Source organism: Mustela putorius, unplaced genomic scaffold, assembly GCF_011764305.1.
Source record: "Mustela putorius furo isolate JIRA1106 unplaced genomic scaffold, ASM1176430v1.1 tig00003913_pilon_pilon_pilon, whole genome shotgun sequence".
NCBI lineage: Eukaryota > Metazoa > Chordata > Mammalia > Carnivora > Mustelidae > Mustela > Mustela putorius.
The window spans coordinates 6,764,077-6,816,579 of NW_025422060.1; the positions used below are offsets into that span (position 1 = coordinate 6,764,077).

General features: G+C 41.5%; 1 long non-coding RNA gene across 1 annotated transcript; it reads left to right on the plus strand.

Annotated features, from left to right (window-relative positions):
- Positions 1–2,455: 2,455 nt before the first annotated feature.
- On the plus strand, positions 2,456–19,588 carry LOC101690845. The gene is made up of 4 exons (XR_201173.3): positions 2,456–3,247; positions 13,610–13,740; positions 14,467–14,574; positions 19,121–19,588. It is a non-coding gene; the product is annotated as an uncharacterized LOC101690845 (long non-coding RNA).
- Positions 19,589–52,503: the final 32,915 nt, after the last annotated feature.

The following is a 52,503-nucleotide window of genomic DNA, read 5'->3' on the forward strand; positions in this document are numbered from 1 at the left end:
AATAAACACAGCAGGATGGATTGGGGAAAAGAAAATGTGGCTTTGAAAAATTCCTAAAGGGGCACCTGGGTGACTCAGTGGGTTAAGCCTCTGCCTTCAGCTCAGGTCGTGATCCCAGGTCCTGGGATCGAGCCCTGCATCGGGCTCTTTGCTCTCTGCCTGCCTCTCTGCCTACTTGTGATCTCTGTCTGTCAAATAAATAAATAAATAAACTCTTAAAAAAAAAAAGAAAGAAAGAGAAAAGTTTCTGGAGCTGAAGTATTCTTTGATATTATTTATAACACTGGTCATTTCTCAACTGTCCAACTGGACACCAGTCGAATTTTCTCCCTGAAATACAGAGAAGATTCTTTATCTATATTGATTCTTTATCTATGTTAAATCGGCCCTTCCTTATCTTTTGTAATTTTACCATTAACAAAGCTCTATTTAAGACCTTGAAAATCAGCAGTAGTTTTGGTAGTTACTATCAGAGGAATATGTGACCTTCCTTCCAATAAAAATTGAAAATAGAGGTGGGGCAGAACTAAGCAGAAGTTGCTCACCTCCTTCAAAGTAGCTGCTCTAGGGGACCATGGGCTTAGTTCCTTTATGCTGTTGCCTCTTTGGACACTGGCAGCTCTTTTTTAAAGATTCAAATTGGTAGTGAACCTTCAACCTTTGCCTGCTTGATTTTGTCTCCTCTCTGCCTCGTGGTCACTTCCTCGTTCTAGCCTCCTGTTGGCTACAGACTGTTTCCCAGTCTAGCATTGCGGTTTCCTTGCTTCTCCAGGCTCTGAAGGTTGCAGAGCCAGCCCCATGGGACTCAAAGCTGTGTTACTTTGAGCTAGTTATTTAACCTCTCTGTTCCTCAGCTTCCTCACCTACAAAAGGGGGATAATAAGAGAACCCCTCCCTTTGAGGCCTGTTGTAAAGAACTTTGGATGATACTTCAAACATGGTAAGTGTTAAATCAACTATTTTTAGTTTTTGGAAGTGAAAACTTCATCCATCATTGATGGATAAAGAAGATGTGAGATATATACATATATATGTATATATATATATGGAATATTACTCAACCATCAGAAAGAATGAATATTTACATTTACATCAACATGGATGGAACTGGAGGGTATTATGCTGAGTGAAATAAGTCAATCAGAGAAAGAAAATTATCATATTGTTTCACTCATATGTGGAATATAAGAAACAGCACAGGGGATCATAGGGTAGGGGAGGAAAAATTGAATGGGAAGTCATCAGAGAGAGAAAAAACCCATGAGAGTCTCTTAACTATGAGGGGGGTGAGGGTAGAGGGATAGAGTAAATGGGTGGTGGGACTTAAGGAGGTCACGTGATGTGGTAAGCACTGGGTGTTTTATGCAACAGATGAATTACTGAACTCTATATCTGAAACTATTGATATACTATAAGTTGGCTAATTGAATTTAAATAATAATAATAAAAAAGAAGTGAGATCATGACAGTTGCTTAGAAGTTAGCCAGTGAAAAATGACAAAAGAAAACCTTGGGAAGCTATTCTGCTAGTATTTGAACGGTCTTGTTACACGAACTGTTTGCTTCAGAGAGTCAACATTCATTTTTATGCCACCATAAAACCACCTGAGTGACCTTGGAAATATCATCTCTACCTGCTGCAGCCTTGGTCAGGGGATGGTTTCTACTTTCCCAAGACAGAGGAGCGCCCTGGGATAGGCCACTCCCTGCAAGCCTCGTGGACAGACCCCAACCCAACAACACCCCGTGTTGTTTCGGAAATTTTCCTGAACTTCTTTGAAACCTGATCTCACCCAAAGCCTATATGCCACACTTCAAGCCTGTTCCCCCCAGTTCTATTTCTGGATGAGGCCACGCTGTGGACAACAGTCTTTCTGGAGCTGGAGTCCTCCTGATTCTATTGTGTTTCTGAACCGCTGCAGAGAGAACGCATTTCTTATCATTCCACCTTGTTTATTAAAAACAGCCCTTTTATCTTCCTTATAAAACCTTGCCTAGCTCTAAACTAGAATTTTATTTAATATGGCAGGATAAAAAACAAGTAATTCTCCCCCTCAGGATGAACTAGAACAACACAGGAAATAAAAGACTAGGCATGCAGTCAGAGGCTCACAGAGCCTTTTCCTGCTGGGAATATTGATCTAAGACAGACATGCCTTCTGACTCTAACCTGATATGCCTTTGAGAAGATGACCTGAGAAAAGACGTAAAGAAACCAAAGTCCAGTAAATTAAAGCCAAGAGGCTTGCGTAGCCATAAAAACACCGGACTTGGGGTGCCTGGGTGTCTCTGGGTTAAAGCCTCTGCCTTTGGCTCAGGTCATAATCCCAGAGTCTTGGGATCGAGCCCCGCATCAGGCTTTCTGCTCTGTGGGGAGCCTACTTCCTCCTCTCTCTCTGCCTACTTGTGATCTCTGTCTGTCAAATAAATAAATAATCTTAAAAAAAAAAACAAAACAAAAAACACCCGACTTGATCCTATGGCGATCAAAAGATCTTTTTTATGACATCTGACACCATCTGTATGTCAGGGCTCAGGGGATACAATCAGGAGGTTTTCCGGCAAGCTACAGGACGGTCTAACGACCTGGTCTTAGAAATTGTAGTTAAATCCAGAGGCACATCCTTCAAAGGGCTCAAAGAAAACTAGCAGCTCATCTGCGCTGAAAATCAAAATCTGGAGTTAACACAGGACTTAAGACTAGTGCTTTCTTCCAGACAGTGTAATAGATCTTTCCTAAGAAATGAACGCTACCATTGCAGAGCAGGCCAGCAAAATGCCTATGTTGCCAGGGCTCCCAACTAGGGTTTTGGGGGGTGGTAGACGGGCTTGGTGGCAGACTTCAGACATTCTGTGTATCTTCTGATTGTTGCCACTGCTAGTTTCTTGTCACCCACGGTGCTAGCTGTCCTGACTCTGTTCCTTCCTCACTCCACACTGCCCTTCTTTCCCGAAGTTAACAGGAGGATAGCAGTACTGTTAGGTTGCTTTCAGCTAAAAGTAACAGAAAGTCCTTTCTTTCTTAGCTTCCAGAATGGGGCTTCATTATGGGAAGTCCAGAGGGCTTCAGGATTTACTCTGTCCAGTGGCTCTAGTTCTGCTGCCCTGTGGGTTCTTTTTGTGAGTTTCATCTTCAGGTTGGTGGCAAGAAGATGCTGCATCTGGTCCCAGGCCTCAGAGCTGAGCTGGACAATATCCAAAGAAGAAAGAGAAGTCTTTTCTAGAAGCTTTTTGAGAAGACTGAAAAGTAAGTTTCCCCTAAACCACCAGGAAATTTAAAACCTCTCCTTGCACACCAACGGCCTGAGTTATTTGTGCTCATTGCAAAGGCAGTCACTGGCAAGAAGGGTGACAATGCCCCTGGACCAGTTAGGCCTCGCCCTCGTGTGGAGGGCTCCATGGGACTCCATGACTCTGGGAGGAAGGAGAGAGGCCTAAACAAAATTGGAGATCTATTACCCAAAAAAATAAAAAATAATAATAAAGAATGCTGAATAGGCAGTTACGCTGTCCTCTGCCATAGGATATATTGTTATTATAATTTTGAATGACAGTAATAAAAGCTGTGGTAATTGTTATGCTGCCCCCAAATTTTCTGCCTCTTTGCCTTCTGAGCACATGGTAGTATTGGAAAACCCGACCCTCTTGTGGGGTCCTGTCACTGGATCTGGCCAGTGACCTGAGAACAGAAGTGGTATGTTTGGCTTTTGAACTAGTTTCTACCCCAGGGACCAGCAACACTTCAGATGATGGCTGCCCTACTAGCCTGTGCTCTGGAGTCACGACAGGGGAGAGAAGAGCCTCCAGGCCACTTGCAATGGACAAGGGGCATGATAAAGAAAAAAAACACTGATAAAGAAAAAAAACACGCTTGGATATTTAAGCTAGTTTGTTCCTACTGCAAAAGTCTTGCGTACTTTGACCAATATAATAGCTAATATCTATGCACTGTTTACTGTGTTCTAGGCATGTGATTAAGGCATTATCATTAGTTCCTATGGCGATGGGACATCAGGAGGGGTAGAGCACCAACCATTTACCCACAACCCCAAAATAACTATTCCTAAGCATTTGTACCAACTGGCCCTTACTTAGGTTGTACCTAAATATGGATTGCTCCCTAACCCCCATACAATGGGTGATTGTTCTAGGGATTGGGGGAAGAAAAAAAATAAGTTTGTGTGTGTGGGTGTGTGTGTGGGTGTGTGTGTGTGTGTGTGTCTAGGGGTCTTCAGAAAGAGATCAGGAACCTTCGGGTGTACATACAAGATGGGACTTCAATAAGAGGCCAGAGGGGAAAATATGCTATTGGAATAAAATTACCTTTTTTTTCTGCACATCTTACAATCAATGCACTGACTACATTTTATTCCACTATCTTTGAGGATGTTTTTATACCAAACAGCTTGGAAGATAGAGATAATGTCTTCCCTAGAGCAAAGAGCACCACCCTGAAAAGTAGAGATAGTATCTTTTCCCGAAGCAAAGGCAGGTATATTTATAATCCAATTTAATAAAGATAACATCTCCCTCCACAGCAAAGTGAGTGTGCTTAAGTACCCAGTATAAAAGAGTTAGTTTCCTTAAGCACAGGGTTCCTCTCCTGGAATGCAACCCATTTTGTATGTAGCTGTCATCACTTTGTGGGAACTAATGCTTGTGATGCAAAAATTCTGATACGCAGGGCACCTGGGTGGCTCAGTGGGTTAAGTCTCTGCCTTCGGCTTGGGTCATGATCTCAGGGTCCCAGGATTGAGCCCCACATTGGGCTCTCTGCTTGGCAGGGAGTCCACTTCCCCTACTCTGTGCCTTCCTCTTTGCCTTCTTGTGATCTCTCTCTCTCTGTCAGATAAAATCTTAAAAAAAAAAAAAAATTCTGATATGCTAGTTACTGCTATAGCTATGGGTAACAGAGTGCCCTCTGTCTCTGACCCAGGAGTGTTGTGTCCCCTGGAAGCACTCACAAAACTGTGGTAGGCTAACTTGCTAGTTTGCAAATGGGGGTAAATCCCATATGTGGTTGTTTATGGACAGGTAACATTCCAAATTAAGTATATAGATAGACATTAGAGAGAAACCTTGTTTACAAAGACTTTGCCCAGAGAAATTCATTTTCCAAGTAATTTCTTTATATTCCTTTCTTAAACCTGGCAGACTCAGATGATTCAAACTCCCAAGGTCAGGTACAGCCTTTGAGCTGGGTTGCAGATGTGCTCCATTACTCTCACCTGCTGTCACCCGTTGGAAGAATTTTCTCTGGAATCTTCACATCTACCTGAGAACCTAAGTAACCAGCTTGTAAAAATAAACCAGAATGCTTTCCCAGAGCGTCACTCTCAGATTGCCCAAATGAAGGTCCACTCTGGTAGTCCCTGCTTTCCTGTTTTCAAATATCAAGAGACTGATACTGCCCAGGTTTCCAAATTAGAAATGAAATCCACTCAGTGAGAATCCTATTTGAACAGAGAGTGGAACTGATTCTAAGTGTTTGGTCTAAGCTTCAACGTCTAACTTAAAATGTGTCAACTACCATGTCATGAATGAAACAAACTTATGACAGACAATCATGAGTCAGACAGCAATGGGGTGTACAGAGCTCTTTTCACCCAGTCATGCATTTTCCTCTACAGTTCACATCACAAGTCATACATGGAGTATGGTGCAAGTGTATTTTTACCATTGCAAGAAACAAAGACAAATGAAACAATGTGCATGGAATTGAGACCATACAGGCAATAATCTTTAAACCCAAGATCCAAGTCATTGAGTCAGACTTCAATGATTTTTTTTTTTTAAATGAATCTTCATTGTGTCAAACTGTCAGCCATATCTTATCCAGATCTATGAGATTCGGGAGAAAAACTTCTCTTGGAGTAAAAATGAATCATCAGTATGGCATTTCTGCAAAGATCTCAACCCACTGACTTTTAGTATTAGTTCATTTATTTATTAATTCAATCTTAATAATTTACTGAAGACTTATTAATGTCCTAGGTTAAAACAGATACAATCCCTGCTCTTAGAAATATTCACACAAGAAGGGTTTAATTTTGAAATATGTTAGGCGTTATGAAGAAAAAGTAAATGGTGCTTTGAAAACTTATAACAGCAACCCTAACCACTTCTGGCAGGCTCGAGGAAGGCTTTCCTGAAGATGGGCATTGGAGCTGAACTCTCAAGGCTTTAAAGGGATTTAGTGCACAAAGAAATTGGAAATGGAACAGCGATGACAGGGGAAGGCTAGAAGGTTATTTCAGGCTAATAGAACAGCACAATCAAAGCCCTTATAGCACATGCATACTTGCTACTTTGAGGACAATGAAAAGGGTCAAGTCTAAAATTGGGGACAATTTGAGGTACAAAATACATAATGATGGCAATAGATTGTAACTTACAGAAAAAATAAATATCCGTCAGTCCACAATGATAATCAGCAATTGAATAAATAAACAGGGGACAAAAGGTCTTCCTTACAGTAGACTCCCAACTTATAAATGTTAAAGGGAGGATGAAAATAGAACATCACCATTTGAAAAACATCACGGTAATAATGATTGCATGCAAGAATCATCAACTGATGAAAAAATTGGTGAGTAAAATTATAATGAGAAACAGAATATTTACATAGATTCAAAATTTCTCTTCGCCCCACTCTTCTTCCCCTTAATGAAGAGTAACTTTACAATGGAGAAACTTGGCTGATACTATCGTAACAAGGGCTCGAAATTAACATCACCAATAATGAGACATTAACATCACACGCCTCCTGATAAAATAGACTGAGACATTCTTGCCAAATTACGTATCACCTGATCCTAACATGAGAAAACATCAGACAAACCGAAACTGAGAATTATGCTACTAGATAACTGTCCTATGTTCTTCAAGACTTGTCAAGGTCATAAACAACAAGAAAGAATAGGGATCCTCTCCAGATCAGACACAAAGGAGACAGGACACTCCCATGCAGTGAGGAGTCATTGACTAGATCCTGAACCAACCATGGAAATCCAAGTAAAATCTATAGATTAGTTCCTAGTATTGCATATGAACGTTAATTTCCTGTTTTTGATAATTATACTCTGGTTACGTAAGATGTTCACATTTAGGGAAGCTGGGTGAAAGGTACATGGAAAATCTTTGTAAGTGTTTTTGAAACCTTTTTTTTTTTTTTTTGGTATGTCTGAAATTATTTAAAAAAAAAAAAGAAGAAGGAGCTAAAGGAAAAAGGTTGGGGCCACCAGAGCATAGAAAGTGAAAAGTGGATGGTGAGGTGGGCAGCTTGAGACTACACAGGAATTTATGTTCTAGGTGACGTTAGAGATTGAGTCTTTGCCCCAAGAGCAAAGGAACACACTGAAGGGTTATAGGCAGGGCAGAGACCATATCGGCTACAGTGCGATAAATGGGTGAGCAGCAGCCTAGAATATATGCTGAGATCAGTTTAAGAAAGATATTGCAAGCGTACAAGAGAGAGGCTGCTGCCAGCTTGGTCTACGGTGGTGACAGCAAGAATGGATGACTATGTCTAGAGGTATTTAGGAAGTAGTCATGAAGAGATGTGGGTATGGAGATCGACCAGGACGTGGGTGTTAAGAATGACTGTACATTTCTGGCTTGCCCAAGCAGAGAAATAGAGAAGTTATTCACCAAGAGAGAGCAAACACTGAATAGGGTAGAGATGTTGTGAGCTCAGCCTTGGGTACTTTGAGTCTGAGCTTCCTTTGATGGACCCAAATGTTGATGTCAGAAAAGGCATTTGGATTTTAGGGGAAAGAAGCTCGGAGGCAAAGTCTGAGGTGGAAAGAAATGATGATCATTGAAGCAGCTTTTCTCCAGAATAGTGGGGGAGAGACGGGCAAACAAAAGAGTTGTGATTTAGCCTAGCAAGTACAAAACTTGAATTATGAATAAAGTCCTATATGAGCAGAAAGGAGGGGTAGCTACTAATGTGGGGAACCAAGAATGGGTTTCATAGAGCAAGTGCTGTCAAGATGAGCTTAGAAGGATGGGCAGGAGTTTGTTAGGTTAGGGCAGAGGAATTTTTGGACAATCTGCATGAATATTCTTTTTTTTAAAGATTTTATTTGACATACAGAGATCACAAGTTGGCAGAGAGACAGGCAGGGAAAGAGAGAGGAGGAAGCAGGCTCCCTGCTGAGCAGAGAGCCCGACGTGGGGCTTGATCCCAGGACCCTGGGATCATGACCCAAGCCAAAGGCAGAGGCTTTAACCCACTGAGCCACCCAGGTGCCCCAGGACAATCTACATGAATATTCTTATATCTCTCTAACTGATAACCAGGTCAGTCCTACAAGTCCTGCTAACAGGCCGTGGTTGTTGGTCAACTATGTGGGCTCTACAAGCAGAAAGAAGGCAGTGCATTTTCAGTTCTCCAAATGGTCTTTCTTTGCCCTTTTCCCTTATTGGGTGTATTTTGAACTTTATCTGCAATGCATGAACATTCAAGAGTTGTTCTTCTTTCTCTCCTGCAATGCTCCTCCCATCAAAAGTACTCCAAAACGATAGGGCACTATAGACTGTTGCCAAGGTGATTACTTGTTGGTTCAGATGTTGACAGATTGATAATGACTTACTTGGGTTATGACCTCTGGGTCATTTCCATTGTAATGAGGGATTGAAACAGTCCCACCAGAACCAGTTGCAAACTGTGGGACTTGTGCTTTGTAGCAGGAATTACAGGTTCAGAAGGACTTTTCTTCAGGGCCCCTCACTAAGTACCCATATTGCAAATGACCCCATGTCATTTAGAGCTCTTTTCCACCCCCACACACTGAGGGATACACTGTCTTCCCATCAATAACTTGGCTCGAGATCACAGTGGTTATCAAAATGGGAATAGAAGGGAGGATACACATGCCTGAGGCGTAAGTATCCAAAGCCTCCAGTGATTCGGAAAAATTGCCAAAAGGATTGAGAAGCTTAGAGAAAGAACTTTTTTCTTCCTTCTTCCCCCAGGTTTGTAAGCCACTGCTCAAGAACCCTTAAGTCTTCTTTCTACAGAGTCAGAGTAACTGAATTTGGCTCTACGGGATGACTGAATTACTATGCAGGATCCCCTTGTGATCTTGGCTACCGTCCGTTTGAGGACCACCTCTTAGGGGAAACCATGGCTTAGACCGCATTTTCATCTATACACATTCTTCATGAATTTCTTGAGATAGTTTCAAGATAGCATGTACCCTTTGCCCCATACTTTTGTCCATAACTACAAAATGGGACAATTTGAGCAGAAAGTCATATTAGAACATTTATTAAACTAGCCATGAGCCACTGGTATTTGAAACTGTCCTCAACAGTACCATTTACAGCGGCATCAAAAACCATAAGTTTAGGGACAAATTTAGTGGAATATATGTAACATCACAAATTTAGTGGAATATATGAAACATCAGTGAAAACTACACGCTGTGGCTAAATAAAGGAGACCTAAATAAATGGAGAGAAATATTGTGTCCCCAAATTGGAAGATATTGTTTTCATATTAGTTCTTCCCAAATTGACCTATGGATATACTCTGGTTTCTCTTCAGATTGCATAAATCTTTCGCCTTTTACCAAATTGACCTATGGAATTAATGCAATCTCAATAAAAATGCAATTCCAACAAATAAAAATAAAAATCCCCCAAAATATATATTTTAAATATATATATATTGACTAGCTGATTTTAACCTTTAGATAGAAATGTAAGAGATCTGTAATACCTCAAACAATTTTGAAACAGAAGAGTAAAGTTGGAGGACTTACACTACCTAATTTCAAGACTTATCTTAAATATTGGAATCAGGACAAGTTGGTATTGGTATATGAATAGACATCGAGATTGAAAAACCAGACGAGAATCCAAAAATAGGTTCACACGTACACAATTGATTTTTAACAAAAATGTCAATGTAATTTCGTATGGGTTCCAGTCATACATATGTATTTGCAGTACATCCAACAATGTACTTATGCCAGAACACTTAGAACTCTTCAAACATATTAATGGAAAACAATCCAATAAAGAAATGATTAAAAATGATAAAGAAATTTAAAGAGACATTTCGTACAAGAATGGCCAATTAGCACATGAAAAGATGCTCGTTGTCATTAATTAGTAGGGAAATGCAAATTAAAAGCACAAGAGAAAACTGCTACACACCCATTAGAATCTCTAAAATTAAAGACATACCAATTTGGAAGCCAGTGTTGGCAAGGATGTGGAGCAGTGGAACTCATACATTGCCGGTGGGAAAGCAGAATTGTGCAACCACTATGGAAAAGGGTTTGGCAGTTTCTTATAAAAACACACTTTAAAGGATAACACCCAGAAATCCTATTCCTAATATTTACCCAAGAGAAATGAAAACATATGTCCACGGAAAGACGTGTAGACAAATGCTCATAGTAGCTTAATTCATAACAGTTAAAAAGTGGAAATGACCCTAATTTCATCCATAGGTGAGTTAAACACATGAGGGATAGTCACACGCTGGAATGCTGGTCAGCCATAAACCAGGATGAACTTTTCCTGTATGCAGTGACGTGGTTGGATCTCAAAAACATTACGCTGACACACCAAGGAGTACATACTGGATGGTTCCATTTATAAGAAATTCCAGAAAAGACAAATCTACTCTACAGTAACAGAAAGCAGATCAGTGGTTGCTTAGAGCTGGGGATTGAAGAGCTGACTGGGAAGTTTCCCCAGGGCATTTTCTGAGATGAGGCAAATGTTCTGCATCTTGATGGTAGCACTGGTTACTTAGGTGTATAAACATGTCAGAACTCATCAAAATGTACATTCTAAGTAGGTACATTGATGGAATTAAAATTATGCCTCAGTGAAGTTGCCGTAACAGAAAAAAAAAAAATTTAGTGAGTAGAAGATACTATGCTACACCAATATTGAGCCGTGAGAAGCCTGCATAGAGACAGAGAGAATTCCTGGGAAACCCCAGCCTCTAAAAGGTCCTCATCTTGATGATGACCCCAGGGGCTTGTGGGAGCTGCCTCCGGGCTTGCTATAGGCAAACACCTGGCCTGGTGTTCAGCATCTTGGCCACCATGAGACACCATTGTTTGCACTGAGTCATGGCACTGAACTCGGTTGAAGGATCTTACCTCTTCTTCCTAGCTCTGGTCTGCTGCCTGATTTTGTAGGCTGCTGTCTCTTGTTTTCTATCTTCCCAGAGCTCCCAGCGAGTGGAGAAACTCATGCTTGCCCCACCAACTCTCACCTGAAGCTAAGGTTTTTTCGAATTTCACAGAGAGGGGCAATATAACTACCTTTGCCTTCACGGGCCCTTTTTTCTCTTCCCCTCACCACTTCCCCAAATCGCATCCTACTTCTATTGGATTCTGCTGAAACCTCTCTGTCTTTGCAGGTCTTAGCTCCTATCCCTTGGTTCCATGTCTCCATGTCACTGGGATGTAGCACAGAAGAATCAGGACTTTCCCTTTGATTTCAGAGTGACCCAGGGACTCAGAAAAGGATGGGATAGCCCCACATGAGACAGCAGCCACCAGGGCAATGCCTGTCATGTTGAGACTTCACCGTAAAACCTTCCTTTGAGGCATAACAGTCAGCCATTTGCCCCCAAATAATCTATTTAAATGTGATTGCACTTTTGGTTAGTTCTTACTTTTACAAGGTAGAGTGCAAACTCCTTAGCATTGTCGACCAGGCCATCACAGCCTGGTCTTTGTATCTGAGGTCCCCGCCCTCACTTGTCCTCATCTGCCTGGTAACACTTCAAGCCTCAGCTGAAGCGTTCCCTCGTGCATGAAGTCTGACCTGCACTCAGGTGAGCCTGAGTCAGCTGGCCTCCTTGCTCAGTTCTTTCCCTGTCTCTGTTACAGGACCTACCACAATCCCGCAGTGACTCAACTGTCTGACCCTCTCTCCACAGAAATGTCCAGCTTATCGAGGGCAGAGATAACAGCATGTTTATTTTTCATGCCTTCTGTGCCAAGCACTGCTCCTAACCCATAGTAAGCACTCAAGTCATGAGTACCTCAGTGCTTGGTGCTGTAAGGGACACAGATACTGCGAAAGCTCGGCTTCTATCTCATGGAGCTTTGCCGGCCAGCAGGCCAGCTGAACACTCCCATAACTGTAATGCAAGGGAAAGTGTGAGATATTAGCTTAAATGTTGAACAGGATTGAGTGGCAAGGGAGAAGGTCCAACAATTGGTACAGATGTTTGAATTTATCTACTACTTGCTAATTTTTAGTGAGTACTTTCCCCGGGCTGAAGACCAGTTTGGTCCATGTTGCATTAGTTTCCTGGGGCTACTGTAACATAGAGACAAACCGGGTGGCTGGAAACAAGAGAAATGTATTCTCTCACCGTTCTGGAGGCTAGAAGTCCCAATCAAGGTTTCAGCAGGGCTTTCTGTGTTCCTTCTGAAGGCTATGGGGAACACTCCTCTCTTCTCGCTTCCAGCTTCCAGTGGTTTCTGGCAGTTACTCATGTTCCTTGGCTTGTAGCTGCTTTACTCCCATCTCTGACCCTATCACACGACCCTCTTCCCTATGCGTATGTACAGGTCTCTGTGTCCCCTCCTTTTCTTGTGGCAGCAGTTGTTGGCTTGAGGGTCTGCCTTAATCTAGTAGGACCTCATCTTAATTGATTACATCGGCTAAGGCTCTATTTCCAAATAAGGTAACATTCTTTTCCTTTTTTAATTAAAAAGATTTATTTATTTGTTTGTTTATTTATTTATATGAGAGAGAACACAACACATGCAGGGGGAGAAGTAAGGGGGAGAGACAGAGGGATATGGAGAAGCAGGCTCCCCACTAGCAGAGAGCCCTGGGTAGGGCTTGATCCCAGGACCCTGGGATCATGACCTGAGCTGAAGGCAGATGTTTAACCTACTGAGCCACCCAGGTGCCCCCAAATAAGGTAACATTCTGAGGTTCCAGGTGGAGGTGAATTTTAGAGGGATGCTATTTAACCCACTATACATGAATGATCTCATTTACTTTTCACACAATCATATGAAGGAAGTGTTGTTACAATATCCATTTTATACATGAAGAAATTATAGAGGACTTAAATGGTTGCCCAAAGAAACATACCAGAAATGCCAGGAATTCTGATGTTAAAGCATTTTGTCAGAGTACCCACTGTGATCCACCTCTCTTAAAACTTAAAAAACAAAACACAACTTTTAAAATTGTGAAATATATCATTTATTTACCATAGTGTATGGAAAATAAATGTACAGATTAAGGAATATCAACAAAATGAATACCTATCTATCACTCAGGTTTTTTTAAAAAGATTTTATTTATTTATTTGACAGACAGATTAGGCAGAGAGGCAGGCAGAGAAAGGGGGTGGGGAGTAGGCTCCCTGCTGAGCAGAGAGCCTGATGTGGGGCTCCATTCCAGGACCCTGAGATCACGACCTGAGCTGAAGGCAGAGACTTAACCCACTGAGCCACCCAGGTATCCTCTATCACTCAGTTTAAGAAGCAGAACACTACTGGTCCCTTAGACACACAATCCCATTCTAATCCCTTTACCCACAGATACGAGTCTTTGATCACTCTCTAATATACTTTCTGTATAGCAACTTCTGTCTGTGAATCAGTTTCCCAGGTAACCCAGCCTCTGAGGATTGGCAGCAAAAATGATCCAAGAAAGCACACCTTAAAGTAAGATTTTTAGACATTGATATCCCACACGTGGGACTAGATGACAAGGAAGACACCAGTGCTGTTGGTAAGTGGGTCACCTAGCATGCTGTGGTGGTGGTACTGGGCCTGCTGGGGGCAGGGAACATTCAGGGTATGTGTTAGAGTCTCTAGGATTGTGAATTAGTTAAATGGCTGGGGTGAAGAAAAGATAATATATTAAATACTTAATGCTGGGCTGGCATGTAGTATCCACACCCCAAATCTCAGTGACTTAATACAGCAAGAGTTCATTTCTAGCTCACATTATGTCTCAACTTTGGTTGGTAAGTCGAAGGGGGAGGATCACCCTGTTGCATACACTCAAGCAGGGACAAAAGTAGACAGAGCCTCCTTCATCTTGTGGCTTTCACATTCACAACACAATGTCGGTGGGACCTCTGCAAAAGCACAGGAGAAGCAGAAATATGAAGTATAGATCCCCCCCACCATAACTCCATGGCCCACACTTGACTGCAAGAGAAGCTAGAAAAAGTAATCTTTCTGTGTGCCCAGGAATTGAAAAATGGATGGGAGGGACGCCTGGGTGGCTCAGTCGGTTGAATGTCCCAACTCTTGGTTTCAGCTCAGTTCATAGTCTCAGGGTCGTAGGGTCAAGCCCCGTGGTAAGCCCTATGATGGGCTCCATGCGTAGAGGGGAGCCTGCTTGAGATTCCCTTCCTCTCCCTCTGCCCCTCTCCCATTCTCACACATGTGTATGTGCGTACTCTTTCTCTCTTTCAAATAACTAATCTTTTTTTGTTGTTGTTTTAAGTTTAAAAAACTGCAGTAGGATACACTGAAACAATGTTTTCTCTGCTACATAAAGGAATCTGGATTTTTGGCTTGAGCAGTTAAGTGGATGGTGGTGCTGTTTACTAAGGTAAGGAAGACGGGTCTTGGGGATGGTAGCGGTAGGGTGTTAGTGGGTGGTTGGGTGGTGAATTGGTGGGGTGATGGTGTGGGGTGGTGATCATAATGGATGGCAGAACTTTCTGCAATAAATCGAAAAACCAGAAGGACAGAAAGATGTTTGAGAATGGTAGGAAAACAGGCGCTCTTGGATAACACAGCTTATGCTCCTTTTTCTTTCTTGCAACTGTGTTCCTTCAGCCTTGAGTGGTGTATGTGGTCTGTATGTTCTACAGAAAAGAGGAATGTGGAAATTTTGAGCATGACCCAGGAATTTACAGTGTCCCTATGTCTAAAAAAATGGAAGCCAATTTAATAAATTATAAATGTAGTACATGCCCATTTAAAAACGTCAACAATAGGGAAGGATATGAAAGATGGAATAAAAAAGAAATTTCCTTCACACCCCCTCTACCATGCTAATAATTTCCTGTATGTCTCCTGTTGGAAGATTTTGTAACTGAATAGCAGTGAATGCACAATGTTTTAACTGCAGATTGTGAACAGCTGGCTGTGTAAAACTGCTTAATAAAAAAAACTAGACTTGTTTTCCAAAAGGGGGGAAAAAACCAATTTCCTATATGTCCTTCCAGAATTTTCCATGCATGCACAAACACTGAAAATACATATTTTAACATTTGCATGCACTATTATGAGACATGTTTTTTAAGTGATTTTTTTTACATATTTAGTAATATATCTCAGCAATTTTATTTCGATACATACAGGCTTGCTTTATTTTTTTCAATAGTTATATATTATTATTTTTAAAGATATACTTTCTATGTCAGTCATCTATTGATGGACATTTAAGTTATATCCAGATTTTTTTTAATTATAATGTTGCAGTGAACATTTTTTATTTGTTTGCTTTTTATATACTTGTGCAACTGTAGCTATAGGATAAATTCCTAGAAGTGAGGTTGCCAAGTCAAGGGCCATGTACATAATAGTTTTGCAGATATTACCATGCCCTCCATAGAGGTCCTTATATTTGGCTAACAATGTGTGAAAGGGATTCTTTCCCTACATCCTCACCTTTCCCTGGTTTTATTAAACTTTTTTTTTTAAGATTTTATTTATTTATTTGTCAGAGACAGAGGGAGAGAGAGCGAGTGAGCACAGGCAGACAGAGAGGCAGGCAGAGGCAGAGGGAGAAGCAGGCTCCCTGCCGAGCAAGGAGCCCAACGCGGGACTCGATCGCAGGACCCTGGGATCATGACCTGAGCCGAAGGCAGCTGCTTAACCAACTGAGCCACCCAGCCGTCCCTGGTTTTATTAAACTTTTAAGTATTTGCCAATCTGATATGTTAAAAGAAAACAAAACAAACAAAAAAAAAACCACCAATATATCTTTTTTGTTTCAACTAGCATTATTCCATAAGTATATCCATTTCAGTCTTTTAGCAAAAAGAATGCAAAGGATGTCACGCAGAGATCATGGCAACTGCAAAAGGAGTGCTTTGTTTGTTTTCAGCAGAGTTTTGTGTCCTTTGGCCTAATTATTTCCAGCGTCCAGAGACTTTCACTCAATAGGTCACTTTTGAAAAGATCCACAAAGGCAGGGTAAGAGATGGGTTGTTTATAAACGAATGTGTTGGCAAAGAAATGCTGATGCCAGTGTCCAGACACACTTCCGACAATGCCGCCCTCTCACCCGGTCTGCGGGGTGCTGACTGCACGGATGTCGTGGACGGCTGGAATACTCTGCCTCCAGTACTGTCCTGACCTTGGCACCTGAGCAAAGCCAGTTTCATCAGATGCATGCACTCTTAAAGTAGCCCTTTGTTTTCACTTTCTGGGGGCCTGGAAGGGGTACCAGCTTGTTTGGAGTTTCATAAATAAGGCATGGACTCACATTGAGCTCATTTTTTGCATCTCACTGCACCTGCCCCCAGAGTGAGCCTAGCGGGTGCCATCGCAGGTATAGAAGGAGCAGATCTAGGGGAAGGGATGAGTGGGGAGGAACATGAATCTGTCAAGTCTGTGCACAGATTTCCAACTGCTTGACCCATCTCTTGGTCATCTTCAAAAAGTCATTTGCTTCCAAAGGGCTTGCTCCCCCATGTGCCTCCAGCTATATTGGGACAGTTTAGAAGTCCATCAGGTCAGTGCCCCAAACAACAGATGTGTTTGAGCTGGTTTGTAGGTCCTGGATACACAGTGGCTCAGCAATAGCCTTTTCTTTCCCAGATGCTTTTCTTGGGCCACATTGAAAAATCATAGCATAGTAGTTAATGGTCAGGTTCATGAATCTCATATGCTGGGGTCTGAATCTCAGCTCATTTGATTAATTGTGTGTGGCTTAGAGAAACTTCTTAACCTCTCTGTGCCTCAAATTTACAGATGATTATCACACATAGCTCAGAGGCTACATGGCTTCAAATGTTGTGTGCAGCCCACCCCTGAGGCTGGACCAAGAGGACTGAAACTCTGAAGGTTCCCATCTGGGCCTTTCTCTTCCTTCTGTCCTCACCTGGCATAGAATATAAGACTCAATTCTCTCCTCTTTTCTATATCACCCTGTAGAAAATAGGATCATGTGAGAATTAACTGTCAAATTTTATCCCATTATCAAATGGGATAATCACATACAAGATGAATATTTCTCCCCACCCCTTTGTCTTTCTTGACCTACTTTATCTGGTTTATTGTGTCATCACTTTTCATGTAGAATATTCCATCTTTTAGCAGCAGGACCAAGGAGGAAAGGTGCTGAGTCTCAGTTGAGTAGTATCATGGAGTTCTAATACTGACTGCACACGGCGGCAGTTTCTCCCATACTGCCCACCAAATGTAGTTCTGGACTTGGGACAGTGACACTCATGAAGCAGCTCGGAGGAAATGCTGTCCAGATGTGAGAACTGAGGCAGGGGGAATGCCCTGCTCCCTGGGTAGGATCAGGTTGAGTTTAAGAATTAGATTTTCCCCTGGGATCCAATATTCCCCTTGGCTTCCAAGCTCGTTATTAATTGTGTTCATGTAATAAGGGAGAGGAAGCAGAAATCAACAACGCTTTTCAGTGATTTGTGCCATGTTCCCCAGTCCCAAGATCATTTCTTTCTAATGGAGTGCCTTCCATCGGGGGCAGAGTTAATCTGCTCCCAGAGGCAGTGAAGAACAGAGATAACTACCCTGTGTGGGTAGTTGTTATCTAGTTATCTGGTTAAATAACAAATCGTAAATTCAAAGGAGTTATGTAATCTGGGAATGTGACTGAAGGAAACTTCCCAGAAGCACAGGTTCAATAGCACTGAAGCTTACCTTATGCCTCAGACCCAACTTACAGTCTATAGAAAATATAGAGGACAAAGAAGGTGAGGTACACCAAGATGCTCACAGTGGAGTATTTCCTAATGATGAAACATTCTGCAGGAAAACTGGCCTGGATTCTTCAAAAAGTCAACATTCTAGGAAGAGAGGGGAGACTGTCCTAGATGGAAAGGGGTTAAAGAGATATAAACCCAAAAGCAAGGTGATGACCTCAGTTAGATCCTTGTTCAAAAAAGTAAAGGAGACCAGCCATAAAAGACATTTGGGGACAATGGGAGACATTGAGGGAGGGGCAGATTGTTAAGTGATACTATGTAATTCCTGTTGACTTTTCTGGGCACAATAAAGCCATTGCAGTTACCAGGAGCATGTTCTTATTTCCAGGGAATATCTGCTGCCAAAGTAATTAGGAGTAAAGCATTATGATATATAGAGGCAATTTTCCAATGATGAGAGAGAATATGAGTGAGAGAGAGAGTACTGTAACAAATGTGTTAACTGTTGAATCTAAGTGGAAAGTTGTTCTAGGTTGAGTCTATGAAGAGGCTACCTGGATGTTAATGGTACTACTTTTTCTACAACCTTTCTGTATGTTTGAAAAATTATAAAATAACAAGTTGGGGAGAGGGGTGCCTGGGTGGCTCAGTGGGTTAAAGCCTCTGCCTTTGGCTCAGGTCATGATCCCAGGATTCTGGGATCGAGCCCCGCATTGGGTTCTCTGCTCAGGAGGGAGCCTGCTTCCTCCTCTCTCTCTGCCTGCCTCTCTGCCTACTTGTGATCTCTATCTGTCAGGTAAAAAAATAAAATCTTTTAAAAAATAAGTAAATACATAAAAAAATAAAAAGTTGGGGAGGGAAGGAGAGCTTATGGACGCAGACACTTATACACAGCGTTGGTGGCTTTCGTGAGATAGCATACCATAAGCTTGGGCAAGCTTCTATCCTCATGAAGGGAGGAGGCCTCTCATGCCCATTCTTGAATTGAGAATGGTCTTGTTGTGTGCAGCCCACCCCTGAGGCTGGACCAAGAGGACTGAAACTCTGAAGGTTCCCATCTGGGCCTTTCTCTTCCTCCTGTCCTCACCTGGCATAGAATATAAGACTCAATTCTCTCCTCTTTTCTATATCACCCTGTAGAAAATAGGATCATGTGAGAATTAACTGTCAAATTTTATTTGTTTTCAGTATGGAACCTCTTCTCTTTGCTCAGCTATCCTAAATTCTAAACTTTATGCTCATTTTCAGAATTCAAGCTCATCTCAAAGATTTAAGAAGTAGATCGAATGTTGTATTGTTCCTGTATCTTCTACTTAGACTTCATGAGCCAGAATAATTCAATCTAAGGAAAGAACTCCAATAGCAGGTCTTTAAGGCACAGATACAGACTCTAGAGAGAGCCTTGGGGTAAGAAGGTCTTACGGCAGAACAGTTCAAATCATTGGACCTTGAAGGCAAACAGAGTCCTTGATGAGAGACAACAAGCCATTCTGAGTGGCAGAAATTCACACGGCGCCTCTCACCCAAAGATGAATCTTTAACCAGCTGTGGGAAGCTTGCTTATCACAAAGCTAACAAACCTTAACAGGGATGGGCAAACAGGTTGACAGCAGTGGAAACCAGTACCCAAGGCACCGTTGGAAGAAGAAAGCCTGAACTGTGATGCCTGGACATTAACACCTAATAGAATATTCATTAAAAAAAAAAGGAAAGACAGCAGAGGTTTGACAATGTTGAATTTTTTATTAAAGAAATTAATAAAACCTATCATCTGCTCTTTGCCATTGTTTCAAGAAATGAGGTATGCTTTCATTCCAAACAAGTAATAAGGGCACAATTGGAGAATGAAGGTAAAGAGCAAGAGGACAGAGGACTTAGATCAGCAGGATGACCAGATGGGTGAGGGGATCAAGGTGTTAACAGCCTCATGATGTTGTTAACAGCCTCTAATGATGACATTAGAATGCCATCAAAAAAGCAGAGTAAAAACTCATCTATAGGGGCGCCTGGGTGGCTCAGTGGATTAAGCCTCTGCCTTCAGCTCAGGTCATGATCTCAGGGTCCTGGGATAGAGCCCACATCGGGCTCTCTGCTCAGCAAGAAGCCTGCTTCCCCCTGCCTCTCTGCCTGCCTGTGATCTCTCTCTCTCTCTGTCAAATAAATAAAATATTTAAAAAATAAATAAATAAAAATAAAAAACTCATCTATAGGCTTAAAGCAGGAGATGATTATTTTCAAATATGCTTCTGACATCTTGCGTTACTGAGACGTAGTAATGAAACATTAAAGATTTTCTCTGCATTTGCAAAAAGATATGCCGCATATATTGCATGATGCCAGTAACAATCCCATGGGTGTATGAGAGTCAGTTTATATATTTTTAAGTGCTATTTAATTCTTTTAAGTCTCACAGAAAGAATAGGGGTCCTGACGATAAATTTGATCATCCCATTTCTCACCTTACATGAGAATCAGAAGCTCCCGTGAGGATTCCTATTGAATCCGCAAACATCCAAACATTTGTCAATAGTCAACTGGTCAATGGGTCTGAATCTGAACTTTCTAGACAATACTTGGCCAAATGAATCCAGACTTCTAAAAATCAGCATCACTGTAAACCTTCTAGACGTGTTTAAAGCACCTTCCAACCATGCTTCAACCCCAATAAACATAGACTCAAAAAAAAATATATATATATAGTGCAGAAACAGGTAGTAGGCAAGATATAAATTTATCTGGACACAAAACATACTGAAAACAGACATGAAAAAAATCCATGCAAAGGGGATGGATCATGACCACAGCCTTTGGATCTTCTAGAAAGCAGAGCCTGAGGTAGGATTACTAAGGTGTTGACACACATGTGAGAAGTGCAAACCCAAAGCTTTGGGAGGTGAGATAGAAGGGAAGCAACACAGCTAAGAATTCAGGATCATATGGGGGATGTTGCACAGCAAATCAGAGAAAGAAGGTAGCATAGGAACCCTCTCACCAACATTCTGGAATTTTCTGGATGGCTCTGCAAAGAAACCACACCCCAGCTCAGGCCACGGAAAAGAGGCAGGGAAGGAGACTGTCCACCCTTCTCCCTCTTTTCCCCCATTGGATATCATCTCATCCACCAGGAGCTTATACTCTACACTTCCCATGTGTCAGTGGTTACTGTAGAAGCCAGATTCCAGGCCCTGTGATGTGATGTTTTGTACAGGTCTGAAGGAAAAGGACTTAATTCTAACAGAGAGGGGGAGAGAGAGATTGAGAGAGAAAGAGATAGAGGAGGAGGATGGGGAGGGGAAAGGGAAGAGTAGGAAGGAGAGGGAGAGAGAGAGAGAAAGAGAGAGAGGTGAGTCAATCTCAAGAAGTCTGTGTCCTGTGCAATCTTTATATTTTCCTCTAACTATGAAGCCACTTAATTACACACAGATTTTTTTTTGTTGTTCTATTGATTGGTACAGTACCAGTGAAGACATCAAGTAGCATGAGGGGAGTTTTCAGTGCTCAGAGATATTTAATGAAGGAATCAGTCAGGAAGAAAATATGGAAATGTCTAAACACACACAGTTAAATTTTAGTAAGAACTAAGAGTGACTATTTAAGTTGAGAATTCTGCCAAAATTGAGGAGATTGAAAATCACTTAGATGTACAGGTTTAGAAGAACTAGAAGTTTTTAGATTTCAGCTTGAATATTAATTGCCAGAGATACTATATTGTCAAAGTTTAGGTTCCTCCAGAAACTGACCCAAAGTACAGGGATTTGAGGATAGATAGTTTGTTTATAAGGTGAAGGAGAGACCAATGGAATACAGGAAAGTGAGAGAAGAGGGAAAGCATGTGTTTTCAGGCAGGTCATGACCATTAGTCCCTGGACATCATACTACTGGGGACACTGGGAGCCAGTGCAAGACACACTCCTCAGAGTAAGAGTATCGCAGGGGTGAGGGAGCTGGGGTATTTATATACCACCTCCTATCAGTGGCTGGTCAAGGTCTGTTCCCAGGGTTGTTAAGTCTTCAGACATTATAGCCTGTTTTGTGGGAGGACAGCAGAAATCCCTGCAGATGCTGACAGCTAAAAGTCAAGCCTTTGCAATACAAGGAGGTATGGGCAGGGCACCCACAAAGGAGCTATGGCTATCTGTGCTACCTTGTCACCTCTCAGGGTGAGATGACTCAGCACACGCCTTCAGCTATTACGGTAGTTTAAAATTTTTTTAAATGCTTAATATTGTTAACAAAGCGTCTCTTTCTTTGTGAAGGGGATGCTTTATTTTTAAACTACTTTTAGATGCATTGTCATGCATCCTATCAAGTAGAATGCTTTCTTCTTTACAAAATTGAACTTCAAAAAAGAAAAATAGATTACTACGTAGGTAGCTAAAATGAGAAAGCTTTGGTTTTGGAAAATTTGTGACATTTTTTTCTCTACCAGAATATTCCTACCCAAAAAATACTTTAAGAAGTTAACTAGTCTTGCCAGTTATCTGAATTGTGGAGGTGGGAGATTATTCAATCAGGATAACTAAATTTAACTAGGGAGGAAAGCAGACTTAGCAGACACATTGAAAATAGACACACTAGCAGAGGACTCTCAACCTCAGTGCCAGCTGACTTTACCCCCAAGTTCAAGACATCCTGGTCAAGGGCAGGTGGAAAACTCCTGACCATGCTACATTAGCATAGGATGATCAAGCGGGCATTATAACAGCATTAATGCACCTAACTGATGTTCATTTATTTTGTCACAAGCACAAAAAACACATGTTTCTCAGATAAAACATTGGAAGAATCTAAGGGCCACCGTGGTGTCTTCAATGTGAAAGCCAGTCCTAAGCGGACTTCTGAGCATGATCATTGATTTTGTTCTCATAGCTTGATGCATAAACAGCTCTCCAATGGTTCTCAAAACAGGGGTGGGTGAAAGCTCGCCAACGTGACAGCCTCCAATGAGCGTCTGCAACTTGCTCGTCTCTGTTCTCTGTTTCCTACTGTGATCTCACACTTAGAGTCCATAATCCCTAAGCAAGGGCTTTTCCTGGCTGGTGGTTATTTATTGTCTGGTCTCCTGTGACACTTGCCTGTGATCATTTCAAATTGTTTTCTCTCCTGGCCTCATTTCTCATTTTACTTCTCAATCTTCCGTGTTCTCTGCTGGTTTGGGTCTCCATCTTATCATCCTCGACTATTTCGTAGGCACTTCCTCTATGGTTCTTCGGAGTCTTGTGCATTGTTTAACCAAGTTTATGTTGAAAAGGGAAAAAAAAAAACTTCTAAACCTTTAAGCAAACACATACTCAAAAAAATGTGTAGAAGTTGCCAATTACATAAATAAGGGCTCAGAAACAAGTGCAACTGTTAAAACACTTTCGTGAGCTGTATTAAGTTGAAAATGGGTGTTGTAAAAATCCTAAAATTAAAGGACATGAAGTAAACAAATGCTTCAAAATATAAGTACTTCCTCTAAAGAACCAGTACACCTCTGTCATCGGCTTATAAATTAGTAACCACAGTGATCTCCCCCCAGACTTGTGCGTTCAATGGTAGGAATGATCAAACTAACTCTTATCTGTGTCTCAGTATTTTTTTCCACCTATTAAATGGGAATAATAACAATATCTACATCATAGATTAGTTGTGAGGATTAAAGAAGGTAAGGCATATAAAATACAGTGCTGTGCTCAGTCAATCATTATGTTTGGCTACCTATTATTACCTAAGATATTTTTTTCTCGTGTTTGGAGTAAAAATGGAAGGGATAAAATTTTTTAAAAATCAGCTTGTGATCCCCGCAAACCCTGTTCTCTGACCACTTCTGTAAGAGTTGATGTTGTAAGAGGCATCCCAGCCATGCTCGAGGAAGCAAGAGAATGAATTCAGATACTTTCCAGAGCTACGCTGAGGTCCCACCAGCCACTCTTACTAAACTACTGAGCTGTTTCTACCCTCCTTTTTCCCTCCATGGTCAAAAATGTAGTTGAAAAGAGGAAACAGCTCCTGCCTGCTGGGGGAGTGTCTAGATTGACACCAGGATCACCTCGGGTCATGTTTATGCTTCATTTTAAATTCAGTATTGTCCTTAAGAAGAAGCCACTTCTCCCTCACTGTTTAGACAGCACAGTGGGTTGAACAGTGTCTGCAGAATTTATGTCCACCTGGAGCCTCAGATGGGGGCCTTATCTGGAGCAGTTCCTTTGTGGATGTAATTAGTTAAGGACCCCAAGATGAAATTGATTCCTAAATCCAATGACTGGTGTCCTTATTAGAAGAGGAGAGGTGACAGAGGGACAAAGTGGGGAAAAGCCATAAGAAAACGATGGCAGAGACCGGAGTGGTGCCATCTGCCACAAGACAAGGAATGTCTGGCGCCACCAAAAATTGGAAGAGGGAAGGAAGTATCCTCCATCGAGCCTTCAGAGGGGGTGCGGCTCTGCAGACACCTTGATTTTGGACTTCGAGCCTCCAGAACTGTGAGACAATAAATTTTTGTGGATTTAAGCCACCAAAGTATGCCACTAGTGCAAACAGAAAAAGGGAACACGTCCCCATGTTGTGGAAAGGGGAGAAATGATAAAACTGCTTTCCTCTGCCTCCCCTCCCACACCACACTCATCACAGTCCAATGGGTACTTGCTCTTTGTGCTTGTTTTTTGGTCGAGCCGGCATGGTAGATGCTCAGTAAGGCTTTGTTGAATTTATGAATAAATGAAAGAATGAAATAGGCAGGAGTCCTGGGATTATCTATCTTACAAAGGGACAAAACTGAGAGGAACAGGGCATTCTAGGAAGAAGGAGTGAGAAATGTGTGTAACAGCTGAGGGTCAGAAAGAACGGAGCAGCTTGGAGAACACTTGAGAGTTGAAGGTGAGGATAGTATTGACTGACTTCCCAGGTGGGAAGGTGGGATGTGAGCCTGGAGAACTGGAATGGTGCCTGCGTGAGAAAGACCTTGCATAGTGGTGAAGAATTTGGATTCATTCTGAAGCCATGGAAAGCCAATGGGTTTATCTGAAGCAGAAGAGTAATATCAAAAGTTTTAAGGAATTGTTGGAAATAGTGGCAGCAATAACGTCAAGAGGTGAGAAACAAGTGGCAAAAAACAGAAGTAAGAACCATCTTTGCCCAAGAGAAAGTCACTCCATTCTGAAGCGAATGGATGGCCTTGGTGAGGGACTGGAAGTGGGGAGGGGGACAAGCAGCAGGGGAGCAGCTCAACATGGCTCCCACATATCTGAATTCCTGGTATTGGAAAATAAAATAAATGCAGCAAGTCTGAGGTAGGAAACATAAGTTTGGGGAGTCCCTAGAACATTCAGATGGAGATGTCCAATGCCAGTTGGATGGCTAGGTCTAGAGTTGAGGAGAAAGGCGGAAACTGAGGACCTATCACTGGGAGATGTGGACCAAGATGGCGTCAGGAGAGGAGAGGAGACCACTCTTGTCGGGTGTCTATAGAGAGGAAGCCCAAGGACAGGCTTCTAGGGAACAGGAAGGAAAGATAGCTTCTGTGTGAGCATACCTTATCCCAGGGCCAGATAATAAGCAGGGGCCATATTTGATAATTAAGTGTTAATATTTTTGATGACTCTCTTCAGCTTGTCCTTTATAAAACTTATGAATAATAAACTAAGACTCAATGACCCCAAATAAACAGGAAATAGAAGTAATGGGCACTAGTTTCAGTTTCAGTTTCCTGTTAGTGGAAGAGAGTAACAAAAAGAATCAAACATATTTGAAAATATCCTTTGTCCTGGAGGGGTGGTACAGTTCAGTCATCCAGCCACGGTATGGTCTGAGGGTTATCAGGTTCCTTCCTGCTCAGTGTGGCAAAAATTCTTCTGTAAATCCACCTGGGCCTTTTTGTGGTTTTATAATCATTTGTCACTTGTTAATAAGCTCTCATTAAATGAGCACTGGGTGTTCTATGCAACTCATGAATCACTAAATACTACCCCTGAAACTCCTAATACAGTACATGTTAACTAAACTAAATTTATATAAAGAATTTTTAAAATTAAAATTTTTAATTTTTAATTCATTTTTATTTTTTATAATTAAATTTTTAACTAATTAAAAAATATAATTTGATTTAGAATTCTCCCAAGAGGAGGACTATGGAACAGGAGGATGAAGAAGAGCATCCGTCCATAGGTTTGTTGTGACTCCTTCTTCCTTCCACCTGCTCATCCTTCAACACTGAGCTCAGGAGTCACCCTTTCTGGGAAGCTACCTGATCACTATATAGCTCCCCTATACACTCTGCCCACCATCTAAATGCCCAAATGTAAGGTTAGCACAACTTTTCTAAGACTCTAACAATCTTCCATATGTATGTCTGAAATTGAATTCGTTTTCTAACCATTTGCTCATCTGCCTTATTCCACCACTAGGCATGAGTCCTTGGGACATGAATCAGACTTTGTCATCTGTATACCCAACATGCAGCCATCCCAGATCCCAGGAATAGGGATGCCAACCAACTTACCCACTGGCCCCTACCCTTGGGATGACTCAGCTCTCCATGTCTGAGTATCTTCCTTTTCCACCTGCACTGCTTCTTCTTGAATCTGAAGACAAGGGCAAGGAGAATCCAGAAGAGGAGGAAATGGGAAAAACCTCCCCTAAGCAGGAAGTGATGGGCAGCAATGAACTTGTAGCAGGAAATGCACCAAACAGGGAAAACAGTTAGAGGCAGTTAACACCCATTAACTTATTCTACCTTCTGCCCCATAAGAGGTTCTCAGTCATCTCTTTGCTTGGACAGAGGGAGACAGGGGCAGTGAGAATGAGTCCCCCAAGGGTTTGCTGCCCTGACATGTTAACAGCTCTTACGGTCAGACTCTGTCAGTGAGAGAGGTGCGCCCTCACACAGATATTCACATGGTGAGAAAACCAGGTGTTCACATGGTAAGGGTATCCAGTAGAGACAACTTCTTCTATAGTAAGATCTGTTTCCAAAGAATACTCCTGTCCATTACCTTATTGATCTTATTAGAATGTAAGCTGGGTTTTATTCTTTTAATTTTTAATTATGGACAATTTCAAACATGGAAGTAGAAAGCTGACTGTCCCCAACAGTCCCCAAGCCCCACACTCTCCTTCAACAATTATTCACATTCTACCAATCCTATTACATTTGTCCTCTACCTTCCTTCTTTTTTCATGGGAGTATTCTAGAGCAAATCCAAGACAACAATATTATTTTCACGATCCAACAAAATTATAGATGGTTCTTTTACATCAAGTAATAAATAGTTGATTGGAGAATAAGTATCCTTACCCGTTATTCTTTTTTATCCACAAGAACACTGAGGCTCAAAGACAAAAGTTGTTAGTTCAAGGTCACGTGGCTGTAAGGAAGGGCACTACACCAAAACCGGGGTCCTCTGACCACAAGCCCAATGTGTTTTCCACCCTAGCTCCCATGCCAGAGAAATAGAAGTAAAAAGCAGAAACAGAGCCTCAGAGGCAAGATCCAGCTGCTGTTGTTTCTCAGGAGGTAAGATATTACAGCTGTAATCCTTTGTTCTTTGTGAGATTTGTTTAGATCTCTTCCCAGAATCAACCCAAATAGTATATTGTAGACAGAACACACAACCCCTGCTGGTTCGCCTTCCGGTATGTTGGGGTGCTTGGAGGCTCACACTGCTTGTCAGGGAGGGAACGGCTCCATGTGGTGTTCTCCGGATCTCAGGGACTCTCATCTGGTCAATAATAGTAGGAGGTCCACTTCCTGTACCCCATCCCTTCCTGAAGCTTGGTGAGCCCCAGGAGAAAGAAGAAAAGTCATGGAGGGAAGTGAAGGGGAAAATCCATGTGCTATCCAACCTCTCCCTGGAGAAGAAGGAGAGTGTGGTGGCCAACCTGGAGCCCTCCCAAGTCATCATCGATTAGTTATGAGATCCTGTCTCCTGGTCAAGGTCCCCAGCCCTGTTTGTATAATCCCTTCCTTGTGTGCCTGCTCTGGTTCTTCTTGAACGAGACAGCTGTTGGCATGCTTCTCCTCGATAATTGATGTTCATTACTACAGACAGCATTGAACTGATAGCTACAGCATGCTATACTGGAGAGTAAGAAAGGATTCAGGAGAAGGACATAAGTGGAGAAGGCATAGGACAGAGTGGAGAAAGGGTCAGAGTAGCCTGTGAGTGGGGAGTCCTCAGTTCCGAAGTGTGTTTATTTTAGTCATCCTGAGTCATCAGCTGCACAGGCGTCCCAGCTGCAAGGCTGTGTCACTCTCCATGTCAACATGTGGCTGGGAGGCAGGAAACTTCAGAACAGAGGAAAGGTAGTTTTTAAATAACAACAACAACAACAACAGAGATATGCTAACTAGGTCATGAGGCCGAGATGCTAACCTCAGCAGGTTCTGAGAACCAAAGGACATTTCAGAGCACAGAAATGTCTAACAGATTCTCAGCCAAAGGGAGTTAGTTTGGGAATGAGTAGTGTGGTTTTCATTTTTCCCTAAGAAAAAGTCCAATTCACTATTGTATATTTAAAATTTTAAAGATTTAGTGTTCATGCTATTGTGCTTTATAACAGACACACATACTTACACACATTCTTTTGTATGGATAAGATATTGTATTAAAATATTATAAGGTGCTGGGAAGTTAGAGTAGCCGTATGTTTCCTATTCCTCCCAGTAAGTACAACTAAAAACCCAGGACATAACATATAAAATCTATAAAAGAAGGTCCTGAAACGTAGAAAGAAGGCAGACAGGCTGGGAAGCTCAGGACCCAAAGCACAAAACATCAGTAAATTCTCTGGGTTGTCTGCTCCTTCATATTTCCAAGACTTGGAGCTGAAGCATCTGGCAATCTGAAAACGACAATAGGCATAAACAAAAATAAAGCCTCAACAGAGCCTGCTCTTTCCAGCCAAACAATGGGGAAATAGACAGCCTTAGAAGACAGAAAACTTTTGGACAAGAATCTCTCAATGATAGCCAAACCCACAGAAAAGATTGTGGTCCCACTTATACCCAGGACAGCAAAGTCTTGAGTGAGGAGCCTGGATTTTTCCTCCTCACACTCTACCCAGTAATAATGTGGTGCCCCTCCCCCCACCCCACTGGGGAGGTGTCAGAGGAGACTTAACGGAGAGTCAGCCCTGCTACTACTACTCAGGGGTAATGAAGCTGTAGCATCAGTGGAGGCCACATGCGGAGAAGAAATGAAAGATTATTACGTCTCCCATCAGGGAGGTATCAGGGGAGGCCTGGTGGAAAGCCAGAACACTTACACCCACCCAGCAGTAGTGAGAAACACCTGCACTCCAGTGTCAACAGAGGCCAAGTGAAGAACTTGGACTTCAGCTCCCAGCTGGCCTTAATAAGGCATTATTCATTCACGCATTCTCTTGCCAGGAACATGTCAGAAAAAGTCAGTGAACACAGAAGGGTTAAATAAGGTTCATAACAAAATAGGCCCCAAAACCAGATTTCAATAGAACATTACTTCTCGTATCAAGAACTAGGAAGATGGTAAAATGAATGAGAAAATTCAATCAACAGATATCAGCACCAAGGTAAGAGAGATGTTCAAATTATTTAACAAAGATTTTTAAAGAAGTCATCATAAAAGTGCCTCAATAAGTAATTGCAAATGCACACTTGAAACAAATGAAAAAAATAGAAAGTCTAACAAAGAAATAGAACATCTCAGCAAAGAAGTCGAAGATATAAAGAAAAAACACATAAAAAATTTAGTAGAAAATACAAGACCTAAAATTCAAAAGGTCAATGGTTGGGCTCAAGAGCAGAATGGAAGGGAAAGAGAAGAATTTCATTGAATTCGAAGAGAGAATAGAAATTATGCAGTCTGGGCACCTGGGTGGCACAGTCAGCTAAGCATCGATTCTTCGTTTCAGCTTAGGTGGTGATCGCAGAGTCACGAGATTGAGCCCTGCATCAGGCTCTGTGCTCAGCATGGAGTCTGCTTGAGATTCCTTCTCCCGCTCCCACTTCCCTTCCCAGTTGTGCTCTCTCTCTCTCCTAAATAAATAAATAAATCTTAAAAAGAAGGAAAGAAACTATGCAATCTGAACAACAGAGAGAAAACAGGAAAAGATGTATGGATCTTCTTCTTCTTCTTCTTCTTTTTTTTTTTTAAAGATTTTATTTATTTATTTATTTGAGACAGAGAGGGAAAGTAAGCACAAGAGAGAGAGACAGCACCAGTGGGAGGAGAAGCAGACTCCCCACTGAGCAGAGAGCCCAACATGGGGCTCAATCCCAGGACCCTGAGACCATGACCTGAGCTGAAGACAGCCCTTAACTGACTGAACCACTCAGGTGTCCCCAGAATGTACAGATCTTGAGGGACCCTCAAGATGGTAATAATACTCCACTCACCAACAGTTTAATACACATTCTCTCAAGTGCCCAAGGAACATACACAAAGACCATATCCTGGGTCATAAAACAAGTCTTAACAAATTTAAGAAATTTGAAGTCATGCCGAGTATCCTACAAACACAATGGGACCAAGCAAGAAAGCAATAACAGAAAGATAAGAGAAAAATCTCCAAATGCTTACAATCTAAGCAATACATTTTTAAGTAATGCATGGGTTAAGAGGAGGTCTCAAAGGAAATTTAAAAAACACATTAAACTGAATAGAGATGGAAATAAAATATACAAAAATTTGTACATAGCTAGAACAGTACACTAAATGTTAACCTTAAAGATAGGAAATATCTCAGATAATAACCTAAGCTTTGATGTTAAGAACCTTGGCAGAAAAAGAGCAAAACCCAAAGCAGAAGAAAGTAATAAAAAGCAAAATAGCAAAGAAATTAATAAAAGAAAAACAATAGAGGAAATCAGTGAAAGAAAGAACTGGTTCTTTGAGAAGATCAATAAAACTGACAAACTTCTTGTAAGACTGACCAAAAAAAAAAAAAAGGTGAGAAGACACAGATTAATAATATTAGGACTAAAACAGGTTCTCACTCCACACCCTACAGATATCAAAAGAATAATAATAAGGGAAAACTATGAACCAGTCTACATACATAAAATTGACAACTTAGATTAAATGGATCAATTTCTTGAAAAACACAAGCTATCATAATTTACCCAATATAAAACTGATGATTTGAAAAGCCCTAAACTATTAAGGAAATTGAATTTTTAATTAAAAACTTCTTTTAAAAATACCTCTAGGCTTTGAGAATTTCCCATAAGAATTAGATCAAATGTTTAAAGAAGAATTAACCCCAATCCGATGAACTTGATTTCAGAAAATAGAAAATAACACTTCCTAATGTATTTTATGAAGCTAATATTATCTTGATATGAGACAAAAGATATTACAAGATATCCACAGACAAATACTCCACATGAATATAAATGCAAAAATCCTTACCAAACATTACCAAATAGAATTCTGCAATATATACAAAGACTTACTCAACATGATCAAATGAAGTTTATCCCAGTGATGTAAAGCTGGTTCAGTATTCAAAAATCAATCAGTGTTGGGGAGCCTGTGTGGCTCAGTGGGTTAAAGCCTCTGCCTTCCGCTCGGGTCATGATCTCTGGGTCCTGGAATCGAGCCCCGCATCCGGCTCTCTGCTCGGCAGGGAGCCTGCTTCCCCCCCCTCTCTCTGCCTGCCTCTCTACCTACTTGTGATCTCTGTCTGTCAAATAAATAAATAAACTGGGACCCCTGGGTGGCTCAGTTGGTTAAGCAGCTGCCTTTGGCTCAGGTCATGATCCCAGCGTCCTGGGATCAATTCCCACATCGGGCTCCTTGCTCAGCAGGGAGCCTGCTTCTCCCTCTGCCTCTGCCTGCCATTCTGTCTGCCTGTGCTCGCTCTCTCCCGCCCCCCTCTGATAAATAAATAAAATCTTTAAAAAAATAAATAAATAAACTATTTTAATAAATAAATAAAAATAATCAATCAGTGTAATGTGCAATATTAACAGGGTAAAGAATAAAAATCACATGATCATATTAACTGATACAGAAAAACATATTTGGCAAAATTCAACACCTATTCATGATAAAATGCTCAGGAAAACATAGAGAACTTTCTGAACTTGATAGAACATCTGTTAAAAAAAAAACCTGCAGATACCATTATATTCATAAGGAAAGATTGGATATTTTCCCTCTAAGTTTGAGAACCAGGCAAGGATGTCCACTCTCATCACTTTTATACAGTATATTGCTGGACATTCTATCCAGTGCAATAATACAAGAAAATCAAGTATAAGTTATACAGATCAAAAACAAAGCAAAAACAAAACCCTGCTTCCATTTCAGATGACACAATTGTCTATACAGAAAAATACAAAAAATCTACATGAAATTGGCTAGAACTAATAAGTGAGTTCACCAAGACTGAAGGATACAAGATAAAGTTAAAAAAATCAATTATTTTTCAATATATTAACAATGAATTCATGAACACTGATATTAAAAGTACAGTATCATTTACAATTGCTCAAAAAAGACAAAATGCTTTGGTGTATATTTAACGTACATTTAAAATACATATGGAATATGCATGCTGAAAACTATCACAAGCTGATAAAATGAATCAAAGATCTAATTAAATGGAAAGATGTATCTTGTATTGAGTTAGGAGACTCAACACAATAAAAATGTTAATTCTACCCAAACCAATATATAGGTTTAATGAAATTCTTGTCAGATTTCTAACAACAGGGTGTTGTTTTTTTTTTTTTTGTAAATATAGAAAAGATTATTCTAAAAACAGATGAGTTAAAATAATTTTGAAAAATAAAAAAGAACATAGCAAGAGGAATCAATCTGCCTGGTTTCAAGACTTACCATATAGGAACAGAAAGATGAACATTGTGTGATATAGGCAGAAAGATGAAGACTGTGAAACACGTGGATCAATGGTAAAGTATGCAGAAACAGGCTCACACAAATACTTTTTTTTTTTTTACAAAGGTGCAAAAGCAATATAATTGGGATGTGGGGGGGGGGGGCGGGGAACTAGCCTTTTCTACAAACAATGCTGGAACAACTGGGCATCCAAAAGCAAAAGGATGAACTTCCAACTAAGTCTTACACCTTACGCTAAAGTAAACTCCAAAAGGACAATGGACTCTAATGTGAAACATACAATTATAATTCTGTCAAACCATGGGAGTTTTAAAAAGTTTCTAAACCTTTTTAAAACATGGGAGAAATCTTTAGGATTTAGGACTTGGCAAAGTGTTCTTAGGCCGTACAAGCCAAAGCATGATCCACAGAAAGAAATATCAATATATTGGACTTCCTCAAAATTAAAACCTTTTGCTTTTTGAGACAGCCTATTATGAGAAGGAAAATACAAGCTATAGACTTAGAGAAAATATTTGCAAGCCAAATAGCCAACAAAGGTCTAGTAAAATTAACAGCATAAAACAAACAATCCATTTAGAAAACGGGCAAAATATATGAAGACACATTTCACTGAAGAGTACACACGGAGGGAAAATAAGCACCTAAAAAGATGTCTGACATCATTAGCCATCAAGGAAATCAACCTGAAATCGCAGTGAGAGATTCATCTATCAAAAGGGTAAAAATAAAAAATAGTGACAACACCAAGTATTGGTAAGGATATAAAATACTGGATCCCAGATATATTCCTGATGAGAATGTAAAATGGGATAGCTACTGTGGAAAAGAGTTTTACAGTTTGTTTTTAAAAAATTAAACATGCAACTACCATTTATGTAGAAATTATACTTCTGGACACTTATATTGGAGAGATCAAACTTATGTTCACACACAAAAACCTGTACACAAATTGTTATTGCTGCTTTACTTCTAATAGCCCAAACCCAGAAACAATCCAGCTGTCCTTCAACAGATGAAAGCTTAAGGAAACCGGTACAGCCACACCATGGAATACTATTTAGCGCTAAAAAGAAAGGAAATATTGATACATGCAATAACCTGGATGAATTTCCAGAGAATTATATCATGTGGGGGAAAAAAGCCAATCAGAAGGGTTACCTGCTTGGCGCCCTTAGGTGGGTCAGTCGGTTGAGCATCCAAATCCTGATTTTGGCCCTGGTCATGATTTCGGGGTTGTGAGCTTGAGCCCCCAAGTCCTGCTCCTCTCTGGGCATGAAGCCTGCTCAGGATTCACCCTCTTTCCTCTGTTCCTCTCCCCACCACCACTCACGCACACATGCACTCTCTCTAAAAAACCAAACAAGAAGGGCTACATGCTTTATGATTCCATGCATGTAACATTCCTGAAACGAGCAAATTGTAGAGATGAGAAACAGGTGAGTGGTTGCCTGAGGTTAATGAAGGGCTGGGAATGTGAGAGAAGTGGGTGTGGCTACGAAAGAAACAAAGTGAAGGTGTCATGTGGCAATGGAAATGTTTTGTATCTTGATTGTATCAATATCAATATCTCAGTTATGGTATTGTACCATAGTTTTGCACGATGCTACCATCGGAGGAAACTGGGTGAAGAGGACAGGAGAAATCTTCGTATCACTTCTTACAACTGTGTGTAAATCTAAAATTATCTCAAAATAAGAATTTTCATTAAAAACATATATGATTAAGGGGGAGGTAAAAATTCTATGGGATGCTTTATTCAAGGAGGTTTTTTTTAAAGCCCAAAATAAGATGTATGGGCACCATATGTGTCATTGATTAAATATTCTGGTAGAATTAAAAATAATTCCTAATAATTGAGTGGTTTTCCATCTTGACTGCAATATTAGAATCACCTGGGGTTGGAGGGTGGGTTAAAAATACTGAATCCAAGAGTTTTCTCCTTCTTCCTCAACCAGAGTACTAATTTATTTAGTCTGCCTTGGATCCAAAGTATCAGTATTTGTTAAATAACTTTATTTTTATTTTTTTATTTTTTAAAGATTTTGTTTATTATTTGACATAGAGAGAGAGATCACAAGTAGGCAGAGAGACAAGTGGGGTTGGGGGGAGAAGCAGCCTCCCTGCTGAGCAGAAAGCCTAACGTGGGGCTCCATCCCAGGACCCTGAGACCATGACCTGAGCTGAAAGCAGAGGCTTAACTACTGAGCCACCCAGACGTCCCTGTTTAATAATTCTAAAGTCAAATTTCAAAAATACACAGAGGTCGAGTGAAACATATAATGAACTTTTTATACCTATCATTCAGGTTGAATAATTATTAATATTTCCTCCAATCCTGTTATATCTCTTGTCCTCTCCATCTTCTTTTAGTTGCTGCTAGAGTATTTTAAAGCAAATCCCAGGCATAATTTCATTTTTACTCAAATACTTCAGTACGTATCTCTAAAAGATAAGAACAATCCATGTGTGTGTGTGTGTGTGTGTGTGTGTGTAAGAAGATAAAATTTAGGGGAGAATAAATAAGTCAGCAGGAAGATCAGCCAGGAGTCCAGCTGGATTCTGCCCAGAGGATGCCCCTGCTCATTTTCTTTCCAGTTCCAGCTTGGCCAACTCTGATTTTCTGGCACCTACTTCCGTTTCTCTAGACTCCTCCCTGTCCAGCCCCTCCTCCTCACCATCCCTAGTCTGATCTGTTTCAACTTGTCAGCCACTGTGTCTTCCTTTCTTCATGACTGCTTACCCCGACCCCCACTGGCCCTTACTTGTTCTAATTCTCTTCCTAATTGTTACTACAGTTTCAAAGAGAAAGGGGGTTGTCATATGTTTTTCATCCGTCTGATGTTATGCTTAATATTACATTTTCTGGGGGGAAAACCTGAACTGATAGGACAAGGAAACATGATGTTTGAAATTTGGTATCTCTCCTTCTCACCTCCCCCAATTTTGGTTGTTTGGCCATCATACCTTCTGGCAAATGTTGGTGCCTTTCTAGAGTCTCTTGAATATTGTAAACATATATTTATATACATATCAGTGTGAATACACACACACACACATGCACACACACACACACATTATAGGGTAGAATCCTGAGAGTGGTCTGGAGATTGGAGAAATAATTTTAACTCAGAAAATGTGCAAAGCTCTTCCAATTTATTCAAGATCTTTAGGAAATGATCTGACTTATCAGAACCCTATGTTAGGTATCGAGTGTTCCTAAAGACTAATGAGGCTGGAAAAACAGGGAAAGTTTCAACATTACACTTTCATTATAAGATCACAGATAAAGAAACCCCTGAAAATTTTAGAAATATAGACCTATCAAAATATCTTTGTAAGAAAAAGTAGCTAACAAAATAAGACAAATTCTGGGAAATATGGTTCTTGGTTTTAAAGGCATTTTATTAACTAAGATGGCTTATATTTAATATATTTTATCAGTCATATGCAGTATGTTTTTCTGAGGGTCAGTCTTATTCACAGGGATGACTAAGCTTGGGTTTTGGCTCCATTATATATGACACACTAAGCAACAAGGCAGGAAATTCTGCTGTCAGGAACTATAGCAACTATGGACATAGGGACAATTTCAGAGAGAGCAAGGGACTCTTTCCTCAAGGGAAAGTGGTGGTGGTATGAGTGCGGGTCTCCGAGCTCTCTTACTCCCACAGTCATGACCTTTCCGAGGAGCTGGCTTCAATGCTTTGACTCTAGGGCTAAAGGACTAGTCACTCAACATCTGTGAACCTTACTTCAGAAGTGAAAATAATATTAGCATCACCTTTATCTAGGATACCATATAGGATAGGACATTAAAGCCTATACCACTAGGATATGGCACTGTATCCAGTATCTAGTTGCTTCCTAGTAGAAAGATAACCCTAGAGCTCTTTATGTCATTCTTAGCCAAGAAACTTACCAATTCTTGGCCCTCTGATTTCAGACATACTCCTGAAATTCTTCAAGTCCAGTTTCTGACTCCTAGAAGGCTGTTGTAAGCTAAGAACAGGGCACATTTAAACTAGTCACACTCCACTATCAAAAAAAGTCTCTCATATTGTACCACAAGTCCAGGTAGAAACTAAAAGTGACAAAGAGGTTTTCCAATGATTCCATCCCCTGCAAAAATCTCTGCATTAGCAATGGCCACAGTCGCCAAACTGTGGAAAGAACCAAGATGCCCTTCAACGGACGAATGGATAAGGAAGATGTGGTCCATATTCACTATGGAATATTATGCCTCCATCAGAAAGGATGAATACCCAACTTTTGTAGCAACATGGACGGGACTGGAAGAGATTATGCTGAGTGAAATAAGTCAAGCAGAGAGAGTCAATTATCATATGGTTTCACTTATTTATGGAGCATAACAAATAGCATGAAGGACAAGGGGAGATGGAGAGGAGAAGGGAATTGAGGGAAATTGGAAGGGGAGGAGAACCATGAGAGACTATGGACTCTGAAAAACAATCTGAGGGTTTCGAAGGGGCAGGGGGTGGGAGGTTGGGGGAACCAGGGGTTGGGTATTAGAGAGGGCACGGATGGCATGGAGCACTGAGTGTGGTGCAAAAACAATGAATACTGTTACGCTGAAAAAAATAAATTAATTTTTTTAAAAAATCTCTGCATTATTTACCTCCAAAGGAGTTAACCTGTCACCACTGTTGGGAGTTTCTGGTAAAAATTATTCCAGCACCTGCCCAATGGGACTCTGCTTTGGGGAAAGCTCCTTTGCCTCTTTTTTCTACCAGATCTGGAACTTTTATCTCCAAAGTCTTGGCTGAGTTGAAATGCCAATTCTTTTTTTTTTTTTTTTTTTTTAAAGATTTTATTTATTTATTTGACAGAGAGAAATCACAAGTAGATGGAGAGGCAGAGGCAGGCAGAGAGAGAGAGAGAAGCAGGCTCCCTGCTGAGCAGAGAGCCCGATGCGGGACTCGATCCCAGGACCCTGAGATCATGACCTGAGCCGAAGGCAGCGGCTTAACCCACTGAGCCACCCAGGCGCCCTGAAATGCCAATTCTTTGTCAAACATAAAAACAATATGTCTTTAGATCTAAAGTCACTCCCCTTAAAACACTCACTGATTACAAAGAGGAAAAAGCCTGGCAGTTATTGCCTTCCTCGTATGATCAAAGTACACATCCCCAGTAATGGGACAAACTGAAATCATGGACCATTGATAGGATGCCGTGATGGGAACACAGTATGGCTTCTGTGATGTTCTTGCCAAATACACATAACCTGAATTGAATTATGAGAGAACACCAGACAAACCCAGACTGAGGGATCTTTTATAAAATAAATGATCTGTCATCTTCAAAGGTATCAAGACCATGAAAGTCAAAAACAGACTGAGGGATATTCCAAACTAAAGAAGACTAAGGAGATATGATGACAAAAAACAGTGTGTGTTTCTGAACTTACTTCCTCTGCTATCCCACACATTAGAAAAATTGGCAAATATTTAATAGGGTCTGAGGATTAGGTGGTAACAATGTATCACTTGATTTCCTGCTTTGAATGGTTATATAATGGTTATGGAGGAGCCTGTTCTTGTCCTCCTTCAGTGGAGATAGGGCATCAGATTAAGAATTTGTTCTCAAATAATCTAGGGGGAAGACGTTATTTGTACTGTACTTGCAACTTTTCTGTAAGTTTGTGATTGTTTCAAAATCGAAAAAATATTTTTAAAAGTATGTCTTACATAGTAAAGAGCTAGAAAAAATATCTGTAGGTTTTTTTGTATTTGGGGGTTTTTTTGTTGTTTTTTGGGGGCTTGTTTTTTTTGGTTTTTTGGGGGTTTTTTTCTGTGCTTTATTTTGGCCCAACTAGCCTGGAAAAGGGTCTTCTGTGTGAACCTCTTTCTTGGTGGTAAACTTAAAACACTGTCTTCAAAGATGGGCTCAGCCTTAAAATTAAGCAGACAACTGTGAAAAGGAGTTTGCAACTGTTAAAAAGACTAGCCCTAGCTTTAAAATAATAATAATAAAAAATAAATAAATAACCTCACATAGCTTTTATTTGTTATTTCAAACCTGGGCCTGGTTCAGGAACCATAAAATATGGTATCCCCACTGTCATGCTGGCCTGTTAAGGAATGCTCACTAGTTAACATCCTTTTCACTTTACCATAGTTCTCTCTGCTGAGGGGTTTGGAGAGAGAGAGAGAGAGAGAGAGAGAACTGTGTTCCTCTGACATCTCCCTTCACAACAAAGAACTACCTCTTCCTAATAAGGCTGTCCACACTCTCAGACAGAATTAGCCACATAATGCAATTCAAGTTCTCTGTGCATGGAATGTCAGACAGCAAGACAAACATCTATTTATATGTTTAATGATAATGATGCTTATCTATTATTTAATAATTTCTCTTACGGTTTACAAAAAAGGCTATGTTCTTGGTAATGAACTTGGCTTGTATCATTCCCAGCCAAACAAGGGGAATGTGAAAGTTACCAAGACGCTGCCTGACATTACAGCTTGGTTTCCCACCTTTCCTATTTTTACCATTTTAAAGCTGAACATAACAAACAGTTAATGAGTCAGGCCTAATCTAAAGGTGGTAGTAGCAAAGAATGAGTTTAATTTGGCCAGAGGCCTAAAACTAAGTCTCTTTTTTCCTGAGAGTCACATTTTATTATGTTTGAGGTGCATTCCCTTTCTGGTTTGTCCCAAACTAAATTGAGAATGGAATGCGCTCCAGTACAAACAGACTCCAGCTTGACAATAAAACCAGGGCTAGGCCTGCTGGTATTATACTGAAGTGTTATTGTCAGCAATCTTTCTGGAGGAGAAGGAAAAAGTCTGTGTCATTGTTGATGTGTGTGAAAACTAGGGGTTGTTCAAGGCCACCAATCCATCCCTTCTCTTCCCAGCATCCTTCCCTCCTGCCGTACATGGAGAACATGTGTGTGAGAAGACACCCCGTACCTACCCCTCCTAGCGGAGGGCCTTGCTTTGGTGATGGTGTTGGGTGTCCTCTCAAAGGGCTGCCGTTGGGGGTGGGGGGTGGATACAGAGAGCAGTGGAGGTAACAAGTGTTTGGGACAGGAAGAGATAAAAACCAAAGCAATCAATGTAGGAAAGGCAGGACGGAATGTCTTCTGAAGGGGTTACTGGAAGGATTTGAGGGATTCTTTGGATCCAAAGATTCTGAGAAAAGAACAAGTTTGTTTTTCCTTTCCTTAGAAGAGACAGGTGTCTTGGGAGGACTTTGGCTTGGGAAAAAAGTCTTTTTCTAATTCTGAATCATACAAAGAGCATTCATTCACTAGGCCAGGTGGATATGTCCCAGAAGAAAACAATAAAATTCTAACCAACACGGAAGGAGCCTCCATGGTCCAGCCAGCATGGAGCACAGTGAAGAAAACCAACCTAGTCATCAGGTTCCTGACCAGATCCTCTTGAGATTAGCTGGAGCTGTGACCATAGGAGAAGACTTGGAAGACCGTGACTCAGTTTCTCCACTTGTAAAATGACTGACTTGCCTAGGGTCTTTGGTGGATTGATATTTCCTGACTCTGGTCATAGCAAAGACCCAGCATGGCAAAAAGAAGATGCTATTCCTCACGGAGCTCTGCTTTAGAAACACCTCCCATGGGCACCTCAGTGGCCCAGTCATTAAGCATCTGCCTTCAGCTCAGTTCATGATCCCAGGGTCCTGGGATGGAGCCCTGTAATGGGCTCCCTGCTCAACGGGGAGCCTGCTTCTCCCCTCCCACTCCCCCTGCTTGTGTTCCCTCTCACCATGACTTTCTCTGTCAGATAAACAAATAAAATCTTAAGAAAAAAAAAAAGAAAAGAAAGGAAGGAAGGAAAGAAAGAAAGACAGAAAGAAAAAAAGAGTGAGCCACCTCCCACGGCTCTGAAATGGGGAGAAACAGGATTCACAGAACCCAGCTGATGCTGTAGGAGGCCAAGATTCAACACCAGCCCAGGCTTCGACTGTTGCTTCAGAAGCTGATGGAAAAGACAGGCTCTTCTTCGCTGGTGGGAATGCCAGCTCAAATCCCATCTGCTTTGTGACAAAACTCTGATGTCCCCTAACTACTAAAGCTACAGTGCAGACGCTCCTCCTAATAGTAGTTACCTCCTACTGAACCCTCACTAAGCACTTTCTGTATTAACCCACGTAGCTTCTCTATAATGTTGATCTTCAGTTTTGCCGATGATGAGACCAAGGCATAAAAGGCTTGGGCACCTTGTGCTAGGTCATGCGTCTGGCAAGCTGGGGGCCACTGCTGTCCCTACTGCTTCTATCCCCACCTCTTACTACTTGGTGACATCCCTTTTTATTGTCTTTTTTTTTTTTTTTTTTTTTGCCTGACCCTCCATGGCTCTGCATCACTGACACTACAATAAAATCCAGCCCCTTAGTAGGGAGCCGTCGGCCTTACATGATCTGTCCCTGGCCACCATACCTAGCGTTCCCTTGTTTCAGTGTCTACCTCCATGTGATACTCCAGATGTGAGGAGTTATTTGCCTTGTCTGAGAGAGCCATGCTTTCTCCTGCTCTGTTTCCTTTGTCTAATAACCAACTCATGGCCATATCCATCTGACAAATTCCCGATCAAACCTCAAGTCTCACACAGGGTGATACCGTCTAGTTAGACATTTCCAGGCAGAATGAATCCCTCCCTCCTGTGTTCTTCTCTAGTTTCTCTGAAACTTGGACATTGCTCCATCACGGGTCTGAGCCCATGGTTGCAGAACCACCTGCATGCACCTGTCTGTTTCCCCACTGAACTGGGAGTCCCATCTTCCTTAGTTTTGTGTTCCCAGTGCCTAGTACATAGTGGGATTTCAATAAATATTTGCTGGATTGAATCATATTATTTGGTAAATTTGGATATGTATATCTGCCCAAGGCAAAATTTAGGACATAAAATCCTTGGAAAGAAAAAAGGTCTCCCACCCCACCCCTGCACCAGAGCACAGGAAGTAGAACTGGGAGTTTTGCTAATGTTATGAAAGTATTTATTAAGCAGTTGAATAAATGACAGATACTTTGTGGAAAAACTTTGACATAAAATGAATAAAAGGGAAATCTTGATCTAGTTATCAGGAGAAACATCCAATTTTCTGGATATTATCCCCAGAATATTATCCCCAGAAGTAGCCAATGAAGCTAAAAATGGTGGACAGTGAGAAACAAATAATTTCAGAAACATAGAGCAACTAAAAGGTCAAGCAGGGAACCTTGCTTTTTAGATGAAGAAGCAACTTGATAATATAACATTAATTGGTATTTTGTTCAATGAGATCTCGGCCTCCAATTTTTATTTTAGTCCCAAGGCTACACTGTTTACATTAAACCAAAACTGCTTTTATGCATTAGTGCTATTGACTAATCTTTCCACTAAATGCCAAAAAAAGAAAATACTTCTGGCAGTTTATAAAGACAAACCCATCTTCTTTGTTACTTCTTTGTTTTCTCTGTCCAGTTACTTGAAAATAGTTTTATGAGTCTACAGAATAGCAAGGTGATGAGATTTCTGACCATGAGAACAAGTTTCACAATCTATAATATAAATCTTGGAAAGTGATGCTAAACCACGAAGGAAATGTTTAAACAATGACAGTTTCCCTTTTTTCTTTTCTTTCTTTAAGGATTTAAATTTTCTTTTCAGTAATTCTTATTTCCCACGGTAAAATTTTATTGTAGACTCCAACATAATCTCATCACTCCCTAGAAACACTTCAACCTCAAAGATGGCTTCAAAATTTGGGTGGGAGTTTATTGTTGCCTTTGTCTTTAGGTAGTAACTACCTCTCTGACCCCTTTCTTTCCTTCTTCTTTACTTCAAAAGACACAGTCCTTGAGGGGAATAAATGAGAAAATCTAAAGTGTGTTTAAAACATGTTCTTAATTGTTTCTGTATGTCTTTCTGGAAAGAAGGACCTTTTCGGAGAAGGAATAGTCACGAACATTACTGGTAGATAGAGCCCATCTGGAAAAGTGTATAAAAATCACATAGTTTTAGTTCTAGCAGAGATTGATGATCTGGGCCCACTTTTGCATATGAGGAAACTGAGGCCTTTTAAGGGTCTTGGGGAGCTCCCAGGTGCTCGTTGAATGGGACCCATAGTTCAGGTTTCCAATGCCTAGTCTGGTGCAACTGTTCACAACTCCATGGTATGTGAAAGTCTGCTATCGAGTGTGACTCTGAAGGAGATTGTTGATTTAGGAAAATTCCAACACCAGGGAGCATTCTCTGTTAAAGAAAACGCCAGGTAAGGGCGCCTGGGTGGCTCAGTGGGTTAAAGCCTCTGCCTTCAGCTCAGGCCATGATCTCAGGGTCCTGGGATTGAGCCTCACATCAGGCTCTCTGCTCAGCAGGGAGCCTGCTTCCCTTCCTCTCTCTCTGCCTGCTTCTCTGCCTACTTGTGATCTCTGTCTGTCAAATAAATAAATAAATATATTTTTAAAAAAAGAAGAAGAAAAAAAAAAGAAAACGCCAGGTAATAAATCTACTTTACAAGCATATGTGCTGTTCAATGGCAGGAAATGGAGAGTAAATAGCACATCAGTGAGGCCAGTCATGGGAGAGCACCTAAAGTTTAAAAAATAATAATAATAATTTTTTTTAAAGATTTTATTTATTCATTTGACAGACAGAGATCACAAGTAGGCAGAGAGGCAGGCAGAGAGAGGAGGAAGCAGGCTCCCTGCAGAGCAGAAAGCCCGATGCGGGGCTCGATCCCAGGACCCTGGGATCATGACCTGAGCTGAAGGCAGAGGCTTAACCCACTGAGCCACCCAGGCGCCCCAATAATAATAATTTTTAATGGAGACTTTTGGAATCCTAACTGAAATGATGCTCCTTCCCCCACAAAAAGGACAAATCAGCCATCAGTAAAAGACATGATAGACTCCCCACATCTTAGAAATCATAGAAAATGGACCAAATAAATAAGTCATAAAGTCAGAAGGGAATGAGAGAAATTTGGAAATAGATGTAAGGTAGCTAAAGAATTTTCATATTAGAGCTGAGTAGTGTGACTTTAGATATTTCACTACAATGAAAAGGTTGAGTTAGAAGTGGATAAGATGTAAATGCATAGAAAAGTTACGGTATGTGTGTGCTCCGGGTAAGATAAGGCAGGGGGGAGAAGCCCCACATGCCAGATGTGGGAAGTGTGGGGTTAAGGACCGGCCAGATGGAGGCAAACAACTTCTTGCATGGAAAGTACTTTCCTGGGTCACTAGATGACCCATCTCAGCTATCTTGGAGATGTCCTCACGGAAAACGGACTAGAGGACAATTCAATAACACTTGACAAAATGTACAATGTGCAGAGCCTTGATCCAGCAATCAACCCCAAGGAATTTAATCTACAGGTATCCTCATGAATACACAATCTGCACAAGCATGTATTCTAGTGCTCTTTGTAATTACAAACAGCAAGATGTTGTAAACATCCATCAGCAGGGACTGGTCAAGGAAAGAATGTCTCTGTGAAGTCTGCTGCTCTACAGAGAAGTGTGCATAACGTGTCACCTCTCCTGTAAAAAAAAACAAAAACAAAAACAAAAAAACAGCGCATGTGCTTATGTATGCATAAGTAATTTCCAGAAGGATGCATAACGATCTGTTATCTCTGGTGAACTCAAAGTCTCGGGAAATAAAGATAGTGACAGCAATTTCCTCTGTCTTTCTAGAGAGCTAATGTGTGGCCTTTACCTGAATTGGTGGATTTAATTCTCGCTGCCCTTTTTCAAGGTAGGTCCTGTGCTCTCCGTATTTTGGACAAGGAAACTGAGGCATAGAGAGTTTCAGTTTCAGACTTGCCTATGGTCTCCCGGGCAGTTTGTCTTACACTATGAAATCTTACACCATGAAATTTCTTACACTACGAAAATTTTATTTCATTGTATATCCTGTTTAACTGTTTGAATTGTTTTATGTCTTACCTATTTATGTCTTGTTTTGTTTTGTTTCTTCAGTTAAAGAAGAGACTGGTTGGCTCCTCACCGCTTCCTGTCATTAGAACCCCAGAATGGTCTTTAGGTGGAAGGCCCATAAGAGGGGGTCAGCAGTGCCAGGAGGGGCACAGCTGCAGGGGCCGTGTAGGGCAGGGTGTCTGCCCTGCACCGGGGTAGCATGAAGAGCATGCCTCTCTGCAGGGAGCACTACTTCTGTCTATAGGTGGCAATTCATTTCCTTGATTACAACTCTCCACATTGAGGGAAGCTTTACTCTTTTTAATCCTGCCGCAGAACATGCAAAAGTTTGCCTTACGTAACTAACGTCATTGACTTCTGGCTCTTCCATCGTGTTTTCAATGGTTACAAACATTCTTTCCTGCAGAGCGGTGGAGGCATTTGACCTGCCCATGCCAAGAAATGGTTCTGAGGGAGCTGACTCCGAGGGAGACTGCTGTTACACTTCAGGTTCAGGGAAGGTAGGGAACTTGGTAAAGCAGCCCAATGTCAGAGTAAAAGCAAGAAAGGCTGCGCTGGTAAGGACCACGCTGGTTGCTGTGGTCCAGGAGCACCCAGTCAGGCAAGGAACATGGCCTCTTCCTAGCCATCCTTTTTTTGTCTCTGGTTCAATATATTCTAAAGGTGAATGCAAAATCCCCTGAAATTTTATGATCACATACCAGAAAATTTATATTTGCACTGTGACTTCTGGGGATGTCCCTGAGCATTGGAGAGAACTTTGCCGGCTTTCAGGTAGGGGTAGGCTGGTGGAATATTCCTGAGAAATATTCCCAGCGTGCTTGCTGGTGGGATTAAGAATGATGTTGTGGGAAAGGGAGGAAGGGCAGAGAGTCGAGCACATGGAAAGCAGGATGACAGGTGGGCTGGGCTCAGCTCTCTTGGAGCTTCGTGGGTCGTAGCACGGTGGTGGGCCTTCCTTCTCATCACAGCAGGAGCTGCAGGAGGGTCTTAGCAGATCAGTGGTAGGACCAGATTTATGGTTCCTGTGATGTCACTCAGGTGGCTGTGGAGGAGGGACAGCTGGGGAAAGACTGGAATCAGACCAATTGGGAGGCTGTGTGATATTAGGTGAAAAATGCTGGTGGCTACAGTAATGAGAGCTGGGGTTCGGGATGCTGAGAAGCAGAGGGGCATGGGGTAGGTTTTGGAGCAAAGCCATTGGGATTTGCTGATATGGGAGAATGAAGTCAAAAGGAATCAAGGAAGACCATAGGACGTATGGACATACCACTTACTCAAGGCTGGGAAGATTCTGGAAGGGCCAACTTTATGGAAGGAAGAAGAGGGAAAAAAGTCCTTTCTATTTGGGTTTTGCTCAGTTTAAGATGCTTATTTGACATTCAAGAAGAAATGTCAAATATGTAGCTGAGAAGATTAGAGATAAGATGTGAGAGAGAGAGATTAGAATTATGCATGGCTACATGTAACCTGGGCCCTGTGTTGTTAATACCCCTTATTCCCCCTTCTCCTGCTGACCCACTTACACTTATGCAATTTTGTTGTGATTCATACACTCTCTTAAGAAGCCTTTCTAGAACAAGACAGCATGCCAGTAAACAAGTCTTTGACTCATCTTCCTCTGGTAGAACAGGGCAAGATGGCAAAAGAAATAGAGAAAGAGAGGTTGAGGGATGGAAGAGAAAGGGACCAGGTAGGGAACAAAGTGAGTGGCTAAGACTCTCCCTGGATGGAGGGGAAGGGGTCCCTTACAAGGTGTCTACTTATCTGTGTCACCTGCACAGACTGGAACTCGGATTCAGACTCTCGGAGCCTCTCTTCAACCAACTGCTTCCTGGGGTCTGTCCAGACAGAAGATCAGGGGAAAGCTCTTGACTAGGAATAATGGTTATGTGGGCAGCTGTTGTTGGCAAAGGACGTGCATTTTTTCTTGATTAGCTGTGACCAGTGGTTTGGGTCTCGCAGAAGAGCTTCTTAATAATGGAAACAGAGGAGAGCACCACATATGTAATTACACAAAGAACCTTGTGATTCCAGCCACGGCGACGATCTGCGCTCCAGACATCCTCCTCCTCCTCCTCAATTCTTGCTGATGGTGGCTGAAACTGAGGATCCAGAATCCAGGTTGGTGCCGACAAGAACTCCGTTGGTATATAAGAAGTCAAGATACACTCTGAAGTCAAAGAAAGATGTGCAAAGCACAAAGCTTTATTTCATCTTTATAGTGTCTTCCTTGAATCTTGCTTCATGGCCACCATTCGTAAATTCTGCAAATGAAGGATCCTATTTTGATTCTGTGACTTGGGGGGGCAGAACAAGTCACAATTGCACCGAGGGGAACCCACCGAAGCCAGAATGACTAACATGTTGTAACTGAGGTAGCAGGCTGCTGGCTGGAAACAGAAAGCATACTGGGAATTGAGGGAAGTTAGCCCTTTTTAAAGCCTCTCACTACTTTCTCCAAGGCAATGATAGTAGAGTCACCACCAAGACTGTGTGGGTCCCTATGGTCCTGCCTGACAATTGTCAGATGTGACCATCATGCCCAGGCTCAGATCCATGTCCTTGTCGTGAGGGCAGCTTTGGCTCCTACCCACTTCACATATCCTACCTGCCATGGGTTGGGGTGGTCCCAATGCATCAGGCCTTCAGAGTGGCAGACTCTGGGACAGAGTTCAGCATGTAGATGCTTATGGAACATGCACTGGAGATCACTCACCGTGGATGGGAGGGGGCAGATGTGGACAGAAGAAGCAGCCAAGCTGCAATGAATTTCCATTGTCAGCTTTGACCAAGCCCACAGGGAGAAATGATGGTTCTCTCGAATTGGACCAACATAGTCAGGCCTGTGTACCTCCTGTAGGGAAGTCAGCCCCTGGGTATGGGCTGTCGTGGAAAGGATGTGACTTTGGGTGAGGCCACTCTCTGCAGCCAAGGTGATCCCTGAAGTGGCTGAAAGCTGACGCTCAGCCCCCAGCACTCCCAGCAGCAGGGTAACAGGTCCTTCATAGAAGAAGGATCTAGAAGGCCCATCACAGTCCCCATCACCTCACCCCAAAGATATTCTTCTTTAATATCCTATTTTTTTTATCAAGACTGTCTTTGATACTAAGTTTAATCAGAGTTCAGTATAATCCCAATGTGATAATGGGCGGGGGGAAAAAAACCACTTTCCTGCAATTTGTCTTAGGCCTTGGGCTCCCTTGGAAAAGCCTTGCTTTACTATGATATTCAGAGAAAGCTGTTTTCATTCCAGTCCTTTTGGACCTTTCAATTCTGACCCCAGATTAAGCATAATGCTAAAAGAAATGTTTGGGGACTTTCAGAAAGGGTCAGAAAGGACAGACGTTCCCGGGTGCTCTGGGGCTGGCTCTTGCAAGGCAGTGCCCTCCCCATGGGGTCTCTGTGGGCACATCCAGGGTACCAACCACTGTCTTAGTTGCCCACATCTGCTCTGAGATAGTCATGCTGGGAAATCCTCACAGGAATCTCATATTCAGCCCCCAGTGGAGAAAACGCAGTGAGAGACACAGGGAGGAAGTTAGGTAGGGGGTTCTGAAGCATGGTGTGGTACCCACTGCTTTATTCTAGGTGGCTAGGGCGACAATATTTAGAAATACAGGTGAGGGATGAGGCAGAGTGTTCTCGTGGTGAAGAGCTCTGGATCCAGAGCCAGACTCCTTGGTCAACCTCTGGTTCTGCTGTGCATTAGCTCTGTGACCTTGCAAACTTTTCTTAACCAACCCATGCCTCAGTTTCCCCATCTGTGAAATAAGAAGTAATAAAACTGTTCCTACCTTCTAGGGTGCCTGTCGGGATTAACACATTTGAATCACTTAGTTCAGTGTCCAACACACAGTACACTCAGGAGATGTAGCTCCCAGAGGATGGAAAGTGGGAAGGATCCTGCTGGTTTGGGGGTCAAGTCAAGGCCAGTTCCTCCTACACAGAGAAGTCTTTATTGGAAGAAAGCTGCCCATGGATTCAACCTCAAACAGAAACTTCTGGGAAGCTTTCAGATGCTTCCATGTGATTGTTTATCTAGTTAGAAGTGATCCATAAGGCAAGATTTGCTCTAATAAACAGAGCAATTTGCAAAGAGTTTTGGTTTTTATTCTTGGAAAAAAGTGTTATATCTGCTACAGAGAAGCAAACAATGATACATGCCCTGAATCAAGGACACTAAACGGTAATCTGAAAGACTCAGCCTCAAAATTGCTTTTTTATTGAATTACTTTCTTAAACAAAGTTCGTTTTCAAGCAATATTTAACAAACCATTTGAGCAGGAATACAACTCCTGCAAACATAAGAGATGGGCTTTTCATACAGTAAAAAGAGAGCATAGCTTAATAGTTAAGAGCTGTTCTCTCGAATTCAGCTGCCTGCATCTGTTCCCAGCTCTGCCTGATGCCAGCTGTGTGATCTTGGGCAAGCTACCTAACCTGTCTGAGCCTCTGTGTGTCTCAGATATGAAAGGAGACACTAAATAGAATCTCACACATAGCTTGTGGTTGAGACTTGAAGAGGGCTATATGTGTCAAGTGCTTATCATAGTAAACCTGCATTAATTGGTAATGCTATTCTAGTGGTAATACATAAGACAAAAAGCAAAACAAACATAAGAACTTTTTAAAGACTCCATTTGCACTCTGTATTAGGAGGTATCACATAGGCAATGCTGCAGTAACAAAATGCTCCACATCTCAGGGGCTCAGCAGAAGTGAGACATGAATCCCCCCTCAGACAGGACACCAGTCTCTGTACGTGATTCTCATAGGCTCTCCCAGTTCACTCTTCTATCCCAGGAAGCAGCAGTGTGGTCTTGTACAAATTATTTTTTGTAACACGTATTTATGCCTATAAAGTTGTAAAATGGCTTTATAAACCTGTTCAGTAGGTAGCATACTTAGTGATATTCCAGAATTTTTTACTGTAACTTTGAATACTATATGATCTTCCTTATTGGAATTAATAACCACAATGCCCTTACCACACGTGGTAATTCTTGGAGTCATGTCATATCCAGTCTGCAATGAAATTTGCTCAGCTGTCTAAAGTCTCTTTGAAGTTGGTTTATTCTAAGCAGGATCCAAATTGCTTTTGGTTGTGTCTCTTAATTCTCCTTTAAAGTAGAGAAGGCCCTATTTCTCCCTCATGCATGGAATGATTGCTGAAACTGGGTCATTTGTCTTGTGGAAGGCCTCACTTTCTCGATTTGTTTGTTTCCTTTCTTGGGTGTCACTCACTTTCTCCTTTTAGGCTTTTCTTTCCTGCCTGGGGAAGCTGGCTTGAAAAGCTTGATTTGGTTTAGATTCACCTGTCTTGGAGCTTTCATAGGTCATCCTGGCAGTTCACCTAGCATCCCATCCACAGATGCCCAATGCCATTTGCCCACTTAGTGATGTTCTAGCAAGCAACAGGGGCAAGTGGTAATGACAGAGTCTTCCACTGTCAAGTTTCTCCCCGGCCCTTCATCTTGGGCAGCAGTAGTTGGAGCAATCATCTCATTAGAGGTTGCAACAGGCTGTTTTTAAAAATCCATTACCTTTTCACATTTATTAGATTCCTTCCATAAAGTGATTTTCCTTCATCAGTGAGGGCTATTTCATTATTCTCCCATATAGTTCATACAAGAAAGTTTGGATAGAGAGATACAGTAGAACATATCCATGAAACTAGAAGCTGGTTTTGTTTTGTTTTGTTTTTTTGAGATTTTATTTATTTGACAGACAGAGATCACAAGTAGGCAGAGAGGCAGACAGAGAGAGAGGGGAGGAAGCAGGCTCCCTGTGGAGCAGAAAGCTCGATGTGGGGCTCGATCCCAGGACCCTGGGGCCATGACCCGAGCCGAAGGCAGAGGCTTTAACCCACTGAGCCACCCAGGTGCCCCTAGAAGCTTGTTTTTTGAAAGAATCAATAAGATCGATAAACCATTGGTCACACTAATCCAAAAGAAAAGAGAAAGCCCAAATTAATAAAATTATGAATGAAAAGGGAGAGGTCACAACTAACACCAAGGAAGTAGAAACAATCATCAGAAGTTATTATCAACAGTTATATGACAATAAAATAAGCAACCTAGATGAAATGGACGCATTCCTGGAAAACTATAAACTCCCAAAATTGAACCAGGAAGAAATTGACAACCCGAATAGACCGATATCTAGTAAAGAGATTGAAAGCAGTGATCAAAAACCTCCCAAAAAACAAGAGCCCAGGACCTGATGGATTTCCTGAGGAATTCTACCAAACTTTCAAAGAAGAAATAACACCTATTCTCCTGAAGCTGTTCCAAAAAATTGAAGCAGAAGGAAAACTTCCACACTTTCTATGAAGCCAGCATAACCCTGATCCCCAAACCAGGCAAAGACTCTACCAAAAAGGAGACTTTCAGACCAATATCTCTGATGAATATGGATGCTAAGATTCTCAATAAGATCCTAGCAAACAGGATCCAACAGTACATTTAAAAGATTATCCACCATGACCAGGTGGGATTCATCCCTGGGTTACAAGGATGGTTCAACATTCGCGAATCAATCAATGTGATAGAACAAATCAATAAGAGAAGAGAGAAGAGCCACATGGTCCTCTCAATTGATGAGAAAAAGCATTTGACAAAATCCAGCATCCATTCTTGATTAAAATGTGTCAAAGTATAGGGATAGAGGGAACATTCCTGAACTTCATAAAATCTATCTTAGAAAAACCCACAGCAAATATCATCCTCAATGGGAAAAAGCTCATAGCCTTCCCATTGAGATCAGGAACACGATAAGGATGCCCACTCTCACCACTCTTGTTCCACATAGTATTAGAAGTCCTAGCAACAGCAATCAGACAACAAAGAGAAATAAAAGGTATCCAAATTGGCAATGAAGAAGTCAAACTCTCTCTATTCACAGATGACATGATTTTTTATATGGAAAACCCAAAAGACTCCACCATTCTCTTACACCATACTCAAAGATAAACTCAAAATGGATAAAAGACCTGAACGTGAGATAGGAATCCATCAGAATCCTAGAGGAAAACATAGGCAGTAACCTCTTCGATATCAGCCAGAGCAACTTCTTTCAAGATATGTCTCCAAAGGCAAAGGAAACAAAAGCAAAAATGAACTTTTGAGACTTCATCAAGATCAAAAGCTTCTGCACAGCAAAGGAAACAATCAACAAAACAAAGAGGCAACTCACGGAATGAGAGAAGAGACTTGTAAATGACAGTACAGACAAAAGGTTGATATCCTGGATCAACACACACAAAACAGATAATCATATCAAAAAATGGGCAGAAGATATGAACAGACACTTCTCCAATCAAGACATACAAATGGCTATCAGACACATGAAAAAATGTTCATCATCACTTGCCATCAGGGAGGTTCAAATTAAAACCCCATTGAGATACCATCTTACACCAGGTAGAATGGCCATAATTAGCAAGACAGGAAACAACATGTGTTGGAGAGGATGTGGAGAAAGGGGGACCCTCTTACACTGTTGGTGGGAATTCAAGTTGGTGGAGCCACTTTGGAGAACAGTGTCGAGATTCCTCAAGAAATTAAAAATAGAGCTTCCCTATGACCCTGCAATTGCACCACTGGGTATTTATCCCAAAGATACAGATGGAGTGAGAAGAAGGGCCATTTGTACCCCAATGGTCAATGTACCCCAATGACCCCAATGTTTATAGCAGCAATGGCCACAGTCGCCAAACTGTGGAAAGAACCAAGATGCCCTTCAATGGACGAATGGATAAGGAAGATGTGGTCCATATACACTATGGAGTATTATGCCTCCATCAGAAAGGATGAATACCCAACTTTTGTAGCAACATGGACAGAAGAGATTATGCTGAGTGAAATCAGTCAAGCAGAGAGTCAATTATC